This window comes from Episyrphus balteatus, chromosome 2, assembly GCF_945859705.1.
Source record: "Episyrphus balteatus chromosome 2, idEpiBalt1.1, whole genome shotgun sequence".
Classification (NCBI taxonomy): Eukaryota; Metazoa; Arthropoda; class Insecta; order Diptera; family Syrphidae; genus Episyrphus; species Episyrphus balteatus.
This window is the reverse complement of record NC_079135.1, coordinates 18945457-19002980: the sequence shown is the minus strand read 5'-3', so window position 1 is coordinate 19002980 and position 57524 is coordinate 18945457. Positions and strand designations below refer to the sequence as shown.

General features: G+C 28.6%; 1 protein-coding gene across 8 annotated transcripts; it reads left to right on the top strand.

The window, feature by feature from the left end:
- Window positions 1-1139: 1139 nt before the first annotated feature.
- On the top strand, window positions 1140-54338 carry LOC129908511 (sodium- and chloride-dependent neutral and basic amino acid transporter B(0+)). 8 transcript variants are annotated; one of them, XM_055985069.1, is made up of 8 exons: window positions 1140-1303; window positions 2188-2256; window positions 9232-9324; window positions 24059-24807; window positions 51609-51840; window positions 51932-52077; window positions 52145-52281; window positions 52337-54338. In XM_055985069.1, exons 4-8 carry the CDS (start codon window positions 24079-24081, stop codon window positions 54009-54011), a joined length of 2919 nt encoding a protein of 972 aa, XP_055841044.1. In that variant the 5' UTR covers window positions 1140-1303; window positions 2188-2256; window positions 9232-9324; window positions 24059-24078; the 3' UTR covers window positions 54012-54338. The 8 variants fall into 8 exon arrangements, with proteins under 8 accessions (XP_055841044.1, XP_055841040.1, XP_055841038.1 ...); XM_055985065.1 differs by having other exon boundaries at window positions 2091-2256; XM_055985064.1 differs by lacking the exon at window positions 1140-1303 and adding an exon at window positions 1452-1971 and having other exon boundaries at window positions 2091-2256.
- Window positions 54339-57524: the final 3186 nt, after the last annotated feature.

Sequence of the window (57524 nt, the reverse complement as noted above, 5' to 3'; positions counted from 1 at the left end):
TTCGCAGGTAAATTTCGAATGAATTAACGAACAGAATATACCTAGGGCAAGTAATAACTGGTAAAACTGGACCCATCACTAGGTTCTTAAAATCACTCTTAATTAAATTTAAGAGAAAATAATCTCACTCAGAAATCTTATTCACCTGAGGAGATCAAATCGATCACAAAACATTTACCACATTGTATGTGTATCTGTTTTCTGTAGATAAAAGCAAACACTACAGAATACAAAGCGTAAACTACCATTATCAGTGATAGTATTCGAAGTCAGTGGTTTGTGTGCAACAGTGTTGTTATATTTTTTAAGCGACTTCCAAAAACGAGGTGGTTCTCAACTTGGCTGTATTTTTTTGTATTTATTTTTTTGTATGTTTGTTACCATAGAATTTTGGATTGGATGAACCAATTTTGATGATTCTTTTTGTATTTGAATTTCAATTCTCTCCAGTTTTTATAGCAACCATGAGAAAAACCGCTAGGTATTTAAGTTTCGATCCATAGATGCCGTTACATATTCAATTAAAAAAAAATTAAATAATCTATCTTTATAAAAATTTTGAGCCTTTAAACATTTTAAGTGGAGAAAAAAATGCTGTATAGTAATCTTAATATTGTAGTCTTGGATACATTTATTGGTTTAAAAAAAAGCTAAGAATAGAAATGGTCAAAAAACCATTTGATCACTGAAATTGAAAAAAAAAAAAGTTTTTGGAAAGTCGAAATCGATTAAGTAAGCAAAATTCCATATTATGTTATTTATGATAACTTGTAAAAGATTGATCTGTAAAAGATCAAGTCAATAGAAAAATAAGGTTCAAGAATTTCATAGCTTTTGAATCAAAGCTACAGAAGTTTGGAATGAGTCAGAAGTTGAAGAAAAAAAGGCAAAATAATCAAAAACCGTCTGAATACGAGAAAGTATTATTAAAGGGGGCTTAAAATTTCGGTAAAAATGGCTTATTTGAGGTCTATTTCTAACATATAAATATTTTTCATTATAACAACACTGCTTTTGTATAGATCATGTTAACCACTTGTTTTTATTTAGTGCGGTCCGTTCCCCCATATTGCAAAAGCAAAATGCAAGTTGAAAAATTGAAATAAAAAAAAACCAGTTTTATCACCGTTGGTTGTTGTGTGAAGTGGAGTTGTATATGTTGTCGTCTACCGGTTCTGGTTCAGTGCAATTCTGTTCGCTAACTCGGTTGGGTTGTCTTGTTATATGCCTTTGCTCTTGGGTTTTGTATAGCGCCGTTTTCTCGTCGACGCGTCGTATGACTAAAAAATTGGATACAAACTAGGTACAACTTATAACGATCGTGGCCTCGTCTCGTAGCACTGATTTTCAAAAAATTCAAGTGCAATTTTAACGAAAAAAAAAAAAAAAATTGAATTTAAAAAGAACACAGAAAAAAGTTGGAGAAATTACCTTTAACTTTTGGGTATTTTTTCTTTTTTTATTTGTTTCTGTATTTTTTTATTTTAAAGAGGAAGGAAACCCAAGTAATGCCCATTTTTAAACATAAAATTGATGTGTGTTCTTTTTTTTGTTTGCATAGAAAGTGACTTATAGAGTTCTTGTTGGCTACCAAACCTGCCTTCTTCACCCGCACCACCAAAACCAATTTGTTCCTATCTTTTGAAAGGAAGGCAGACTGTTTTTTAGTAGTTCCTAAATCCTGTTTGTGTTTCTTTTTATGTGTACCTATCCTCTAGTCTCTAGTGTGTGTTCTTTTCGTCTTCTTCGTTTTTTGGTTCGTGACTCAAACTTAATGTGAAACTAGCAGCTAGCAGTTGGTTTGTTGTTTGTTTCAATGAGTATGAACCTAACCAATAAAGGTTCAAACGGTTCTGTGTAAAGTCTCTGTTAAGAGATCTTGAACTTGGTCTAATAGAATAAATCGGTTAAATTTCGTCCTACTTTCATTATTTTTCCATTCGAAGGGAAATAAATAAAAATAAATAAAACGTAAGCATTAAAAAAATACATGCATGTTAAATTAAATAAAAAAAAAAAAAAAAATACTCCAAAGCAACCGTTAATTCGGAAATTACGAAATGCTGATTAAGTATGTTTTTTTCTTGTAGGTATTTTTTAAAGCCATGTTATGTGATATACCTATTTGATGAATGTGAACGTAACTAAAGTCTATTGTGAATACTAAAGCTTGTGTTTATTATTTAGTGTGAGAAAAAGCCACCGTCTCTTCGTTGTTTGTGTCGCTGTCATCGTGTCACACGCTTGTTTTTTGAGGTAGGTATCTAAATGCAATTCGCGCATAAATTCCAACTCATTATAATAATACCTAACCTAACCAAACTTGCATTATGTACACATGCAATCATAGAAACAAACATTCCTAAGGAAAAGAGTTTATAATTAATTTTTAAAAGTGAATCTTTCAAGTTCCTATACAATTAAGGAAACGAGTTAAAACTTGGATTTCGAAACAAGTAGTCACAGTAGACACTTGAAATTCGGAATATCTAAACTACCTACTCAAACTGCAGCTCGATCATATCTATGAACGGTATGTCTAAAGTCTAAGCTATTGATTATGTTGTCTGCTTAAAATTTTGTTTAACAACATGACACTCTCAGATTCCAATTAAATAAGCTAGTTGGACTTGTTTTTTTGGGGGGAATTGAGGATTTGTATCTATTCCTGTTTAAAATAGTAAAACATTGAATATTTTTCTCATTTTTTTTTTGGAAAATTTGTCAATGCCAATATGAAAATATGTAGTTTTACAAATAAACTTGAAAAACAAACTTAAGACTTGAAGTTGATGTAAACTTTCCAATGATATTTGAAATAGACGGAATTCAACTGTCAATTAGGTTATTTACCCCCGTGGTGTTAATGGACTATAAAGTTGAAAAAATCAGGGACTCAAGTTTATGACAAAATAATACTTCTTTTTGTGAAAACAGTAGTTCCCGGTTAGATGAGATCTGGGATCTCTGCTACAAACAAGTTTGATATATTACTAAAGAAAAACTTGAGTTAAAATAAAAAATTTGACAGTGAGTTCGATATTGACTCTTAACCACTGAAGAAATTTGTTTTATTAAATTTTTTAAGATGGTTTCCTAGAACCTAGAGGATGATTAAAAATTTGATTTAGAAACAAAATTAAGGGAAGCAAAGTGTATGGGAAACCGACGAAGTTACGAACACCAGAGTTACGGGCGACAGAGTTACGAGCTTCAAAGTTACGCGAAACCGAAGTTACGAAAAACTAGAGTTACGAATTCTAAAGTTATGTTAAGCTATGACATGTGATTTTTGGGTTGGCAACAATTGCGAGGAACGATATAGAATTATGGAAATACAAACAAGAGATTAACATATAGGTATATTAGAATTTTTTTTATTAGGTGAGGTTTTTGTTTAATTTTAACTTATCCTGTTTCAAATAAATAAACAAGGAATAGGGTTGTTTTTTGCATAAAAAGATTAAACCACACCCATTTTCGTTAAAATCTATTAAAATAACCAATGAGAATCGATATTCTCTTATTTATGTTTCCAATATTTATGTTTAGAATTCGTAACTCTAGTTTTTCGTAACTTCGGTTTCGCGTAACTTTGACGGCCGTAACTCTGTCGCGCGTAACTCTGTTATTCGTAACTCCGTTACCATTTCATTTTGTTAAAATATTTTAAGGAAACAAAGAAAAATTGGCCATTTCTGGACCAAGATACAAGGTTTTATTTGATACCAAACTCTTTTTTGTGCACTCGGGACGGGAACAAGACTCTATAGTAAAATGGGTAACTATTCCTTTTAAGTATACCTAGCTTAACGGCTAAGGCTTCTAACAGCTTAAATTTTCGATACGAACGATCGGTTAAATGTTTTTTGAACTTTTAAAGTTTTTATATTTCAATAATACCGGTTTTTAAAACTGTTTACTTGCTCAATTGCCCTTAGGTGTCTGAAAATATTTCGAGGTTTTATTCAAAACCAATATAACTATGATGAAATACTTCAGTAAAGTGTGTTTCGTTATGTACCTACATACATCCTTAAAGCCAAAGGATCCAAGGATTTGTTGAAACTTTTTAGTTTTTTTTTTAATATCTCTTTTTTAACGGATACCTCCAGGTTCCGTTTTCGAGGTATTGCAATTTTCTTTCATACGATTTTCGGCTCATACGATTTTGATTAAAGGACCTTCAAAATATATGGATTTGAGTTCCCAGTTGATTTGTCTGTTAGGTCTGTTATATGTTGATTTATTGTCATCCTTCCTCAAGGTGCGAAGATGTACAGCTTTCGAGATAGCAAAGACGCAAAATCTCAGAAATGGTTCATATATTTTCATGAATGTCATAATGAGAAAAAAAAAAAAAATGCTAAAAAAGAGGTCTGACTTTGTTCTTATCGTCTTTTAAGGATTAAAACTCGAGATTTTATGAATGCCATTAGTCAGGGTAAAAGACATTCTGAAGTCAATTTAGGAAAATAATGTCAAAACTCAAAATCTAACACTTAATCTGTTTCTGGGTTCTGTTAACTCCATCACTTCTAGTCTAAGATCCGTAGAATTAATATCTACCCTCATCTGTTTTTTGAAAATGACGAAGCTTTTATGAAAAATAATGTTTCCAAAAATAATTTGCACATACATATGTATGCAGGTTGTACATATATGTAGGTAAAATCTTAGCCCCAAAACACAATGAATTTCAAAAGTGCATTTTTAGAAGAAAACTAGTCTCAATAATTATTGACAAAAATTGAGCATTTTCTGAGGTCACATGACGTATAGAATTAGAAAAACTATATAATAAGTTACTTAAATATTTCAAAGTTTCGGAAAATAAAAAAAATTATAATTTCTTTACTATCTTTATATAGATTCTTGAACTACAAGAGCAAAAACTAAAAAACTGCTATTTTTGACTTTTGGTTTTTATCGAAAAAATGTGTAGGTATTTTTGAAGATAATTATGATGCATAGCCTTATTATCAAAATATTTGACAGCGTATGAACTTTATGAAAAAAAAACTATTTTCGACAAATCGGAAAGTTATATGCGAATTAACGATTTTTCTAACATTTGCCCTAGAAAAGGTAATTTATGGCATTTGAATAAAAGAAGCAGATTGTAATCCTCGCATAAAAACCAAGATGTGTATGACTGCTATCCAATACTTTTTACTCCGCTTGATCTATTTGAGGATACTAGACGGTTAAACGTAGAACAAATGGTGGTTTAATGATTTTTTGAAAACTACTTGGGTCCTGCCCTGAACTAAACAAACTAATAAAATAGCATTGAAGATTAATCATCCACCATTTTTTGTCTCTGAACTTTATACATAAGTAATTCTACATCAGATCAATAAAGGGTGTAACTTCAGCTAAATGTATACCGCAGAAGACTGAACTTAGCAGCATTTAGTCATTGACTATTTTTACTTCATTATCAAAATCATATTGAACAAAATTCTAGACACGGACTTAAACAAACTTTCTGCGTGTATTCAAATGTTTTCGCTTAAAGGTAAACGATACGGATCCAAAATGATGTGAAGAACCGGATTCTCGTAAAACGCGTTGAAAGTGACGACGACACACATGAAAAACTTTGTTAAGCAAATTATACTCGTTAATCCAAAACAAAAATAAGCTAGTCTTTTGCAGAGATTAAATTACTTCATGGTTTAATAAAAAAAAAAAAAAAAATAAAAAACAAAAATAGAAATATATTAATCGACTGAGTTTCACTTTATTCGACATTAATCTTAAAGATCTGAGGATTCACCCGTCTTCGGTCGCTGCAGCTGTTTATGTTTCGTGATAAACAAATCATAGATTTCACTTGTCTTCGTCTTAAAATAATTATGTATAAATGAACTCGTCATTATTCAAATTGCTATTTTTCTATCGATTCAACAACTACAGTCATTGTTATTATTAAATACCTTTAATAATTCAATGTTGTGTCTTCCTTGATCGTGTGAAATTAATTGTTTTTGTCTTTTATTGCTGAACCGAACATAAATAAATAACCCCATCATTGATACCTCAAGGTTATCAATGGGAAAAAAATGTTTTTGAAAATAAAATGTTTAAATGAGAAATACCTATTAACAAATTCTTATAATTGTTTACAGAAATAAACATGGAGTAATAATACCTAAGTAATTGGAAGATTGTGCATTGTGTCTTTAAAGTGAAGATGTTTTTTTTTTTTTGTTTTAATGATGAAAATATGTACAATGTACTTATATCAGAAATATTAAATATTAAAAATCACAGTCATGGTAAAGATAAGATATTAAATAATTACATTTATTTCATCACGATTTGATTAAAGATAAATTTGTGACTCATGATAACACCATTGGGTGTAAAGTGACAACGTTTTGTTAAATCACTTAGTTCATCAAGTTTGATTTAGAACCTGCTTTTGACTATAGATTAAGGAAATAGTCTAGAAATATATAATTCAAGTCTTTTCACTCAGAAATAAGCTTTCGAAATAAAGATGACCGAATCAGAGCGTACGAATGCGGTTTTAATTAAATTTTTTTTTTTGAGTTTTTAAACTGGGGTCGCACGTACTTGCTCTTATGGTAAAAGTAACTTTAATATTAAATCTTTTTATTGAACAGAATTAGTTCTTATAATTATTAAACATCATTTTAGGTGATCTTTTTTCTACATTCCTACGAAGTTTCAATAAAATTCATCTTACCGTTTTCAAAAAATTGATTTTTCAAAAAAATGTGTTTTTTGAAAATTTTATAAAATTTTTATATAACGTTTATTTTAAAGTTCTTGTACATATAAAAAATTTTGGTTGAAGTCTGTTTTGTCGTTTACGAGAAATTCATAAATAAAAAAAACCGTTCTATGGCAGGTACCGTTAATAACGGTACAAAACAAATTCTTCTTATTTCAAAAGGAAGCTCTTATGTGTAACACTAAATAGAAAAATTTTGATAAAAATCGTAAGAGCTGTTTTGAAATAAATTAACTTTTCTATTTCCGTTATATGACAGGTACCGTTATTTCAATTTGTCCTCTAAAGAATCACCCAAAACTATTTACTACCAAGTTTGAAGCAAATCGCTCCAGTACACGGACAGACAGACAGACAGAATTGAAGGACCCACTTTTTTGGCATTCTCCATCATCGTTATGTCATGTAAAATTGTTATCTCGAGTTTGATTTTTTTTACGTATCCTAAACTTGCCATATAGTATCTACCTATAGCGCAAGTAAAAAAATTATATTTTGTTATAAAAAAAAATGTTTTTTTGAATATTTCCTAATAGGAGGACAATGATTTTTTGCTTGTAACAAATTTGAGCGTTTTCGTCGATTTGTTTGCAAAATTGTGGAACCTTTTTTTTTTTTTTTATTTTTGTGTAGGTATAAAAATTGTTAAAAAACTTTCAAAACCAAAATTTGGTATGCTATTCTAAAGTAACAAATTATCCAGACATAAAACCAGAATTTGAAGAAAATATATTGATTTTCCAAAAAAAAATTCAATATTTTTTAAAAAATCCAAGATTCAAATTTTGGAAAATTTTTTTCAATTCCGTGGGTTTGGAGAGGTAACTGTGTGTGACACCCTGTATATATCGCAAGTAAAAAGAGAAGTTGTTCTGTTCTAAAATTGTTTTGAAGGGTGAACAAACAAAATTTTGGAGGACAAACATGGATTAAAGTTGGACAAAGGAATTAGAATAATATGCATTTTATAATATTTTTTTTTTAATTTGTTTTCTATAAACACAAAAACAAGTAGGTACATGTAAAACCAAAATCTTAACACCTTTTTTTTATCATGATTTATAAGAACGATTTTATTCAAGTAAAGTTAAGATTCCCTTATCTAATGTTCGCCAACAAAAAGCGTTGCAAATGTTTTTTGACGTAGAAATTCATGGCACTACTTTCGAGGCGCATAGTGGCTGACCGTTGAAATGTTCTAATTTCTAATACTAGAGATATGGATATATTCAAAATAAGGTGGATGATTGAATGAGTAATTTTAAAACGCTTCCTTTTTAAATTCGATATGAATAAATTAAAAAATCTTTTGGATGCCAATACAAAATTTATTGCTAAATTACAAATTTATTAAACATGTTCTAAGAAATTTTTAAATCAAGGACCAAATTTTGGTAAAAAATGTTTATTATTTCAAGAACTGAATGCAGAAAAGAAACAAATAAATCAAATCAAATTTTTTCCTACAGGATACACTTTATCAAAAAAAAAAAAACAAATTTTAGCCAATCGCATTAAAAAAATAAAATCGTTAAGTAACTTTTTGAAAAATTCAATAAACCAATTTGTTCAAAGTTGTGAAAATTTACAACGACTTGAAGTCAGAAAATGACTGGTTAACCTTCTACAAACGGTCTGTTTTTGTCTTATTTGTCTCCATTAAAGACAGCAATTTCACACTAACTACATTATATTATAGAAATAGTTAAGAAACAACCTGATTGATACCTGTTGTACATTTCATTCCTTAATTTTGAGAAAAATACAAAAAAAAGACCCCAAAGTATTTCTCTATTCATTAAGAAATAAAATTGAATTTTCCCATTTTATTTTATGGCTAGGTAAGGTACCTTACCTACCTACATTTTCCTTTTCTTGAATCTCTTAAAATCGAATGGAATCCAACGACACCGACCCTACAAAAAAAAAAAAAAAAACAGGTACAGGTAATTCAATCCATAAAAATAACACGTCATGTGTTAGTGTTTGCTTCTTTTGTTAAATCCATGAGCCATGACCATGACTTCTTCTTTTTTTTCGGTTTCTCCAACTTTTAAAGGAAAAGACTCTAATACCCATTTCTTGGATTACTTGGTTAGTGAAAACAATCACAGGACAAGAAACCAGTTTTAAATAGTGAGTAGATAGTTAAGGTAGCTATAGGATTGGGTGTAAAAACAAGGAATTTCATTGTTTTTTTCGGGTCATCAGTGATAAGGAAAAATGAAGAAGCCATACACATTTTCAGTTAAGTGCACTCAAGTGAAATTTGATAGATAAACTTCCTACTATTTTGTGGTGATGTTTGTATTGGTTTGTTGTTTGTTTTAATAGGATCATCATTCACTTGTTTACAGTCAACATAAGTTTGTTTATAAATATTGTTTGGATATTCTTTAACTCATTTTTGAAACCAAAACTGTTGGATAAACATTTATTAACAAAAAAAATGTATTTAATTTCAGATCGAATGCCGAACGATAATAAGAAACTGTGAATTCATTTGATGTAAATGCGGGCATGAAAAAGGAATCAATGATAAATTTGGATTTAAAAAGGTTTGTAAAAATTTAATTATAAAAAGATTTTAAGAATCTGATGAAATTTCAAAACCCATTAAATTTGAATGGAATTTGTTTATATTATTGAACACAAGCAAATTTGTTTAAGTAGGTATTATGTTTCAGTATATTTTTTTAAAATAATAGCTGTCATTCAAAATTCAAATTAAAGTTTGCAATTTTTTTTACTGTATAAACTTTTAATTTAAATTCGTATACAATATTTAGAGTATTTTAAATATATCGAATAAGCAAGTTTAAACAAATATTGACTTTGTAGCTTAAAAACAATGATTAAATTTAGGGTAGCATGTCGATCAGCAATTTTAAGCAATTTGAACAGCTGCGTGTGCATGTTGAATAAAATATTTTATCGTATATTTCATTTACCTATATGCATAAATCAACACTTCAGACAGGCAAATTATTCAACTGGGAAATATATTTTTGCAAAAAGTATTTAACTAATTCCTGTTGTTCAAATCATTAAACACAAAATAATTTAAAGTTTTTTTTGCAAAGAAGACAAAAGCTCAAAAGTTCAGTCATTTAAGCGGCCCATAGACACCACACCGGTGTACTGAAAATGGTGTGGCATTTCGACACACACGCCACACCAAATTGTGCACACAAGAGATCTCAAAGAGGAAAAATCAGCAGAATTCGCAACACGAATTGACATTTTATTGAAAAAACTTCCGACGCTTCGCGCTCAACAACTATTTAGATGCAAAAACATAGTAATTGTGTGCGCGCATCCCCATAGACATCACACCGACTGAGACACCGACACAAAAAAATCAAAATCTTTTCATTTTACTCGCTCCGTGTCTGACACCAAAAATCGGTGTCCAATCCAGCCCACACACAGCACACATTGCCGCACACCGACACAAGTGTGCACACAAGTGTGGTGTCTATGGGCCGCTTTATACTTTTGTTTCATTTGTTTTATTTCACTCTTGATACTTATGTAGTACAGGAAGTTAAGGAAATTGAATACTGACTTTGTTTGACCATTGTTATCGACGCAGAACTAGTACCGAAACACCCTTTGAAGAAGATTTATTCAAATATCAAAGGCAAAGGGTGTTTTTTTTTTCAGGGAAATACAAAATTGGATTTTATAACTTATCTATACAATTTATTTCACACCATTGGAAGTTTGGTTCGATGTTAGGCAATATTTCAGTGCATGCCGTATTATAAAAGGTGTCCCAAAATTCTAAATGTAATTTTAATAAAAATTTTATTGATCTTTTGAGTGTTCTAACAAATCGAGGGGCTTGAGCTTTCTTATAAAGGAAAACACTTCTCAACACTCATCAACATCATTATAGTATGTTAATAAAGAATATTTTTACTGCGCATATAAAGGCACTATAAAGAACCCCAGGGAATTTCCCAAGAAGAATTACATTTGCGTTGATCTTCCCCTGTACAAGAACGTTTAAGATAGCAATCGCGTTTTAGACAGAAATAGCGCTTGAAAAAATTCGAAAGCAAAATTGTTAGTTGGGTACTTGAAAATATAGGTTTTAAACATTTAAAAAAAGGATTCCCAAATTTAGTTTTACCTTGATAGCCTTTGATAAAGGCAAAAGAATTTTGGACCATAAGCTTGTATAAAAAAAAAAATTAAAAAAAACCGTGACATTTTTGGGAAACTTTAATAGCTGTGTTTTATTTTCCTCGTGATCCCAAATAAGATTATTGTATTTATTTGCGAAACAATAACAAAACAAAATCCTGCTAATTAAAACAATGATCTGATCTGGGTGGCAAAGAAAATAAAACACAGCTAATAAGCATTTATAATGTTCTGTTATAAAAATTTCAAAAAAATAAAAACAAGCTTATCCAAAATAAGGAAATTAGGCTGGGAACGTTTCATTTCTATGCAGAAATAAAGTTAGAAAAACATTTCTTAAAACATCATTTTGGAATAAACCGATCCACCTCTTTAGTATGGCTATTAATCCTGATAGGAATTTATGCTTTTAAAATATTTTATTGTATAGAACCTTCTTTAAAATATAAATAATTTTAAAACCTATTTACAATACCGAATTAGTTTATTTTATGATTACTTTAAGTCTTAATTAAAAACTTCGTAGGTATCTACTCCAAAGACTTCAAAAAACCAACAAGATTATGAAGATGTACAATACAATAAAGAGTGTGTTTTATTATTTGTAGGCACATATATGTTTTTAGGTATGTACAATTATTGTACATGTACGTTATCATTATCAATTCTATTATCATCTTATTTATCTTTGTTTCCGCTTAAGATCCCTTTGCTTTAAACAAATAAAATATACCTACACAAAGTCAATAAGTTCCCTAATGTTATAAACATGTTTCTTTGTTCCTTTTGATGCAATTAAAATACATACAATGCAACATGCAAGTCGTCAAACAACGATAAGAACACAAGTCAGAATCAGTTAAAAAAAATGTTTGAACAATTTTGTTACCTACCTAAATTAATATAGGTACGAGTATGTATAGAAAAAAAAAACATAAAAAATCACGTACCAACCATCTTTAATGATTTTTTCTTAGAAGATTTATGTTTTGTGGCTACTTTGTAAGAACGTGATACATTCGTCTTTTAGGATTTAATGGATAATTAAAACCGCAAGTCTACATGATGAATTATGGGGTAAGTTAAGAATATTAGGATTCCAAATAACTTTCAACAAACTTGAAGATTGTTGTTGTAATTTAATTTATTAACATTATTGTTACTTCAAATAGTGACCATAGTCACGAGCGGTGCAGGTCTTCATTAAAAATTTATTTTTTTTTCTTACCTTCATAATTCTTATTGAAGTTTTGTATTCTATAAAATTTGAAATATCATGAAAAGGTTATAGTCTATTTAATTCAAAATATTTTGTTGCTGAAAATATTGTCTTGTCATTGAAATATGCTTCATCCAAAAATGCTACTAGGTCCATTAGTGCATTTCTTAGCCATTCCACACACACCACATTCCTAGAATGTTCTTAAATAAAAAATCAGTGCAGGAAAGTTACATTTTCTCTTCACCTAAAAAAAGAAAGACCCTTTAACAAAAGTTATTTTTATAAAATCTTTTAAATCTTTGCTTTTGGAATATTTTAATAGTTTTTTTTTATTTTAGGTACACTACATTTTTGTCCCATGTTCTTTTTTGTAAAATTTGGCATTAGAATGCTAGCTTGAGAATCTTAAAAAAGTTGGAAACATTTAAATTTATGTGTTGTGAAATTAGTAATACAAAATATCTTGCAGCAAAACAACTTAAAATTTTAGCTTGAAGCTTGTGATTACGTTGAGACTAAGTTCTATTTCTATTTTGTATAGACCAAACTTGTAACCAAAAAAAAAAAAAAAAAAAACAAACAAAAATCTAAAGTACCTACATTACCAATGATCAATTAAAAAGTCTCCACTGTGTGAAACAAATTAATTACCATATTTCAATAATTAAACGTATTATACCCATTGATATCGAAGTCGGAAGTTTTGTAAAAACATTATAATTACCATGCATTTACTACATTAATGGCGCAATGAACATTTTTAATATATGGATTACAATCTATTGATGTATGACATGTATGACAAAAAAAAAAAACTATTCCGCAACTTGAATTAAAGTGAATATGAATGCTTGAATACAACCAAAATTTATAAAAAACAAATAAACATATTTGGCAAGGCTAAAAGTGTGACAACTGAACGTAACGAGATTATAGTAATTTTGATTCGGGCTAGGTCCAACACAGTGTGGACACACAAATAAAATTCAAAACCATTGAAGCGTTTAAAGTGAAACCCGAAACTCTATTCAAAATAAAACAGTCTCATTGAGTTGCTAAAATAATAAAACACAAAAAAAAAAACTAAAATCAATTGAAAGTAGGTAACAACAGTAAAAAAAAAAAAATAAACTAAAATAGTCACCTATTAAAGTCAGCAAGAATCTACACTTGACATCGTAATACCGAATAAGGTTAATTTGTTTATTATTGGGCTAGCGACAAATGTAACATATATAAACTTGATTTGTATTATAGCTATAGAAAGCCAACTCAAGTGAGCACTGTAAATGCAACAAATGCAAAATGCATAATGCTTATGGCAATTACATGATGATCACGATCAGTCTCGAAGATGAATTCACACCTTTTTTCTTGCTAATTTAAATTTAAGGTCTAGTTGTTTCAAATTATATATAGAAAAAGAGAACTTCAACTTCAAGTAAAAAAGAAAATAAAATCAGCAAAAAACATGAACTTAATAGTCAACACTTCATTAAAATTAACTTTATGAAATTGAAAGAAGCTTAAAAGCAATTGGTGCGGATAATTGATTTAATTTATTTCTGTGTTTTTTTTTGTTTTTTGGTTTCAATCTCACTGCTTGAACGGGTATTGGGGCATGTTTGACGGGTTTGACGTGATGCAGCACATCATAAGAGGCATGATGTGCAATTGGACAAGACCAATTGATGAAATGAAACATGACATGACCTAACGCCAGTTAAACGAATAACGCATGAAAGTAATTGAAACATAGTTTTTTTTTTTTAAGTTTAGGTGGCCCCTTGACAAAATAAATCAAATAAATATTTGTTCGTTTCATTTGATTACAAAAAGCGGGCGTTCTCTTATCACCGATCTCAAACCATCTTATTTTTTTCTTTTGGGTCATCTATTTATCTATTTTCTTATAATAAGAACAAAATGAAGGTGAACGTTTAACCCTTTCGAACCCAAGATATGTAAATCAATATTAAAAAATGTTTTTTTTTTCAGTATTATGGTGTCAAAAACATCACAACTAAGAGATCTGAATAGCAAAAAGTTATTTTCCAAAATAAGAAATAGCAAAACTAATGTGTTACATGTAAGTAACATGTACTGCCTATGACAATAATGTATGCTACTTCTTCAAAGCCAAAAAACAAAACACTTTCTGGATTAACAATTTTGTATATCTTTTTTCAAAATTATGACCACATTATGTATAAGAAAAATATTTTGCAAAAAAAAATGTGTCAATTTCAGTCCCTTCTTCGATAAATAAAAAAAAAAATTAAAAGTATGATATTTGAATAAGTTTTTGTACTTATTAAGTAACAAGGCATTATTATCTTTCAATTAAGCCATCGAAACTTACCAAATTATTTAATGGAATATTTTTTACGAATTTTTAAATATATGTTACATGAGAGTAACGCTGGCTCGGAAAGGGTTAAGAAATCAAATGATGGAACTTAAATACTTATTCACTTTATTTACTTTAATAATTTTATTTATTATTATAATTTTTTTTTATGATATTCAATACAAAAACTTCAAAAAATTAGGACTTTTTAAGTACAAAATGGGAAAAATAACACTATAAAAAGTCCTCAAAGAAAGCATTATTCAAAAAATGCTAAATTTAACTATATAATTCGCTTAAAAAAATCTCAAGGCAATTATTCTGATTTTTGTTCAGATTCTGACTCTATATTATTATTAATTTTTCATATGCCTAATGTAATGTATGTTATATTAATAAGTATTTTCATACAATGTCACACCCGTAACAAAAAAATAAATTTCCGCACCCGTTACATTTTTGACTTGTTACAAAAACACAGCTTAATGCAAAAGTAATAAAATCTTCTTTCATTTTGAATACGAAATCCACGACTTTTAATATGACTAAAAGTCACCGAAAAAGACTGAATCGATTTTTTAACGTCACACCCGTAACAGTTTTTCTTAAGGGATTGTGATGTTACAAGACATGTTGACAAAACTTCATTTAAAAAATATATTATTAAATACATTATTAAGTAAATAGTACACAAGCCAGGCACAAAAAATTAAGTAATTGTGTCACACACGTTACAATGTTAATATCCATTTGCATAATTTGTGTGTTACTTGCAAATAATTAGTTCCCCCGAAGAAGTAGAATTAGTGGTTATGTGAAAATGGAGGAAATTTCACCGAACTAGAATTGATCTTCAAGATTTCTATTAAATTTGAATAAGTAATAAATCACTTTATCTTTTATTTATTTCTATTAAAATTAAAAATTACAATTTTATTAAGTAAACTGCTTCAAACTTTTGTTCTACGATTTACATCACTTAAAAATACATTTGTTACACTTCAAAATTTGTTACTAAAACAAGTACATATATGTAACATTATAATCATGAATTGAACTAGTTTTCTTAAAAGTGTTTAATAGTTGAAGAAGGCTTTTCTGATAATAGAAGTGTACTGTACATGTAACTATCGGCTATAACTTATAACTATTCAAAATGTGAGACTTATTACTAAGATAAACAGTTTTTACTCTAGAACTTGATGTAAGTTTTAAATAAATACTTGATTTCCTGAATTTTACTGAATAGAATGATAATTGAATATTAAAAAAAAATTTAAACCAGCTGAAAAACAAGCAAATTGCCAGGAAAATATTTCTGAACACATAAATAATTTAAATAATATCCCCTTTTAATGGCCACGAGCCACGCCTAAAAATTAAAAAAAAAAACAATACAAAATAGTTAATTTATTGAATTTTTAATTTTTATATTCTTCACCATTATAAAACTGGAACTTTTTTTTATATTCTTTTATTTGTGTTTTAGAATGATTTGTATTGTTATTTAAATTAATTTATTGTATTCATAGCTGGTTGATACCTATGAATTATAAACAACAAGTTAGTAGACAATATAGTCACATTCGGCTTTTGCATTAGGTAATCGACGTCTGGTCTGTGTTTTGTAAATAAATGAAATCTTTAGGATAGACTTGTAATTTTTGGAAGAAAAGATCATCGACCTACAAAAAAATACAAAGTTTTTTTCTTTTACTTAAACAAGTTCTTTAAAAGATGTTTACCAACCATTTTCTTCCAAAATTGTATAGAACAACATTTTTTTTTATTAAATTTAGAAATAAAATTCTATATTATTTGATTCATTACAGCGGAAAAAAAATTGTTTAAAAGCTCTAAATGAATTGTAAATAAAATCTTATTAGATCGAAAGCACGTTGTTAACAGTGTTACATAGACGAAATTTAGCATGAAATCTAATTATTCTTAATTTTCGATTGAAGAAAACTACCATACCTTTTATTATAAAGATTAAAAATATAAATAAATAACATTGTAGGTTTTCTTTCCCAATTTTACGACCTTGATTATTGCTCTCCGAATTTTGGTTAGTTGCGATTTACCTACTGACTCATTTAGTTTCTAGGTGCTCATCAAACTAGATAAGTTTCTTAAATATTATGCTTAAAGAAAAAACTTGCATCGTTTATGTCTGGTTTATGAGCAAATGTGTTTCCAACCCAAATATCATCATATTCCGTTATAACAAGTCTGTCACCAGTACTATTTTAGCGGTATAAAGATTAATTAATTTTTTTTTTCTAAGTTTTATTTTCAGAATATAAAAGTGAAAATCTTCTGACACGATTTGAAAGAAAGTAAAATGCAGTCTTTGTTTTTTTTTTTTTTGTTTGTTTCTTAATGTGCTACCGGCAGAGTTAATTAAAACTAGATTAGACAACGACTTTGTTCACAATGAATATTCCTTAACTATGATTTATAATCATATACTTATACGTTTAACATTTTCGAGAACAAAAACAAAATTAACTTTTAGTCATTTGAAATGAGTTAATTGTTGTCTCGCATGTGGTTTTTTTTTTTTTTGTTTCAGTTCAGTGTGAACTAAGCTCAATTGTTATAAATCTACCTTAACAACAAAATCAAGCTCAAAATATGAAACTAGAATAGGAGCATTTAAATTTAATAAATTCATAAATATAATTTAATGACTTTAAATAAACTGTAACTGTAGCTGGTTTTGTATAGCATAGGTCATTTGTTTGTAATTTTGTAGTTTAAATAGCCTTAAGTGTTTTTGTCGGTTGTTTTAATTATTGCTTTGAGAGTGTTGAAGACTCTTATTATGAAAAACTGACTTGCTCTCTGACGACAAAAGATTTATAGTAGGTATATTTTAATTTGTTATAGTCTTTGAATTTATGCTGTTCGTTCGGAGTTTGTCTTATAATAGTCACAAAGTCATTTTCATTTTTTGTGTGTTTGTTAGTTAAATAATAAGATTTTTATTGTTATGAAACATCATAATAAATATTTAACTTTCATTAATTCGATGAAAGTTATGAATATTTTAAATAAAACCATAATTTGAGATTAAAAGATAAATTTATTTATACAACAAAAAAATTGCATTTTATTTTATAAGAGTAAAGAATTTTTGTTAAAAACATTTCATGTTTGTTTAATGACGTTAATGATTTTTGTTCAAAGGTAAATAATGAAGGTTATATTTTTTTTTTAAATTTCGCACTTAAAAATTCTTTAAGAATGCAAACAATAATTAAAAAGTCATTAATTGAAAAAAAAACTAATTAAAATTAAAATAATAATAAATTAAAACCCTGCGATCTCATGACGAACAAATTTCAATTAATAACTTTGACAAAATTCAAAATAAAGGATAATTATTAATAAATGATAACAAATATCATAAATCATTTAAAGACACTAAAAATAATTCTGCGTTATTTAAAAAATATTGATTTGAATAGAAACTACATAGCTTAAATCAGCAAAGGCAAATTGAAACAAAAATTAGATCAAACGCTTAAGCAATTCATATGCAAAAATTGGATTTACTTTTATCAAAAAAATACTTGGTCAGCATAGAAAAATGTTTAATAACTAAGTGGATAATAGAAAACAAATGTTACGCATACGCCACAGTGACCACTTGAACTTAAGCTTTTACCAAATTGATTAAAATGTATTTTATTTTTTAATTTTAAGTTCTAATAGCTTTTAAAATTGCCCATTTGATGTCCATAGCAGATATTTTAAAATTGATACTTTAAAATTGATTGACTTCATCTGCCTCTAATTTACATTTTAAATTTTGACGTTTTCTCGTAAATTAATGCTGAAATTTGATAGCAAAATAAGATTTTTTGTACAATTTGGTGCCCAAAGTTTCTTTTAATAAATTCAATATGTTAAAAAAATTCTTTTTTTGTAAGTTGTAATTTAAAAAAGAAGTCAGAAAGGATTTACCAACACAGAAATAATAAGGCACTTAGAACCAATATGATGCGCTTCTAAAATGTATTTTCTTAAAATAATAAGATTTCTTATAAAAAAATGGAATTCGTTTAAATTAAGTGAACTTCATTTTATATTAATTTTTCTTCTTAAAAAAATGCATATAATGCAAAACACTATAGAAAATAAGTTTTTTCTCAATAATTGTATGTGAATTATTATTGAAATTAAAAGACTAAACAAAAATATAAGGATGATCACCTTAATTCAAATAGATTCTTTTCTTTTGGCAAACATTTTGCACCGTAGATGCTTTGTTTAGGTGCAAGAAATTAAGAAGATTTGTGCACTTTTTTTTTTTAAACGGCAGAAAAACACGTTGAAATCCGGTTAATTTAATGCGGATTCCATTTGTTTTTAGCTTAGCGAAATGACAGGTGTTAAATAAATGGTTTTAGAGATAAAAAACACAGTTCATTGAAAAAAAATATTTTTTTCTTATCTAGTGACACAAAACAAATGCATATACCTATACCTACTAATTGCGTCTTTCCTTTAAAAAAAAAAAAAAAAAAAAAAAAAACTGTGATGTTTCAACATTTTAAAAGCACTGAAAGCCCCTATCAAATTATCAATCTCTCACAGTTCATTTGAATATCGACATAACTTTTACAAATTTTAAACAACACTTTACGAGTAAAGCCCAATTTTTCTCGTGTTAACCTAAGCCCTTGATAAACAACATTAAATTTCTTAAAAACATGTTTATTCACTATTATAATAAATTTAATAGTTGTCATAATATATAACAAAAAAAAAAAAAAAAAAAAACAATGACCTTATGTAATCTTTAAGATTTAATTCGAGCCTAAACCACAAAATTTTGCATATTTAATTTTGAACTACATTTAAAGTGTTGACTGTTGATGATTTTTATTTTAAATGACATCGCATATTTTTTGGCCTATGCGTTCCATGACCTTAACTCGCTGTAATAACTAACATTGTTACCATTTAACCTAGGTTAACCGAAAAAGCAATCGTTGCATAACGACTTAGTTTATATTTATAATAAACTAAATCATTTTATATGTGTGTTAGATTTATCCAATTGTCACTAATTGTAATACGGTACTTCGTTGATCATATTATTCAATTATTACAACTTGTTAAAAACAAAAAAAAAAAATGAAGATCTTGACAAAAATTCAGTCTCAGGCCCTTAGCTGGGGAAGGTTCTCGCAGTTACAATGTTTAAATTTTCAGTTTAAAACGTTCTTATTTCAAGACCCGAAAGCTGTATTAACTTTTTACTTCAAGTTTGATTTCTTCTTTGATATTATTTTGGATCCCTTACTACATATTAAACAAAAATCCACATACAAAAAGATTGCAACAACCTTAAAGTTTGTATGGCTACGGCCCTTTAGGGGTCAATTTGCACCTCAAGCAAAAAAAAACAAACATTTTATAATATCATCAATTTGTCCAGCAACCAAGTGTAACATCATCATACTCTGCTTGAGTGCGCCGCGGCCGCACCGCTCATCATCGTTTAACTTTTGGCATTCAGCCCAAGAGTCAAGTTCAAAGATATTCAGATTCAAACATATTTTATTTTTCAAAAGTAAAAATAAAACTACGTAATTATTTATAATGTGATGATAACACTTATACAATAAAAATTAAGTGGTGCAGGGCATAAATAAACTTGTTCGTTGAACTTTGTAAGTTTATTTTTACAATGCTATTTTTTTTTGTGTACAAAAACGAATTGCCCGTCATTGTCATACCTCTGATGCTGCCATCGTATATCAGTCGAGGTTTTAGGTTTTATAGTTCAAGATCATTTGTTTAAAGTTTCCTGATTTTTATCAATTTGAAAAGAAGATGTATAAAATTAAAATCTGAAATAGGGGGTATTTTAAGATGTATATTTCCTCAGAATAATATAGTGTACCTAAATTAAGAGGGTTCTAGCTTCTAGACTGTAGAAAAGGGTCTTCAAGAAAAGATACTTGTTTATTTTTAAGTGCAGTAGAGTGTGAATGCAATAAACTAAAATTAAGAACCCTTTTTATGGTCATGGTTGGTAACACACAGGTAAGACTTGTTGCATTTGTTAAAAATAAAAAAACTTTAAATGAACTTGTCTTACTTTTTTACAAAAAATTAATAACTTACTTATAGTCTACCTATATAATAGACCCTGAGCCCCAGATCGATTCCTTGCCATAAAAGTATGCATCAGTCAAAAATGATACTAAATCTGTTGGTACATTTCTGAGAAAACGGCAAAACTGTCAGGTTTTCAGTGCGTTACCTGGAAAACCAAGTCCAACTAAAATAGTTTAAAGCCACTTTGTATTGAAAATTAAATTTTTTATCAAATAAAGGTGGTTAAAAATGTATTTTAGACTAAATTCTAATCTAAAATCAATGAGGAGAAAAGTTATAAAATTGTTGATCTTATTTTTGATTTATGAATTTTTATGAATTTCTAGCAAACAACATAGCTGATTTCAATCAAAATTATTATACAAAAACATTAAAGTAATTGTTTTATAAAAATTCTAAAAAATTTTCAAAAAAAAAAAAAAAACAATTTTCAATATTTCAATTTTTTTCAATTTTTTTCATTTTTATGTGTTTGATAATATTTTATTTAAAATGGCATACCAATTTTTTTTTTTGTTAAATGTTAGAAAATTTGTATATACATATAAAAAATTATTTTTTTATAAAAACGACTCTAACGATTTTCATTTTTTTTTTCTGAAAATTCCTTTTCATACAAGACACAATGACATAATTGTTTTTTGTAAAAGACCATTTAAAAATGGTTAATAATATTAATTATAAAAAACAGATTTTTTCTTTTTTACATTACTTATGAAATTCCTTAAAATTTATATACCTAAGTTTAAATAAATTATATATAAATTTAAATTTATATAAATTTATAAATTTCCCTAATTTTATTCAATAAAAAGCTTTAAAGTTAATGTTACTTTTGCCATAAGAGCAAGTACGTGCGACCCAGTTATGCATTAAAAAAAAAATTCAATAAAAATCAGGTACATTTTGTTTAAATTTATTTATTTTTCAAAATTCTAAATTTGTGAATCAGTTATAAAAAAAAACTTTTCAGTTTACCTGATTTTAATTCCAAAAATAGGAATAGCTTCTGGCATTTTAAAAATGTATAGTTTTAATATTGCAGGTGTTGCCGTTCAGTTAAAATATTTTTATGTTATGGTGCTTAAATGGTACCTACCAAATTGTTTCTCAGTCCCATATAATTCCTTTCCTTAAAAAAATAACTTAGGCATTCTTGGTCACATATTTGTTCACAAAATTTTTATTTTAAAATCCCCAAATTTTGACCCATAGAGGCATAAATATTTGTAATATCGGAGCTATTCCGGCGTGTTACCTAAAATTGCCACTTTTTGATCCTTAGTTACTACACTACTTATTTGATTCATTAAAATATAAAACGTAATCTTATAGGTTCTCATGGAAAGCCGGGGGCATTGATATTTTTTTTGTAAGAAACACACAAAACATGCGGATACCTACGCGAAGTAATTTGGTAAATATCAGCTTAACACTAATAGGTTTCCACAGAAAATAAAATTAAAAAAAAAAAAAAAAAACAATCACTGTTACTTGTTTGCATTACACGTGTAAACAAGAAAAAAATAATTGGAAACTATAGTAGATACTTTATCATTTTATTGTTTGTTGACATTCCTTTGGTGGGAATTTTAATTGCATTTCAGATTCCAGTCTATCCTATGAGTACGAAGGCAATTATTTCGATGACAAATTTTGTATAACTAAACATAAATATAATAAAGGAAGCTACCACATATCTTATTTGTCTTGGGTACATAAATCGGAAAAAGAAAATGCAAGTTTTGTTTCCAAGATAATGAATTTAACAGATACAAAATGATAAGATAGCAATAAATTTATTGTGAAAATACCGCCAAATTAATTCTTCTTTTTCTGGAAAGTTCTTTTTTTTTAATCATAACTTGATGACACAAGTAATTAATAATTATTTCAGTTAGAGAGTATCTATTAATTAATAAAATGCAATCTTTGAAAGGTTCTATCTTACATGTTAACAAATAATTTGTTAAAACATTAGTTTCTTGGGATGCCTTTGTGTCATATTTTGATTAAAATCTCAACTTCGAATAACAACTGCAAGTAAAAATCTGACGATGAGTCGAAATTTATTTTTAATATTTACATAATTTTTTCTGTTGATTCTTAGACGTAACTGTTTTGCTTGTACAATTATTGTACATCTATGATATCATAACCATTTTTTTAAGTCTTAGTTAAATATTTAAATTTCTTGTTCTTGAAGAACAAAACAAAATTATTCATTTATTATTCAAAAAAGATATTTGTCATTCAATTTCATTTCTCTTGCGTTTAATTGTTTTTGATCAGTGCTAGTAACGTGGCAGTTGTTTAAATTGTTTATCAATACAATACTTAAAGGCTATTGAACAAGGGACATTGAATGATAACAGGAAGTAGGGAGCAATGTGGTTTTAAAGGCTTAATCGAAGGCTTGTTAAAACTTAAAATTCTTTCAAGTTTGCATTTATATTTAGAAAAAATGGTTTAGACTTTTATTAAATTAAAATAAGGGTTGTAAAAAATCATTTGTTTTTAATGCATTTGTTTTCCATCATAAACTAAAAAAAAAAAAAATTGTTGCAAAAAAAATTGCATTAAAAAAAATGTTATTGTAAGTGAAAAAAATGTACATTGGTAGGTACTGAAAAATATTTGCATTAAAAAAAAAATATTTATTGAAACTAAAAAATTATTTGCATGGAAAATAAAATATTTTTACTGCAAATAAACATATTTTGCATTAAAAAAATTTATTGCAAATAAAAAATTTTCTGTAATTATGAAAAAAAAAAAAATAAATGAAAAATGTGTGCTATAATTATTTTTTTTTTAATATTCGTCGAATTTCTTACAATTTTGACCTTTTTTGCCTTAAAAAATCCGACGAATATTAAAAAAAAAAATATTTAATGCACACATTTTGCATTGATTTTTTTGTTTCAATGCAAAACATTTTTTATTTGAAATACAAATTTTTTTTAATGCAAAGTATTTTTATTTGCAACAAATATATTTTTTTTTTTTAAATTTTTAATGCATTTTTTTAATTGATATTTTTACAACCCTGATTAAAATACTAGGATGTTCTGAGTAACACCCAGAATTTTAGCTTTCGAATTTAGAATTATTTAACCTAACGATTACTTAAAATTCCACAATCTTTTTGCGAAAAATGCTAACGGGCTTTCATGAATCTTAATGACTTTCCCCAAATTGAATGATTCACATTTCTGTATTTTTTACCAGTGATTCTAAATTGATTAAGAATTTGTGTTTATCGTTACCAGTTTTTAGACATCTCATCGGAATTTCATTAATTTATTAATTACATTTAAATTACCAGTTTTTTTTAAAACACAAATAAACTTGTCACATTCAAAAAAGTTTATTCCAAGTATTCATTGACTGATTCACTATTTTTTGTATTTTTGTTTTATTCCTCCAGGTGTTTTGATATCAAATTCAATGACGTATGAAGAAGAAAATGATCACACAGATACAAAACAACAACAACAACAAAGAAACCACAGATTTTCTCCGAATTCCAATATGCCTTCTAATGACGAGAATACCATCAGTCGGTCATACAAGCCGAGAACAAGTAGCAGTGGCGGTACAGTGGTGCTAGCTGAACATTTAAGAGCACAACAACAACAACAGTCATCGAATTCTAATCTTAACACTCAACATTTTAAATCGAATCGTGCTAGTGGACGCTTGTATCCACCTTCTTCGGAAGAAACCAATCGAGCTCGAAGCTCATCTGGCGGTGGTGGCAAAAATTTTACCCATTCGCAAAGAGCTGCCGCCGAAGGTGGTATTTATATTATAAGTGGAAAAAGTACCAATAGTAATCCATCGACAATGGATCGAAGAAAGCACATGGGTCCTCATTCTCATCCTCCTCCGCCTCATCCACCTCAAAACACTGCTAGTTATTCATCAGCTACGGGAATGTCATCGGTGTCATCAGCAAATGGCATTGGTAGCGAGAGTAGTCATACCACAAACGATGTGATATCGGAATGCCAAAGCAACTATGCTGGTAACGAGGTGGCCAATGGAGATTTCCATTTTGTCACAGCTGCTGAATCTTCGCCAACGAAAAATCTATCGAGTGGTGGCAGTTTTAATCTAAAGAGTGGTTCGACTGTGAAATTATTGCCTGCAGGAGATGAAGATTCAAATACACAGGTTAGAAATCTTGTTATTAATAGTATACACAAATATGTATGTAGTATAAGTCCATATATTAAAAATAAAAACATTTTATTGTTTAATAAACAAACATTTTATTATGAGAGGCAATAATTTACTATAATTAATACAATTGATCTATAAGACCCTTTTGCTTTTCTTTGGTGTTAAAAATATAATTATAGTTTTAAATAACTTTTATAGTCTTTAGTGGACTTTAATCTTAGCAAGACTTGGAATGGATCTGGCAAGTTAATAAATAATAAATATGTATTTCGTGTATAGTCAAAGGTATTTCTGTCATGAAACTTTTCAAATTAGTTACTTTGGTGCAAACTTTAACTGGATTTAAAACTGACTGACATAAAATTTCTTCTTCCACAAAAAAAAAAAAAAAACACACACCTTAAACGAACTCGAAAATTAGTATGCAAATTAATTTCTTTTAAAAAGATTTTTAGAAAAATATTAGAAATCGTTAGAGGCGGTTTTAAAAACAATTTTTTTTTTTAATTTTTGAGTAACGTTTTTTGATTAAAGTTGGCAATATTATCAACTGTCTGTAAACAAAATTCCATAAGAATGCAAATTCCTGTTTCGAAAATTTGATCATTAAAAAAAAAATAACGTAATAATTTCGCATAAATAAAAAAAAAAAAAAAAAAAACAATTTAGGTAATTAAAAAAGAAAAGTCAAATAAATGCAACCACTTATCGAATGTTTTTTATCTTATAGCTAAAATTACGTAAAATGCCGCATATTAAATTTAAAATTTTATAAAAAATTAAAAGACAAAATTCATATTAAAAATTTAATTTAAAAAAAAAAGTCATAAGAGTTACTTTTTTAAGCTCTTGGTAATTCTTAGGAAAATCAAACAAAAAGAAAATTCAAATTTTGAATCTCCAAATTTTGAATCTCGATTTCGAACACAAAAATTTAAAACAAATTGCAATTAATATAATCTTCAATTTCAAAAATCATTCCTTAGCGGGGTTGTAAAAATATCAATTAAAAAAAAAAATAGCATTTGAATTAAAAAATAAATATTTATTGCAAATAAAAATATTTTGCATTAAAAAAAAATGTTATTGTAAATTAAAGAAGTTTGCAATGAAAATATAAATTTTATAACAGTTACAAATATTTTGTATTAAAAAATGTCTATGCGAATAAAAAATAATTTCTGCATTGTAAAAAATCAATGCAAAATGTGTGCATTAAATATTTCATTTTTAATATTCTTCAAATTTTGGACTATTTGGTCCATAACATTTCATAGTAAGGTTAAACAGTGAAAGAAATTCATAAAAAAAATATTTTTTGAATAAATGTACATTTTTACATCTTTCAAAATGAACGATCGGATGCACTTTCGATGTCAATAAACTTCTATTTTCATAAGAGTCAATATCGAAATATTATGTGATGAGAGACAAAAAGTTTTTGCCGGTTTTTAGAAATTCGAAAAAAGCACTGTATAAGCGAATTTGTACCTTTTCATACGATTTCGAGTTTTCATCTGTTTTAAGGGAATACTCGTATTTTGCTAATTACACTGGTCAACAAAATTTAACTTTTTTTTTGCCACAAGAACCAAAATATACTTTTCTAGTAGTTTTTGGGGTGCTGAATCCGAATCTGAAGTCAGAAAAATTTAATTGGCCTTCTTTTTTGAAATATTACCGTTAGAAAATGTCAAAAAACGTAATTTTGGCTGTTTTCGAGGTTCTGTTTTTATGTGGGGTAGTTCATTATAAACAAAATTGTAACGGCTATTATAAGAACAGATATTCTTCTTTCAAAAACTGTTTAAATTTTCCCGATATCTCTTTTATTGCTCGAGATATCTTAAGTTTCATTTAATAAGTCAAAGAGAAACTAAACTTAATCTAAAGTTTAAGTCACTGGTCACAGAATTTTTGTCACAAGAACCAAAATATACTTTTCTGAAGGTTTTCGAGTTGCTGAACACAAATCCGCAATCGGAAAAATTCTGTTAGCCTCCGTTCTTGAAATATAACCGTTATACAAAAAAAACCCTTTTTTGCATTTTATAACGGTAATATTTTAAGAACGAAGGCTAATAGAATTTTTCTGATTGTGGATTCGAGTTCAGCAACCCAAAAACCTTCAGAAAAGTATATTTTAATTCTTGTGGCAAAAAAAATTGTAATTTGGTTGGCCAGTGTTGTTTCTGATTCAAAGCCCGCTACTTAAATTTTAAATATCTCGGGCAATTAAAGAGATATCGGAAAGATTTAAACTTTTTTTGAAAGAATAAAACTAGCTCTTATAGGCACCGTTACAAATTTATTCACAATTAATTACTCCACATAAAAACATAACCTTGAAAATAGCCAAAATTACGTTTTTTGACATTTTCTAACGGTAATATTTCAAAAACGAAAGCCAATTAAATTTTTCTGACTTCAGATTCGGATTCAACACCCCAAAAACTACTAGAAAAGTATGTTTTGGTTCTTGTGGCAAAAATCTTGTTGACCAGTGTTATTTCACGCCAATTTTGGCGACTTCTCAATAAGGGCTTAAAAGTAACTACAAAATGAGTAGGTACCCGCATGTATACGTTACTTTTGATACTAGTACCCGCATCAATAATATCGTTACTCGTTACTTTCGAATGCTTCGTATTTTTCGTATATTTCGTATGTTTCGTGTGTTTCGTTGTTTCGCTACTTTCGTTACTTTGTTGTTGTTTCGTTACTTTCGCATGCTTCGTACTTTTCGTACTTTTCATATATTTCATGTATTTGATACGTTTCGTATGTTTGGTATTTTAAGTATGTTTCTTACGTTGGTATAAGGGTGAAATTTTTTTTTTTTTTGAAAAAAAAACAAAAACAATTTGTATAATCTAAGCTACATTTTAAAACATTAATTTAAGTTGCGGCGTTCTCATGTTATAAGAGTTTGAAGGTAGCTATACTGATTTTTTTTTCGATTTTTTTTAATCAAACGTGGAAACTTTTTTTTATTTTTTTTCTATTTTTTCGACAAAACTTTGGTAATTTTTTGTTTATATCCTTTCAGTAATCTTATCACAATTCTTTAGAGAAATTTTTTCAAAAACCAAAACACTTTTGTACATTCTTAAGCTACATTTCAAGACCATTAACAAAAAGGTCATAAACACATTGGTTGCGGCATGGGTATATTTCTCTTTTGATATTTCTGTATAAATTATATCGATAACTCAACTATACCTTGGCACTACTGTTTTTATCGAGACAAAAGTAAACTCCAGATAATTATCTGGAGTTAGCATTCCGACTACGGTAACGATATCGATACGAAATGCTGAATGCGACAAATTGAGTGTATCACTTCGTTTCGTATCTCATACATATATCGGATGATTTAGTATTGAAATTGGAATGGGGTCGTTACTCGTATGTTTCGTATCTCGTATGTTTCGTTACTTCAGTACCCAGTAACGAAACATGCGAGTAACGATACTGTTTAGAAAGTAACGTTTCGTTACTCGTTACTGAAGCAAATACCCGCATTTTAGTAACGATTTGCTACAGCTCTACTTCTAATTGATTGAGAACAAAAATCATATTAAATAACTTCCTTAATGTACAAAAATAAAGAACAATCATCATACTTAAAATTGAAATTTTAAAAATTTTCACAATTTATAGAAATCAACGAATGATCCCAAGTGAGATACGTTTGCACAAAACTTCACATTTGTATGTATGAATGAAAATGTTAGGTGTTAAAAGTTTTTGAAATACCTAAAAAATTTGTTTATATAACAACACTGCCAAATTCAAATGTAAAATGAAGAAAAAAAGAGAGTAGGTACACATGAACTTATTTGTTATTAAAAGACCTAGCAAGGCCAATGCAGTTTGATGCAATTCATTTTTGGTTTTTGCTTTTTCGGTTTTATTTATTTTTTTCGTCTAGTCGCCTCACTATTATAGTCATGGTCATGGTCAGTCACGATTTATAATGTATAAATTATTTATTTTAATTTAACTGATGATTCATGGAAATTATCATAACAAAAAAAAGAATATCTTGTAATAAACTTACATGTGTTTTTTCTTGTTAACAATATGCACACGACCGTTAATAGAAATTTCAAATGGGAGATTTATGTATATAAATTAATTTAATATAATTTATTTTTAAAATAAAAGTGTTATTATGGAATGTGATTATGTTTTCTTGGGTATTTTCCAGTCATGCATTAGTAGGTACTTTTTTAATGGTGAAAAAAGTGCAAAAAGACCAAAAATTTCTTAAACCCAGTTGGTTAAATAAAGAAGAATCTTAATAGATTTTATATGCTTCCTATCTGTCATAACAGCCTTCAAAGCCTCTCTAAATCAATTCAAATCAAACAATAAATTGGAAACATGTTGTTTTACTTACATACTTATTATTCATTCCTATCGCTCTAATTTTTTTTAATGATGAAGACTTTCGTTCCTAATATGAACTCCCGACATAAACTACTTCTTTTATTTCTTCATCAACTCTAATATAAAACCACATTATGTGAACGCATTCATTAATTAATGCTCGCTCTTTTAGCCTATCTCAAATTGTTACTAATTAAATTGACCTATCTGTCAACCTATTAATCAAAGAACAAAATAAAAAAAAAAAACGCACACATTTACATAATTCATCATGATAACTTTTGTCAATCCCGACTTAACAATAAAATAATTATGGTAAGACCTAAATACAAAATGCAAATCTAAAAATTCAATAAAAAAAAAAAATGAGGAATGAGTCAACTTTACTACATATCATGCAATTTACAGTTATTTAAAACTTATTTTGTAGTTTAACTAGTTCTTATAGAAAAGATAAAAACGCACATTCGTTGGCGTAACTATTTTCAAACAAAACTAAAAAATTTGAATAAAAAAGCCCACATATAGCCACATCCCGTAGATACAGTTAAAAAATATCTAATCATGCAATTGCTTACAGCTTATGGCATTGTATACCCATCCTGTGATTATCTCTCGAGGAAACATTTTCATTAAATTGAAAGACACATCTGTAAAAAAAAGCGCCTTCTTGAATCATATCAGATTACAACAATTCAGTTTGACACTTGCAAAACTTGAAACTTATAAACCGGGAAGGTGCCAATTTGCATTTTAAATTTTTGTTAGCTGTTCACTATAACGCTGCAGCTGCATTTTCAATTCAAATAGACTCTATTTGAGCTCTATAGGAATGTTATAGAAGCAACCGCACTTTTTTTTTCAGTATTACGTATCGTTTCGCAAAAATGCATCACAATGCAAAGAAGAGAAGCGAAAAAAAAAAAAATCGTGCGAAATTGGCGTGGGTGCACGGGTGTGATCTTCTCGTCTTCTTTTGCTCGAAGCTTGATCTCGTAGGCAAAAGAGTCGTCTATTCCAATTTTTGCATTGTGCGACTTGAGTTGAATATGATTATGTGGAATCATGCGATAATCTGTCTTAATTAATTGTTACTGAGGCAAATATTGATTGTTTGGAGTCTGCGAATGCGAACTGTTGAACACAGAGAAGCCTTTTGTGGTTAAGTCTTTAGATGAGTCATTCCTATTGTGAAGTTATTCACCTCTCTCTGAAAGGAGGAATCAAAAGGGTCACAATAAAGATGAAGATTCGTTGAGAATAATTTTGTAAAAAGACATGAACATACTCATACATCTTCCGGGTATTTGTATATGTTAATTTTTTTATTTCTTTTTATAAAAAATAATAATAAACACTTCGCATGAAGTGGAAGATATTTTGTATTAAGTTTCAATTAAAAAAAAAAAATAAATAAAAAACAGAACCCCCGAAGTAACCATTTTAACCACAAAAAAAACCACCCGATATGAACAAATCATTCCCAAATGCAAGTTAAGTATCAATATAATTTTGAATGTACTCCTATAGTGATGGTATAGTGTCACAGTTAATATAAATGACGCGACGGATGCAATCAATGCCACGAAATGAAATTTAATACCCCCGTCAGCCAGCGTGCAGCACTCGCATTTGTTTTGTCTATTATAGGTTTTGAAGTTCGTGTTTACTGGTTTTTTATTTTTTTTTTATTTTTGTTTACCGGAAACAAATGATTTCATTATAAATATGACGTGAGTATAAAATAATAATAATAATAATTATAAAATCATTAATCCACGCGCTTTGTAAATGCGTATGAAGCTTCACTGCTTGCTTGTATTAAATAACGGTTTTGTGTTGTTTTTTTTTTTTTTTTTTTTTGTATTCTGTTATGTAATTGGTAATCGTGTTTAAAACATTGACATCGACCATGATTTGCAAAAACAATCATGCAATTAGAGATAGACGATATGAGAAAAAAATACTGTTTGAAAGTTCAATTGTGTTTTTTTTGCAACATCAAAGTAATAATAACATGATAGGAATAATTGGTTTTCAAATTGAAATGTTTCATTAATTTCAATTTGTTAGTTTTTGAAACAGTTGCACACGAACAGTGTTTTTAAACGTAAAGAAGATAGGGCAGAGTTGCCTATTTGCAGCCGTCTCCAGTATCCGGCCACCTTTTGGAAAATCGTTATAACTACTGATTTCAAAGGCTTTATTCCAAAATTTTGCTCTTATACTGTTCATTTATATGTAAGAACAGCATAAGAGCGCCCAAACCACACTGCGGCACTGCCGTGCTTCAAACTTTGTAATAAAAGGTTTTGGGTGATTCCCTTAAGGTGAAACTTAATTTTGTAAGGTTCAAAATTAACTCTTCTTGCGTTGAGCAAAATTATAAAAGTTTTTTTTTTTTCTCAAAAACGGCTCTAACGATTTGATTAAAAAAAGGTACTGACTGTTACACATAAGATTCTATTTTTGATATAAAAAAATGGCTCCAATAATTTTTTTTTATTTTCAAAACAAAATTGTATAAAAAGGTTTTTTTCATCATTCTAAAAACAACTTTTTAATTTTTTTTAAATATATGTATTAGAAAATTACCTATTGCTAAAATCAAGTCGTTTTTTCTTAAGTAATTTTGTCTAGGTACAAAATATTAAAAAAAATATCGGTCTACAATAATAATACAATTACTTGTTCTCTAAAAATTGATCAAATTGATCTGGCACACAAAAAAATTAAACTTTCTTACTTTCTTTTTAACATAATTGCTCAAATTCAATAGGTTATAATTTATTATTTCTACTAAGTTTTTTTTCAATAAACCCACATTGTAGACCTAAAAAAAAACAATCTTTCAAATGAAAACAAATTTCGACTTATACATAATAGGATAGCGATTATGTAGTTTAGAAAGGAACTAAGACGTTCACGGCAGGAATCGTTGAATGGGTTACAAAAGAAGATAAAACCGCGGAGTGCTATTAAATGAGATGGTGGAAACTGAAGATAGGGGTGCAAAAGCCCCCATTTTGGTTTTTTCAATATACCTCGTAAACCAAGCAAAATTTTGATATATTGCATATAAAACTTTTTGTAGAAAATTAAATTTTCTATTGGAATAATGTTTTTTAAAAATTGAAAAAAAATTTCCATACCACAATGGTCGAAATAATCATAAAAAAAATATCAAAAAAATCGATTTTTTGAGTTTTTTTGTTTTTTTAGTTGTACCTACATTTTTTTTGGGTTGAGATTAAAATAACTTCATTTTAAAATTAATATTAAGTTTATAATTCTAGCTTTTGAAAAAAAGTATCAATCAAAAGTAAGTGTTGCCGTTGTTTTTTAATATTTTTTTTTTATTTTAAGTATTTTTTTTAGAAAATTGCCCCTCCCGCCAAAACGGGGGGACATTGACCCCACCCCTTTCATAGTAAACAATGATTGTATTTAACCCCTACAAAATCTCATTATCAGTTCTTGGTGCTTAAGTTATCGTACTTTCCCCTCAAATGTTTCTGTTTTACTTGAGTAAAACTAAAAATGCGAAAAAAAGATAGATTAAAATGGTCATACTTCGGTTAGTTTTATATGCAATATATCAAAATTTTGCTTGGTTTTTGAGGTATATTGAAAAAACCAAAATGGGGGCTTTTGCACCCCTATCTTCAGTTTCCACCCTCTCATTTAATAGCACTCCGCTGTTTTATCTTCATTTATAACCCATTCAACGATTCCTGCAATAAAAACCTGTGAACGTGTTAGTTCCTTATTACCCTGTTTTTTTTCGACATAATAAATAGCCTATAAGTACATATATATTTCATTAGAAAGACAACATTTTCAAAAAAGTTCGTAAGAATACCATTTATTTATACCATCGGACTTATTGCGTGAAAAAAGTGAAATATTTTACCAGTTTTCATTGAGGTATCATTTTTGGCACAGTTTTTAACGTTCTATCTCTGAATTGTATCTCTTTTTAAAAGTTTTAAAAGTATACAAAATTTATGTCACTTATTATGAAACCTTTCTTACCTAAATATAACTCAACCCCTTAAAAAAAACATCCTTTCACCAACATTGTTTTTTTCAGAACTTTATGGATACTTTTTCCCTGGATCTAAGACCTGCATTTCATCAGTGTATCTTGTTTTTCACATGAGTGAAAAACAAGCACCCTTGCGTTAAATATAGAATCTTTTGATCTTTCATTCTTATTCTGAAAGCAAACTTTTTGTCAAGTTTCATGAGGGTTACAATTTTATTTAATGCTTATTTTACCTGTACTGATTGTCTTTATCGAAATACATTTGCGAATCTTTTTACAACAATCACAATATGTAAGTAGGTATTTGTAGTAAAAAATCTCCAATTTAAATTCGTTGTTGATTTAAAAAATGTTCTCTCATCTATCATCATTGAAGTATGCTTCAATTTCTTACATCTTTCTCTCAAACCTTAAAGTATGCATTGAAATTTGTTTCTGCTAACAAATAAAGGCATACTTTTTAATGTTATAGTTGTAGGAAGAAAAAGTAGTAGATTACTATCAGTGTTGCCGGAGAGAAATATTAGAAGGTAGTACGGCAGAAAAAAAAGGGGAGTATTTTGAACAAAATAGGAGTACAGCCATTTTTTTGTCTTTTAGTTTTATTTTAAAAAAAATATATTAAGTTAAACATAAAAAACAAAACATAAATAAATAAATTATTAATTCAAATAACAAAAGTAATAAAATATCTGTCTTATGGTAGATAGCTTAATTTATAGTAATATTATTTTTTTAGAATAAAAATTAGGAACTTAGATATTGTAATCACAAGATATGTATTAAATACATTAAATAGAAGTGGTTTTGCAAAAATCAAGGCATTTTGATTATATGGTAAGTATAAAATGATATAAGAAAAAAACAAATATTATTTTTTATACGCTTTTAAAAGTTGTTTTGAAGGATTCCATTTGTGGTAGTCAACTCTATTTAACAATTCCTTGCAACTCATAATTGAATTTATTGTATTTACTTCCAATCTGTTTCGTTTTTTGATAATAAAGAGTTGGGAAAAAACTCGTTCTGCCGCTGCGCTGCTGTGCGGAAGACTTAATAAAGCACTAACAAAATCCTTTGTCAGAGGGAAAAGAGTTTCATTAAGAGCATTTAAAAAAAAAAAATTTTTTTCTGACCAAAATTCGAAACCATAGTTTGGCTAAGTAGTGTTCGCCATTCTATGTCGAGGTTTTCAATTTCGTTTTCGCTAATCAAATCGGGAAAGGAAGAAATTATTGAAGTTGCACTTTCTGCTAAATTTAAAAGGTTAATACCTTGAATATGTTTCAGAATTTCGTCATCAAAATCGATTCACTGTGAAATTTGAGCACACAGGGTCTTATAATATTCTCGGCAAACACCTTTAAACTCAATTATTTCATTTATTTCAATTTTGTTTGTTTTAATAAAAAGTTCAGCTTTAGCCCCAACGTATACAGAGTTAATATTTTTTAAATAAATGTCAGAAAAATTCGGATTAGAGAGAAACTCGTCGCTTAACACATCCGATTTGATAAAATTTTGTAAAATAGTTTTATAGAACGTTTTTACGTATGGCAAAAATTGATGAATCCGTACGGACTGAGATTGAAATTCTAAGTTTAGCTGCTTAGTCAACTGGAGAACATAGGATAGAAATAATAAATACCTACAATTGTGTGGTATCATTTAGTTCTTCTTGAATCTTGTGAACAAGATCTAGATTGTTGTCAGAAGATTCAAAAGAATTCTCCAAAAAATAATGTAATAATGCAGGCCACTGTTCTAGCCCTCTTGCCACAACCTGTTCAAGAGCTAGACACCTATAGTAAAAATTCCCTTTGAAGGTAAAAGTGCTGCCAAATTTGCATTAAATTTAAAGTAAATTAAATTTATTTAGGCTGACATTACACTTTGCTACAAGTGTAAAATATTTTATGTCATTAAAAAAAATAGGAGTACGAATGTGAAAGGAGGAGTACGGGAGTACGGAGGTGCTGAAAGTAGCACAATACTCCTATGGGAGTACTTTCGGCAACACTGATTACTATCATCAAATTAACCGCTTTTTTTTCAATTCAAAGTTTGTAAATGTTTAGATATATATCTCTTTTGTCGTAGATAACTAAGGAAAATACTACTGGCTTTCAGCTAGAAAGATACACAAAAATTAGCTGAACTGAGTCTTAGCCGAACAATATGAATATTACGTTGAGCGTAAATGAATTGAAAGACAAATCACAAATCATTTAAAACGTTATATTATAAGATTAAAAGTTAATAACAACTGGTTTGCTCATTTGTCAGCGATACTATTTTTGCTATTAATTTAAAAAGTTTAAATGGAAACGGACACTGTGGTGTATGCGTAACCTTTTCTTGTATAGAAAAAATTATGGAACTTGGCAGAAAATTGTTTTTTTTTTTATGATTTAAAAAAAAAAATATTTCAAATCTGCAATAGGCCATTAAAAAGTGTTTAATAGAATAAATTGTCAAAATTTGAGGCAAACTTAACTTCCACTTTTTTTTTTTTTATTTTTTGCTAAAGTCAGGGAAATAAGGAGACACCCAAAATTTCAATGCATTGTTTAACAGTACCTACCAAAGCTATGAATGTATGTTTTTGATTTTTGTTGCTTTCCGATTTCTGCTGACGATTTTCTTTAAACATGTTACTCATTTGTTTTTTAAGAACAAAAAATATTGGTAAATGTTTCTTTTTATTTCGAATTTTCATGTTAGGTTTGTTGAGTACTATAAATTGTAAGGCACTATCTTATTTGAAAAGTGCAAAAAAAATAATAACCAAACGTAGTTCAAAGACATTGGCCGTCTTGTTTGATATATAAATCAAACAAAAAACTTTTAACGTGATTTTATTAATGAACTTAATAGTCGTTTATAACAAATTGCTTTGTTGTTTTCACTTTAAAGTTATAAGCCAATACCTATAGCTTTCGAATATGCAAATTAACTCATTTGAAGCTCTTATAAAATTTACTTTAATCAATTGCACAACACTATTAAGCATAAGTACCTACATTGTATATTGCTGAAACAAAAATTGCATGTTTTGTTTATATATTTTTACATTTTTCTAATAATAGAGCCCACCTCCTACTGCACACAAGTTAAACATGCACTTCTCATATTGGAATCACGCTTAACTTGGCACTTTTTCTTAACAAGGAGAGACACACACAAAAGCGAGGCCTCGTCAAGTCGTATTTCTAACTCAAAAAAAAAAAAAAAAAATAATAATAACAAGCATAATGTTTTGATTACTTCAGATTTTCCATTCGACTGATTCCAGCGAGGATCGCTTGTTTATAGTTTATAACTAACTAAGATTTAGAGCTTACACTTTTCTGACGTCAAATGCAAGTTTGCTTGAGTTTTTTTTTTTTTTTTTTTTGTTAGAAGCTTCAAACAATAACAATGCCATAAGATATTATAAATATCACAAGTTGTCGGCTATATGAACAATGTGGAAGCAGCAACAGTAGCTTACTATAAAACTTGCATCATGGTTTATGGCCATGCATTCCTTAACTCTTTCAACCGGCCGCGAATTATGACTGATCCACAGACACACAGTGTGCGGTTCGGTTTCCTTGTGCCTTCTGAATTGGACTTCCATATAATTCCATGGTGTATTTCTGATTCAACAATGCATGACAGTCTTATGTCAACATCAGAGAGTTCCAAGCCAGCTCTAAGCTGTGGATAGAGGCTCACTTTATAGATCTGGGAAACTGTGCTGCGCGCGATGGACATATAAAATGTTGCGTACATTTCTTCGTCATCGGTGGCGGTGGCGGTGGCGCGTACGGCTACGGACAGAAATCTGAAACTTTAAAAGTTATACAAACAAAGACTGTCATACATATATTATTGGACTATATGCACAATGTGACAAAATTTTCAAACGAACTACTGAAACTGAAATACGGTTTTCCTCATTGTGCGACGAGGTGTAAAGAAGATTCTCCAATTACTATGGTGAAAGGAGCCTGGAAAGTGTTGGTTTACTTTTTATTATTATTTTTTTTTTTTTATTCATATGGATAGAAGATATTGAGAAATGCAATGTATGGCTTGCATATTTAGAAATTGATTTTTTCTTTTACTTTGACCATCTGGGGGACTGGGTTTTGCGTGGTCTGTCATAGTTTTGAGTAATTTGTGTGATAGCTAAATTAATCAAAATCAAACGCTATGAAGATGTTCGATGAAGATAAAGTCAGAATCATTGTTTATTATTCTTTAAAGGTCTTGGAATCATTTAGTAAAAAAATTAGAATGACAAATAAAGGCGCCATGGTACTGCATTTGTGTTTCGAAAGTTGGTTAATAGAATCGCTGGAAACTAATTTTTCGATAATAACAACACATGCAAATTTTATCAATGTCATCAGACTTCTCTAGACTAGAGGCTTCTCCTCTCGAGATTCTTTCGGCATGCTGCCTCTAGCCGTCTAGTCTAGGCCAAGTTCACTAAGATCATACTTCTCGAAAGAATAGGGTAGAATTATAAAGTTCCGTTTTCGTACGTTCGCTGGGTAAATTTAGACAAAATGCTTATCTTTTTGGACTTTATTCCCGATTTCATTGGAAAACATAAACATTTTAATTCCATACAGTGAGTCTTAAACACAAATATCAAGTCTGGAAGCAAAAACTGTGATAAAATTATTGTCAATATTACTATCTCGTCCAGTCCAGGTAGCAATTAAGCGCAGGGTTCTAAAAATATCAATTTAAAAAAAAATGCATTTGAAATTTAAAAAAAAAATATTTATTGCAAATAAAAAAAATGTATTGAAAAAAAAAAATATTTGTTGCAATTGAAAAATATTTACATTAAAAAAAATTGTATTGCAACTGAAAAATATTTGCATTGAAAAAAAAAATATTTATTGCATTAAAAAAAAAAAAAAAATTACTGCAAATGAAAAAAATTTGCATTGAAAATAAAATTATCATTGCAAATAAAATAATTTTGCATTGAAAAAAATTTTATTGCAAATAAAAAATTTTCTGCATTGAAAAAAAAAATTAAATGCAAGATGTGTGCATTAAATATTTTTTTTAATACTCGTCGAATTTCTTACAAATTTGACCTTATATTCCATAAGGATCCCACACGCTTTTCCATCGATTTATTCTTCAAAATGCTCGTTAGACATATAAAAGTTCTTCTAGCGAGTTCCGATCAGAGTTTTCTCCAGGTTGAATGCTGGCTGCTGGGGACAAAAGGGTTTCCATTAGCATCTCACACTCACAGACTTTTCGTCCGAATTTCGTTTTAAGAAGATTTCTTTACGGATGGCGTTCCGGAAGCACAAATATTAGAAATATTCTGTTATTTATTTTAGAGAAAATTCATAAAACCACTTTTAACTTATAATAATACAAAGAAAAAGGCAGTTTCTCTTCTTGGAAATTGCGGAATCATTCCAGTCCAAGTTGTATTGCTCTTTTGGGAAGTATCCTGTAAACCACTAAGCGTGAGTTTACCTCAGTGTTTGTAAAAATGTTCTTATAAAAATAAATGGAATCTGTTTAATCTCTGTTAAAATCAAAGTGAATTTCATTTAATTTTGACAAGAATTTTCTTCTTAAAAAAATTTAAAGTGCTTTAGCTAAGGGCGAAGGTTTTTTTTTAATTGTATGCACTTTCTTATCAAAATAAAAAGATTAAACTAAAATAAAGGGATGTTCACTTTAATTTAAAAAGATCCTCTTCTTTTGGCCAAAAATTTGATTGCTAAAGATGCTTTGTTTAGATGCAAGAAATTAAGAAGATTTTCCGTCTTATCTTGTATTTTTTTGTGCTTTTAATGTCACATCGTCGTTAAATTCTCAAAGCTATAGCTGTGTAAAGTGAAGCTCCATCCATTACCGCTGTACTTTTCATAAATTGGAATAGTTGTTTTAGATCGTTGAAATGCTCTGTTTAATGTTTTTAAATGAAAGGGGGATTCATGAGGTCTACTTCGAAATCTTAACGTTTTTATAGGTAACCATATTAAAATAAAATGAAACGTACTGAACCATCTTAATTAGGTTGACATTTCAATTTAATAATTTTTGTTTTTTAATCCACAACAAGCTACTGATTTGTGTTAAGAATTTAAATAAGTTCTTCCACGTATTAAAATAAATGTTAACAAGTCTTCTCTTAATGTACATTTATGAATTTTTCTTCTTGTGGTGATTATATTTACTATTTTTTGTTGTTGTTCTTCAAATATTTAATTTCATAACTCAAGGTGATTTTGTATTTGCCCGCTTATAATATGATTGAAGACAAGGAAAAAGGTGATGAATACCACCACCACGTTTGTGAATCTGGGATTAGGTCATAAAATAATGAATGTCATTAAAGAACCTAAGCTGGGCTTGATTGCTCAAACACCGCACCGTACCTATATTCATTGCTTTGTATTTTTATTTGCATAGTGTAAGAAACTCATTAAGCATTCATGAATCGTATATATATTTTTATTTGGTATGAATTAATGCTTAAAACAAAAATGACTATCACATTTACAATGTACCTATCATACAATAATGCGCCTAAATTTTTAAGTTGCAAACACAGGTATGTAGTATACTCGTATGAATTATGAAAAAGGAAAAAATAAATCAACAGAAAGTACCTATATTATGATTTGAAAGTGAGAAAAGTCTGTAAATTACAAACATATAAAGCCATAACTATATGTACTGTTTCTTTCGTTAAGCACGAGTGAGCTTTACGCACTTTGTTTCTTGTGTGTTGTATAATCGGAAAGTGCAAAGTGATATTTTTCTATATGAAGTTACTGTCATACTGAAACTGATGTGGACTTAAGAAATGTTATGATTTTTTTTGTAGATATTTCCCATCAACAACAGTTGAGTGCAATGGTTTGTTGCTACATCTTTTAGGGATCCTTTGATTGAAAATCTTGAAAACTCGTGAATCTATAGAAAAGTTTAAGCCAGAGTAGTATAAATATTATTTAAAAAAAAGTGCATTTACAAAAAAAAATATTTATTAGAATTAATTAGAATTGCAAATAAAAAAATTTTGTATTTGCAAATAGAAAAATGTCTGGGTTAAAAAAAAAGTTCAATGCAAAATGTGTTGATAAAATATTTTTATTTGAAAAGAAAATTTTGTTTTGCAGTAACATTTTAGTTTTAATGCAATACTATTTTTGGTTGCATTAAACATTTTCCTTAGGATGTTAAAACTTTTTGTTTGCAATACCATTTTCTTTACTGCAAGATATTTTTGGTTGCAATAAAAAGTTTCGTTAATGCAAATCTTAAAATCTTACAAACAATTATTTTACAAAAATGCATAGAATTATAATAGCTTAAAATTATAGAAGAATAAGTTAATTTTAGAAAAAAATAATTTAAATAAAATGCACGACTGGGGTCGCACTTACTTGCTCTTGCAGTTCAAAGCACTTTTATGTTAGTTTACTTGTAGATTTTAAAAACTGCCTTTATATAAAATAAAAAAAAGAGCCGACATTTAGGGAAAAATTTTGTTAAAAGAAAAAAAAAATTTTTATTTGACTTCTTTTTGAAAAAATAAAAATGCAGTTTTATTGCAATCGCTTTGAATATTACGTTTGCAAAGTTTAATCAAAATCGTTAGAGCCGTTGACGAGATATTTGGTTTAAATTGAAAAATTTGTATGCGAGATATAAAAAAAAACAAAAAAAAACCAACGCTCAAAATTCCATAAAAATCATCTGTACCGAATTTGAAAAAAATCCGTCCACCCGCTTAGGCTGTGTAAATATGTACAGACGGACGGACGGAATTGCTAGACCCACTTTTTCGGTGTTCTCCATCATCGTAATATTGGCTTTGATTAAAACCTAAATTTTTTTTTCGACACGAAACCAATACTTGCCCTATAGAGCAAGTAAAAAAAAATAGATTAGGGATTGTTTTTACAATCACTATAACACCTTTTTAAATGCTTTTAAACTCCAAATGAAATATGCCATTACATTTCTTATAGGTATACTAAAGAATTTTAGAAATTTTTTTTTTGTGAAATTTTTTTGTATAGGTATAAGAATTTTAAAACAATGGTATGCTTTCGTTCAAAATTTTTTGTTGAGATCTGTTAAGTTGACGAGAATGTCAGAAATAAAGACAACTGCGATATGGCAGTTGCCATTATAACGATTAAAAAAATAAAAATAACTGTTTTAAAAATAGCATCCACACTGAGGGAAAAACGCAATGTAAAATGTAGTAATGTTGAAAAAACTAACATAAAATTTTAAATTTTTGTCGGACTTTAGCTTTTGTTGCATTTTATCACCCTAATTGCCAACAGTGAGATATCACGTTGGTAAAACGTTCACCTTCTGACCCAGGAGTTGTAGGATCGATCCCCAGTAGCTGCAATTTTGTTGTTTTTTATATTTAAATTGATGCTTTTTTCAAAATTGAAACAACTTTGAATTAAGGATGTTTTATAACCGCAAACTACATTTTCTTTTAAATATATGTTTAAATTTCATAAATTAAATTATATCAAAAGATTGCCGGTCTTATTAGGCAAACTGTCACTATACTGGGAATGAGAGAAAGTTTTCAAGATTGTTTAGACAGTTAAGAGCTGCTTTTTTCTTACCAATTGATTTCAAAAAAAAAAAATATTTGAACAGATCGGCAACACTTACACAACACTTAAGTAAAATCAAGTTACTTTAATTAAGGACCAATTTGATCACTGCTTCATCTCCATTAAATTTAAAATGAAAAATATGTCAAATCGCATATACAAATTTTAAAATTTCCGGTTTTAAATGGCGATTTTAAATTTAATAGAGTGTGAATAAATTGGGGCTTCGGCTAAGTGTTTTTTTAAAAACCTGTCTTCAAACATAGAATTATTATTATTTCAAATTTTTTTTTCAAAATACAACTATTTTTACTAGCTCGAATTTTTTTTTGTTACTATCGAACAATAAAATTATTTCTTATTTCGGAGAACAATTTGTTTTCATTGTTCCCTTTGTAAGAGGGTGTGCCACATGTTATTTGTTAATCGTTACTCATATCCTACTTTGTTAAATTAAATTATTCGGCTCTTGTTGGTCGTTCGAAGTCCACTTTGTTTACTGCCGAGAATTAAAAGGACTAGGTATATTCTATAATAGTATTTCATTTCATCAATCATTGAATGGAATGAAAACGTTCCTAATACAAATACAAAAACCTTTAACTAATAATTTTGTGTGGTTCAAAATACTAAACTGTAAATATTTCTTTAGGAAAAAAAAATCTTAAAAATGTTTTTCTGGAAATAAATTTTTGAATTTAGTTGGTACACATCTTATTTTCCATGCACTTATCAAATATTCTAAATTCAAATATTTAGCAATTTTACTGAACAAAATATTTTATTTTCAAAAAATATGCTAATGTTTGATATTTTTGAATTTGCTTAGCACCAAAAATTTGTCTTAAGGTTAAAATGTACGAAGCTAATAATAATATTTTACATATATTTTTTAAAAATTAGTCTTAAAACTGCAAAATCACAAACGAAATTTTGGATTCTAACAAATTTTTTAAAAAAATTTTAACATTGCTCCGTGCTTCATTCAGGGGTCACAAATTTTTACTACCCATTTGATTAAAATTATCAAAAACTCACCAATAAATCACTTCCCGATTTAGTGCACGAAAATGTACGAAGCTAATAATTCTATTGACTTAGAGATTGTTTTACATATATTTTTTAAAAAATTAGTCTTAAAACTCCAAAATCACAAACGAAATTTTAGATTCTAACAAATTTTTTAAAAAAATTTTAACATTGCTCCGTGCTTCATTCAGAGGTCACAAATTTTTACTACCCATTTGATTAAAATTATCAAAAATCTCACCAATAAATCACTTCCCGATTTAATGCATCTCCTAAATTATGAGGTTACTGGTCTATAACATTAAGCTTATAACCATGATGAAAAATATATTCTAAATTGCCTCTGTTTCATACAAAATTAATTTCTAAAAAAAAACTATTCCATCATAATAAAAAAAATCTAAATGATAAAATGCATTATAATAAACCAAAATGCATTCACGGCTAACAAAAAGTTGAAAGTTCTCTAAAGCGGAACTCCCCCGTAAACAAAAATAAAAAATAAAATAAAAGAAAAAAGAAAACTCAAAAAGAATCCAGAACATAAAATTATCATTTCTTTTTTTTATCGTTTTATCATAATTCTCCGCTGTCTATTCCAAAACTGTATATAATTATTTTATTACTCTGTTGCACCTTGAGTTTTTTTTTAATGAAATAAAAATAAAAATTAAATAGAACATCTCGGGACTTTAATGAAAGAAAACAATCTCTCAGCACCCCCGCTTGAAATTAAAAAAAGAATACAAAAACAAAAAAAAAAAGAAAGAAAGAAGTTTTGATGTCTTTGTGCTATGGTCTTTCTCAACTTATTTATTATTATTATGATGAAGATTCAGGGAAACTATAAAGGAATTCACTCAAACGTAACCAAAAAAAACAGAAAAAATAAATAAATGCAACAACAAGTTGTACTAGAGTAGTAATACTTCCCAACACCAGTGTTTCCCACCCATATTCACGTTCACCAACCAACCAACCATCCATCAGCATTCGGGGAACACTTAGGTACTTCAAATCTATCTCCAAGCATGGATTTTAGATACGAATATTTCGTAGGCAGGTTTAGTCTTTCGTTTTGCATTAATAAGACCGCTTGCCATAAGTGAAGTTTCCTCGCTTTTTGTATAGATACTTTTTTTTTTATTTATATATTTTGTACCTACATTAAGTTTATTTTGTCACACAAAACCGCAGTTTGAGTCGTAAAGTTGAGTCTTAAATCTATCGATCGCAACTTGCATATGGCTTAAAGGGGTTTTTTGGTGAATTTGGTTGATTAACGAATTTCGTCGCAATCACAAAATCAAACAAAACTAAGTCAGCAAAGCTTTGAGACATATTTTGAGTACTTTTGAGTGTAAGCCAGTGGCCAAAAAGTGTTAACTTCATTGTCGTATCGTTCTTCGCTTCGTCGTCGTCGTTGGTTGTTATGTCAATTTTTTGCTGACAAATTAAGTTTTGCCCCCAAATGAGTGGGTTACCGTTAATTATATTTATTTGTCCCCTAAATTTCCGGTAGAATTTTTTATTATGACAAAACCAAAAAATGATTTCTTCAAATTGCAAGACGTGCAAAAAGTTCAAAATTAGAAATTCCTTTCTCATACAAATGTGAATGTATTCAAAAGTTTTAAGTAGTTATTGGGGCGTCTCCAAAATTTGTTGTTTGTTAGTTCGTTCTTTTTGGTGAAGTCGGTCGCAAAAAACATAAGACTTTCCTTTCAGAGCTTGACACATCTTGAAACATTATGTGAGCTCTGTACAACTTTATTTTCTGTTGTCGATTAACAACAATCGATTCGGTCGGTTTGTAATAAAATTTGGAACCTTTTGTTAAGATTGCCTTGTGTCAAACTTTTGTATCTGTAAGATCCCTCTCAAAAACAAACTGACTTATAAATGCAAGAAAATGAAAAGTTCTGCTATCCATATAAGCGTTGCAAGATCTGCCCCAAGATGGAGATACCGACAGCAAAGTATCTAGCGGATTATCTATATGTCGTTCACGAGGATGTGCCATTTAGATACTATGGAAAAGTAAGTATCTATCGCACCTTTTAAAGTGAAGATTCTTCTTCATTTATTTTTTTTTGTTTTTGTGTTCTTCTTTTCTAAGAATGGTGTCTTCCAATTTTGTTTTGTTTTTTAGTGAAGTGATGATGAATGATGTTATTCAGTGTTCGTTGACTTGAAAACGATTGATGAAGTCATTAGTTTTTTGAGTTTGTCGAACTTTATAGGTACAAAAATTGTGTTTGTTACTTTTGTGTTACTTTTGTGTTATTTATATTTTTGCAATCTGCATTATGAGTTTATGGAAGATACCATAGAAAAGAAAATAACATAAAAATGAAATATACCTATGCATATGCAAATACCCTATAATTGTAGCGGTTTAAAAAAGTATTAAAAAAAAAAAAAAAAAAAAAAAAAAAACAGTTTAATATGATGTGTTGGCGCTTTGTTGTAAGGTGATTAATGAAGTTATTCTTTTTTTTTTGTCTGTTGTTTCCGATCGATATGTTTCGCTTTCTTCGCACGGTTTTTTTTATTGTTGTTTTAAATATATCTTAACTATTTATTTAAACAAATAAAAATGTTATGGCATATTTTGCATAGATAATTTTTCCTTTTACTTTCATACTTTCAATACAAAATTGAAGATAAAGAGTGATTTATCTACGTATATTGATCTTGATAGGGAGAGAGAAAGATGTTAATTGTTGACTTTTGTTAAGATGAATCTGAGTGACGTATTTGGTATTGTATTTTTGTTGTCTTTTTTTTTTAATCATAACAAAAGAAAAAAAGTAGAGATAAATAGATAATAATTTATTTAAACATGATTTGTGTGGGATCTATTGACCGACGACCAAACAGTCACGGAGGTATAAAAAAATGTAACTTAAAAGGTGTTTTGTGACGTAGAGTGTTTTTTTTTTTTTGTAGGTGGGTTATTTATTTATTTATTTCTTTTCAAATTACCATTGTTTTATGTTCAATCAAGTATGAATACAAGAAAATGTGTAAATGCAGAACTTGTTTTTGATGTTTTTTTTTTTTTTTTTTTTGGTTTGGTTTTTGTGACTTGTTCGATGCGATTGTCAACCTTGATAGGTATTACTAATTTGGACTATATTATAAAGAGATTTGATAATGAATTTGGTTGGTTAGCTATTTAATTAAGCTTTAATAATGCAATTGGGGTAGTAGGTATCAATGAATTTATTGTTTATCAAAATAGATACAAATAAATAGAGTGACCAGATTTGTCTAATTATTTTTTTATTTTGTTCAACTAATCTGGTTTGTGAAAAAATAGCATCTTTATAATTTATAATATCAAAGAAATCCATTTTATCAATATTTTCTTAAAAACAGCTTTGACAATTGGCACAACATTTTTGTTCAGATTATTCCTTTAGACTAAATTTTATTTGTCTCTGAAAGAAGCAGATAGCTTTATTTCTCTATTAAATGTTTTATTAAAGGAATAAGCTATATCCGACTGTTGAAAAATTGATTTTTTCCCTATCCGGGGTATAAGTACTAACTGACTGTTTAACTGACTATTGAAAAATTGGCCCTTAATGTGTAATCTCAAAAATATATTTTTCCGTAGTTATTGTTTTAATCCAAATCAGGAGTCACAAATAGGGAAAAAATGAATTAAAATAAAATGCACGACTGGGGTCGCACGTAGGGTAGAAGGGGGAGCATTTGCCAGTGGGGTGCCTTTGCCAGTCCAGGTTTTTTTCCAAACCAACAGAATATTAAATACCGAAAAATCATTTTCTGTTGCACATTTATGATTGAAAACTTTCCACAAAGTTTGACAGCTTTTGGCTGGACACGAAATGAATTAGACGCTTGTGTTTTTTTTTTTAGTTTTTTAATGTTGAAAACCAAAATATGAAGGCACATAATCGTCGTAAATTTTTAATATTTGTCTTGTTAAATTACTTTTTTATACAAATATCTTTTAAAAATTATGTGTACTATGCTGTGTAGAAGTGATTTTTTTTATTGTTTAACTTATAAAAAAGTTATACGTGAATTTTTGAAAGATTAGCTTGTGGGGTGCATTTGCCATTTTTTTTGGGTAGGTTTTGCTCTGGCAAATGTACCCCATGGGGTATATTTGCCAGAAGCAAGCTTCCTCAAAAGAGGATGACAGAATCCTTAAAAATCAATACCTTCTTCATACTTTCAGCTAAAAAGAAGTTTTGTTTATGATTATTGGTTTTATTTGTATTAACTTTGATATTTAGGTTACTGGCAATCCCTCCCCACCCCCGCGGCAAAGCCTCCCACCTGGGGAGGCTTTGCCACATCACTTTTCGTTTTTTTGAATAAATTATTAAAAATATAAATAATTAATATATCAAGATGAAAAAAATATTTAAGTGAAGATGATAAAGTCAATAATAATATCAGATATAAAAAAATTAAAAGAAACGTAAAAACTTTGCGTTATATCAATTTTCCTAAATCCTGGCAAATCCTCCCCCTTCTACCCTACTTGCTCTTATGATAAAAGTAACTTTTATGTCAAAGCTTCTTTGGAAAAATATTTTGAATTAGTTATAATTTAATTTTTTAAGGAATTTCATAAGAAATGCAAAAATACCTATGTAATTTTGTTTATTATAATTTCTAATGCCATATTTCCGCTACCCGCATTTTTTGAGAAAAACATAAAACGCAATTATGCTAGATTTACGTACAATATTACGTGTGTTAAAATTAATCAAAATTATAAGAGTCATTTTCGAAAAAATTGCTATAACTCATTAACGATGTACGGGAAGAGCCGACATCAGAAATAAAAAAAAAATTGTTATCATATTTTCACTATCCGTATTTTTTGAGAAAAACTAAAAATGCAGTTTTGTTAGATTAACGTACAGTATTACGTGTGTCAAATTTAATCAAAATCGTTTGAGCAGTTTTCGAGAAAATCGCAATTTTAAATAACAAAAAAAAAAAACAACCTTGGAAATTACGAAAAAATCCCCTGTACCAAATTTCAAGAAAATCCGAAATTTCAAGAAAATCCGTCTACCCGTTTAGGCTGCAGCTTCATGTACAGCTTTTTGTGACGACGCACCGACGCACAGACCGACGGACGTCATGACTTTTTCGGACTTCTCCATCATCGTATTGTTAGTTTTGATTTAAATCTAATTAAATTTTAAATTTTTTTTTTGACACGAAACCAATACTTGCCCTATTGAGCAAGTAAAAAAATATGTATTTTATATCATTAAGATTGGATACTAAGTTTTTCACTTGCCAGTGAAATTTTGATTTGGATTTTGATTTGATTTGTTGAAAGCCATAACACGAAGTTTTTTTAGTAAAAAAAAAAAAAAAAAAAATGTAAAAATCATACCAATCATTCCAATATTTTGTAACGCACTCGATTTCGAAAATTAAGACAAACTTTCCTTTCAAGATTATTTCTGCTTTCGGAATCAGATTAAGAATACAAAAATAATTCTGCGTAGTAGATAACATGCAAAAAAAAAACTCTTAGATGCTATTGAGCTGCAAACGGTTAACGCCATAAATATAAATGTGTGTAAAAACATTTTTTTTTAAATTTATCACTTCAGTTTTAATTTCAATATTAAAATATTAACTATTGATCAACACTTTTAGCAAATATGTAAAAAAAATAGTTTAAATGTGCTTGGAAAAACGATTTTGAATTTCTTTTGAAAATAATTGTTGAGCAGTAATTTTAAAGTAACTGAAAAATTGTGTACAAAATTGTAATTCGTTTTTTTTACTTTTACTTTTCAAAACTTAGAGGCATGATTCAAAATAATATAAAAATTAAAAATTTTAACAGTATCATGTCTTTCAGGCTTCGGTGCTACAAAAACCAAAAAAGTAACAATGCTTTCATTAAGTTTTAAAAAATTTCGTTATAAGCTTGCGTGCCTTTTGTGTCCACTCTTTTTTAATTCGCCATATAATTTAAGCCTTGACTACAATAGTCTTTTTTTCCTCTTTTTGTTTTTTTTTTTCCTCTCGCGCAAATTTTTTACCAAATTGTTTTTGTAAGTTTTCCAAACTGAATAATAAATTAGATTAAATAAGTCTTAAATTTTTGAAAAAAATGCATTTTAGTATCTTATAAGAAAAATATGAATACAAAAAAAAAAAACAAATAAATTGTTTGTACGACAAAATTGTTTGTTTTTTGTTTGTTTTTTTTTTTTAATTTTTTTTTGAGATTTTAAAAAATTAGAATGCATTTTTTAAAAATGTTTTTCTTATGAATACAGTAGAAATAATTTTTAAGTTATTTGGATTGCTCATTTCTTAAAAGAAAACGATATTCAATCGTTGTCCCGAATTTCCTTTTTTTAATATTTTCCAATAATAATTTTTATCAAAAAACAAAACCGACTTCCATAGATCAAAACTGGGTTTTATGGTTTTTCTAATAGTTTTTATGACCAGAACCTCACTACCAGCTTTCCAATACAAAAAGAATTATCAAAATTGATTCACTCAGTCCAAAGTTATGAGGTAACAAACATTAAAAAAAAAAAATACAGAAAACACCAGTGTTAGGGAAGTAAACATATACATATTATTGAATTTATCAATTTAGAGTGAATGAATATATCAATTGGGAAATTTTCAGCATACAAATATTATCGAAATAGACAAACCCTAATATAAAACAAACACAAAAAACATATCTATCTCCAAATTAGCTACAAAACTGCGTACTCACATTTTGGGCTCTCGGTTTATAAGTAAACAAATATTTTTTCAAGAAGATTCACAAAAATATACTATGGGTTTGTAAATAAAAATTATCAATTAAAAGTAATGTAAACTAAACATTTGTTTGTGTCAAAAAAAATCTTTCATTCATTATCTTTCGGGTTACCAATTTAAATAATAGTTTTTGTGCTACAATGAAAAACCTTATCTCAAAAATGGTGTTATCATCTGCTTTTCAGAATGCCCCGATAACCCAAATTTGATAGTTGCTCTGCAAAGGGTGTTTTTTTTTTTTTTTAACTTCTTCAATTCTGAAGATAGACTTTCGAATAAACCGTTATGTTATGAAATTCAAAATTTAGATCTGGCAACTTTCTGCAGCATTTGTATCGGAAATTTTCTAAAAATCCCGAAAAGCAATCACAAAATTCTATCACTATTTTGTATGAAGTTTTTCATTACGAACTCATTTTTTGATGGATTTTTTGGAATTTGTAGAAAATCTCTATGCGAATGGAATTAGTGATAAATAACACGGTGTAACACTCAAAATATACGCGGGCGGAGACCTATCAGGTTTTGTAGAGCTAGTCGCACCGAATACGAAACGGTATTTGAAAATCCCCTAACACCCCCAAAATCTGGAGTTACGGGCAAAAAACGGTTTTTTGGACCTTCACCCATTGAAAAAATTCTAGCTTCGACAATTTTTACCCATTTTCGATTTTTTTACAGTTTCTGATAGAAGATAAATATACCTTTTTAACAATGTATAAAACATGTAACTCGGTTAAACCACTTAGAATTTATAAGATGTCAAAGTTCAAAAATTCAATTTTTTTTGTCATTTGCCCAACTTTTATCAATTTAATCAATTAAATTTAAAGTATATTGGTAATATTATATTGATTTAAAAATTAGAATCAAATGCACAATTTTGCCTTTTGGAAATGGTATCATTTATTACTGTAAGTGTTGCCGTTGTTTTTTAATATTTTTTTTTTATTTTGATAATTTTTTTTAGAAAAATGCCCCTCCCACCTAAACGGGGGGAGATAGACCCCCCTCCTAAAGAAAAAAAATGTTTGTACTGAGCTCCTCTACAAAAACCCTTCATCAAATCCTGGCGCCCAACTTATCCTACTACGTGCCGAAACAACATTTTTGTTCTATACCTAAAAGTTCGAATTTCTGTATCTGGGTTGAAATCGAAAAATTTTTTTTTCTAAGCCAATTTTGAAGTGATTTTCATAAAAAATACCTCGATCAATTGGGAAATAGATATAGTTTTAGAATATATTTTTTAAATAGCATGTTGTTTTGAAAACATATACTTTAAATTGATGCCGAAGTTGGGCAAATGACAAAAAAAATTGAATTATTGAACTTTGACATCTTATAAATTCTAAGTGGTTTAACCGAGTTACATGTTTTATACATTGTTTAAAAGGTATATTTATCTTCTATCAGAAACTGTAAAAAAATCGAAAATGGGTAAAATATTGTCGAAGCTAGAATTTTTTCAATGGGTGAAGGTCCAAAAAACCGTTTTTTGCCCGTAACTCCAGATTTTGGGGGTGTTAGGGGATTTTCAAATACCGTTTCGTATTCAGTGCGACTAGCTCTACAAAACCTGATAGGTCTCCGCCCGCGTATATTTTAAAACCTCATTTTTGTAACACCGTGTAATTAATTGATAAAGCTTAAAATTACTTTAAAAAAAAAAGTGTTTTGTCGTTTTTCTAAAATAATTTGTTATCCACATGAAATCAGTTTTTGAAAAAATTTCACAATCTACTTTAAGATGATAAAAGTTTTGAATCGAATCAAGTTAAAAAAAATCATCAAAATCGAACCATTAATCCGATTCAGAGATAATTCATAGTTTTTTTTTTTTTAATTTATATTTTAATTAATGTTGTGTTTCTTTTTTTTTTCAGACAAAATGTTCGGTATTTCGCGGTCTTGTATTATGCATCTGCCTCAACGTTTCCTATGCCAATATTGTCCGATTTCCACGCGAGCTGGATCGTTATGGTTCAGCATATTTAATACCATATTTAGTACTACTTTTTCTAGTCGGCCTTCCAACAATATTATTGGAAATATCAATTGGTCAGTTTTTGGGACAAGGAGCAGCGCACACATGGAGATCATCACCTATTTTTAAAGGTACAAAAAATATACACAACTTGAGTTTAAACGAACTTACAAACCAATTTCACACTAAACATCTAATAATTTCAATTTTCTTTTTTTACAGGAGCATGTATAGTCAGCAGATTTGCATCATGGTTAGCATCAATATGGATTTCACTACAAGCTGTAATTTCTGTAGCTTATATTGGAATGTTTCTAACCAAATTATTGCCATTCAATGAATGTGTTGGAGATATAAAATTAGCTTTAGTAAGTTTAAAAAAAACCCTTTATAGCTTCTTATAAACTTTTTAATTTAAACTGTTTCTCTTTTTAGAATGGATATAAAGTAGTTGGCAATAATGGCGTTGAGTGTATACAAAAGACTTTTCTAACACCATTTTGGGAAAACCCACTTTATTTTGGACTTTTAGCAATAGGTTTAATATTTATTTGGATGACTGTTATGTTTTGGTAAGTTTTTTCAAAATAATCTTCAAAATTTTTACTAAAATTTGGATTTTTTCAGCACTCATAATGCCAAAGTTTATCGACGTATATCATTTTTCTTTGGACTTATTGGCTTCGCTTTACTCTGCTCACTGACTTCGTGGGAAGTTCATACTTCTCTCGAAAGACAATACTTTCCTGAACTTTGGCCATTTAAAGAAACACTTCTTTTAGACAGTTCAATATGGTTTAATGCCCTCGTTCAAGTTATTTATGCTACCAATATCGGCTTTGGAGCTCTTCCCGTAGTAACTGGAAAATTTCTCTACAAAGGTGATGCAGTTCGTACGTCAGTGGTGTACCTCTGCTTCAATCTTCTGGTCAATGCGATATCAGTGACACTCTTTATGGTTCAATTTGATAATTTAGCCTCAAGAAGTTTGAGCAATCTTGAGGCCTTAAAACCTTTGACAGCTATCTACGATCGAGTGTTGAATGAACCAACTGGATTATTGGCCAAATTAATTCCATGCCTCATCTATTCATTGATTGTAATCTCAGCAATTGTCTCGATAACTGTGGCAATTTACACCTCAACTCGTTTGGTTCCTCGCCATCCAAACTATGTCATAAGTTTAATTGGGTTCGTTGCAGCTGTTATAGCTTTGGCAGCCCCGAAGTTCATCATTCCTCGTGTCCTTGATACCAGAATTGTGGGAACTTTAGTGATCACTGCACTGATCTTCGATCTTATAGCCACTACCTGGATCTATGGGGCTAAAAATATCTACACTGATCTTGAGTTCTCGATCGGTAGACCGATCTTTAAAGGCTGGGTATACCTTTGGTGTTTGGGACCAGCTTTTTTGACCGGAGTCTTAGTTTGGTGGTGTGCTGATGATGATGAAGGTGATCTTCTCAACGCCTACATGCCTCGATGGGCTCCAATTCTCTTTGTCATTGGAGTCATTTTGATCATAGCCTGTGTGGAAATCTTCAAACAGGTGGATTACAATTTCTTTGGAATGATTTGTGAAGCAGCAAAACCTGCCAAAGAATGGGGACCTGCTGATCCTTTAGCCAGACATGCCTGGAAACAATGGCGATCTGTTTGTCAAGATACTGGACGAAAAGATTTTACACTTCGTCGTCGAGGTACTCGAGATTACACACATTCCATAAAAAAAGGTCAATATTCGACTTCAAAATATGGTACAAATAATTGGAAATCATCAACACCGGGAAATAGTTCGCCAAACTATAGTGGTTCGGTATTTGGTGATTCAGCAATCGAAGAAGATATCAGCGTGGATAAGTATTCTGGTATTAATCAACAATTTACAGCATTCCAAGGGAATGATGGCAAAGGAATGCGATATTCAAACCGATCGAGACAACCCGTCCCAACAACACCAAATGACCGAAGACTTCCTCAGCATAATACAAATCCAGCTGATCGACATAAAGAAGTCGTTTACATTCGAAGACTATCGAATGGAGAAGGAAATAATCATTCGACAAGAATTGAGATAACACCTTCGAAGGAGTCAATAACTTACGGAACACGCAATCCAATGGGAAGGAATCTCAATCAAACTTATAGTATTCCACATCGAACGAATAGTGTGAATAGACATCCGGTTCAATCGAATGGTCAAGTTCCAGTGGCAAGTTTGGGTGAGGTGGCCGCCGGAGATCATATTTGCTGGCGAAAGTTCTCCGTAAATGCCGAAGAGTACTCCACTGAATTGTGATGTCGTCAGCGCAACATAGTTTTGTTTTTGTAAAAGACTTATCATTCAATTTGAAGGCACAAATGCCTTTAAAAGAAATAATTATTAATATTATTATAAATAGCGACACACACTTTATCAACACTGGTTTGATTTTCACACTATTTTTGTAAATAAATTATATAAATTTTTAAGCATAAAAATAAAATTAAATAAAAAAAAATTATGTTAAGAAGGCAACCAGAGTATAAAAATAAAAATGATGACTTTATCACTTTATTATTTATGTTTATTATCTAAATAGAAAGTTCTGTTTAATTTATAAGTAAAATTTTTTGTAAATATTGTTAATTAATTAAAATCTCTAAAACAAGAATTTAAAAAAAAATGGAAAATAAAATTACACTCAATCGAATGATGTATTTTTTTTTTTTTTTGAAGAATGTTGCAATTGGAAAAATGGAGCTTGGAAAGTTTTTAAAATGGACATGGTCTTGAAAAATAAATAAGGTAGTCAATATAATTCAGGCAGTTATCGAAAAATATAATTTTAAAAAGGACATTTTATTTTATAAAAATAAAATCTCAAGTAAATTCTGAAGCTCTAAGAACTTATTTTGGTCAAATTATTTATACGAATGGTGGTGTAAGCAACCGTATGGTTGTAAGAAATATAATTTTAGAGTTTAATGAAAGTCGAAATGGTTTTTGATTACAATGCAAAGGTTCAAGTTAGATCTATTTTTTTTTTTTATAGAAAAAAAGTTACGTATACGCCCTAGTATGCCATTGTTCGTTGATAATCAAGACATCCAAATACGTGATGGGCTATAGAGATTTGTTTCTAAAAAAAAATAATTGAACACCTTATTACTAAAGTTCTAATATTTGGATATAAAAACCTGACATAATGCATAATAGAGAGTTTTTTCAAAGAATTTTGACGAGATAGTCTTACCACCCCGTTGGAGTGATATTTTTTGGCTAAGATCACTTGTTGACGTTCTCGAAAGTGACCAAGTGAGAAGATAGTTAAGATTTACTTACTTAATGGTATCGTTCATTTTTTTTTTTTCTGGAAAAGTTATATAAATAAGACTGACTCTTACATGAACGTTTTCTTAATCGAATCTTTGAAATAAAATTTCAAAATAAATTAAAAATGAATAATATTGACACAAAGCTTCTCTATAATTATGTATACTAATTATTTAGAAATAAAAAATCACCTAAGAATGATATGACGCAATTTTGTTTTCCAAATAATCAAATAAATTGAGTTGACATGTAAGACTTGATTTTCGTGAAAATTTTGAGTGTAGGGTTAGGGAACAAAATATAAAATCAAATAAATCAATAAAATTGAAACAAATAATCAAATATAAATAAGCTCTTTATTCTCTTTAATTTGATATCAGAAACTTTAATTTAGAGGAACTCTTTCCTATAAAAGTTAACGGATCAGGCTCATTGATTTTCAGACATTACTCAAACTTGAGATTCATTTTCTGCTGACAAATTATCACTTACTACTTAACCCCTTTGTGCCCGGCGGCAAAGAATTAAGAATCAAATAGTAAGTCAAATACTTATATGAGTAAAATTGTATTATAATCTAGCATTTTTTTTAAAGATTTTCTCGTAATCATCATCTTTAATTTAAATAAATGCTTTCCTTTTCTACACATTACGAACAGCTCAAGTGGCCATACTTTCACACGCCCTTAGTGGAGAGAAATATACAGATTTTAGTTGATGATATATTGATAAAACTGATTTATGTCTATTGTATACCTATTATAATAAAATAAAGTGGTTTTCTTGAAAAATATGTACCAGATGAAACAAAGATATGATTTGTTAATGTTTTAATCTTACTGACAATTCCCTGTTATAGATTTTTTTCATTTGGTAAATTATAAAAACAATTAAAGCACTTAGAAGATGAATGTGTTGAGTAACATTTCAAGATTTGAGTAATCAAAGTTTTTTTCTCTCACAAAAAGTCTGCTTTATTCTGAGCCCTGAATAAGTCGAGAAACATTAGATTCTGCTTGGACAACAATTTAAGTTTATATACATTTATAGACTATTCATCAGTGAGAAGAAATTTAAATTAAAAAAAAAAAAATCCGCCGAAATCGGAGAGTTAAATTCCGGAACCGAGGCTGAAACACGTTTGCAGTAATAATTCTTACAAAAAAAATAATAATAATTTAAAATTATAAAAGTAGCACACTTTTTTAAAGGTATAAGTGGATGACCAGCATGACGCCTTTAATACTTGCAATTAGAGAATTTAAATCAAAAAGGTTATCGCAAATGTAAACAATCGTTTTCAATTTTTAACCGTTTAAAAAAAAACTGAAACAATGTTACAACTGTTATGAAGCCAAATCTAAAGATACTTAATATTGCATACTTTAAGGAATGCCTTTTAGTTTAAAAAAAATTGAGTTGTTACGACTCGTTATCGCAATGGAACGTAAATTATAAATTTGTTCGTTTTTCTGTTTTGTTAAAATATGTGTTAGTTTGTCAATTTTAATATTTAAACAAAAAACCGTTAAATTTTTGTTTTTGATTGAAAAAATTGTTTTTTTTTTTTCTAAAGAATGCAAAGTGACTTATACCACTTACATTTTTGGTCTGCAAAGGTTTGATCGTGTTTCTGTTTCACAATATATAAGCATAAAAATTAAAAGAAAATAATTGGAAATATGCAAATTCAATGAAATAAAAAATTTAAAGAAGTGTGAAGAATTTTAAGCTGAACATCAAAATTTAATTTATTGCAGATAAACAACTTATTGTTCAAAAATTAAATCTAAAAAAAGCACATACAGACTTGAAATATATAAAAAAGTCAGTAAGTGCTATTGTCATATATTTTTTAGAATAGTTAATAAACTGCTTTTAACAACTGCGCAGTGAAATTACCTTAACTTATAATAAACATTTGAGGGAAAATTCTCTTTCTATTCTATTAAAGTAACGAACTTCAACAATCAAACATTTAAATATATTAAAAAAGAAAATCCCGTCATAGGACGACCTATAACGATAGTTGAAAGCTATATTTTCATAAGGGTAGTGTTCATATCTCGATTTTTTACATTTTTGGTTTGTATGTGTGACTCATATAATTTAACAATATCTATCGATTCCAGTATCAATTTTTTTTCTACCACTTTTTGTTAAGGAAATAGCTTTTTAACCTTTTTCTAAATTTACCTCAGTTTCCCCTTATAAAATGTGAAATTTCTAAAAATCCTGAATATTAAAATTTTTAAATTTATTTTTCTTTGACATAATTTTTTTTTACACCTCCAACACTTACCATATAAAGCGCAACCCTATGACTTGACAGGATGTCGCCAGCCAACCCATGTGCAAACTGTTTCTTTAGACACTACCTTTATAGGAAAATATAGCTTTCAACTGGTATAACTATTTTCAATTTTAGTTTAATATTAATTCTTCGTCTTTATCTAAAAAAATAGATTTGTAAGCCCTTAGAGCCAACTACATATA

Excerpts from the sequence above, each read along its gene's own strand:
- LOC129908511 (XM_055985063.1), top strand. The coding sequence starts at position 24,079 with ATGACGTATGAAGAAGAAAATGATCACACAGATACAAAACAACAACAA. Across the intron at positions 51,841-51,931 it reads ATCATCACCTATTTTTAAAG|GAGCATGTATAGTCAGCAGA; the intron begins GTACAAAAAATA and ends CTTTTTTTACAG. Across the intron at positions 52,282-52,336 it reads TGGATGACTGTTATGTTTTG|CACTCATAATGCCAAAGTTT; the intron begins GTAAGTTTTTTC and ends GGATTTTTTCAG.